The sequence below is a fragment of the Pelophylax lessonae genome (assembly GCF_965119305.1).
Source record: "Pelophylax lessonae genome assembly, chromosome: 3".
Taxonomy (NCBI): domain Eukaryota; kingdom Metazoa; phylum Chordata; class Amphibia; order Anura; family Ranidae; genus Pelophylax; species Pelophylax lessonae.
In genome coordinates, this window is record NC_138770.1 from 575,986,159 (window position 1) to 576,058,247 (window position 72,089).

A 72,089-nucleotide genomic window follows, 5' to 3' on the forward strand; every position below is an offset into this window, starting at 1 on the left:
AAACTACAGTAGGAACAAGAATCGGTTTCCCAAGCCTTGATAGTTCCTGTGGGATTATACTTGATGACTGGCCCATCGCTATCACACGGGAGAGGGGAAAAATATTCAGCCCTGTGTAAAGCTGGCCATACATCATGGCTTGAGTTTTAACTGAAGGTTTTGCTGAGGGTGGACCTGTAATCACCACCCAGCTTTCCAAAACTTGATTGAAAAATCAAAAGATTGTCAGCTAAACATTGACTTTATCCAATCAGATGCCGTCACTGTTTGGATATTCAGGCAGCCCCGTGGGCTGCATCTGTTTGACTACACCAGCTGGCAGTTCAGATTCCTCCATCCATGCTGGTAATTGTAAATTGAGAAATCTATTGATTTGTACTCATTCCCGGCTTTGAATGGAGTGGTGGGGAGCAAAATAAAGGCATACAGGTGCATTTCATAAAATTACAATATCATTAGAATAATCACTGACTGTGGAAATTTCTCAGGCAACTTGGATTCTATGCCTCTCCACTCTTCTTCCAGACTCTGGGACCTCAATTTCCAAATGAAATGCAACATTTTCCACAGTCAGTGATGGGGAGCCATATTATCTGCTGGTGTTGGTGGTCCACTGTGTTTTATCAAGTCCAAAGTCAGCGCAGCCCTCTACCAGGGAATTCTAGAGCACTTCATGCTTCCTTCTGCTGATCAGTTTTATGGAGATGCTGATTTCCTTTTTTTAGCAGGACTTGGCACCTACCCACACTGCCAAAGTACCCAATACCTGGGTTAATGATCATGTTATCACTGTGCTTGATTGGCCAGCAAACTCACCTGACCTTAACTCCATAGAGAATCTGTGGGGTATTGTCAAGAGGATGATGGGAGACACCAGACCCAACAATGCAGACGATCTGAAGGCCGCTATCACAGCAACCTGGGATTCCAGAACACCTCAGCAGTGCCACAGGCTGCCTGCCTTCATGCCACGCCACATTGATGTAGTAATTCATGCAAAAGGAGCCCCGACCAAGTAATAAGTGCATACTATACTGTACATGGACATACTTTTCAGTAAGCCAACATTTCTGTACTTAAAATCCTTTTATTTTTATTGGTCTTATGTACTCATCAAAATTAAAAGAAAGAACTGCTTGAAATACATCACTGTATAACACATCTATATATTATTATATGAGTTTCACTTTTTTAATTGAATTACAGAAATAAATTAACTTTTTGATGATATTCTAATTTTATGAGATGTACCTATATGTTGTAAGGCACAGATTTGTTTTAAATATCATTAGCATTGGTTTTTCTACAGGGTGTGGAAGAAAGAGGAGGGAGGGAGAAATAAAAGAAAAGTGAAGCTAAAACCATGTACTAAAACACTTATGCCCCATACACACGTGCAGATTATCTGCAGACTTTTGTCTGCAGACTTACCAAAACCATATAATATGAGGTCAAACCTAAACACTTTCAATTTGTATGCAATCCGGCAGGCCCTTGCACTACATAGAAAAGGTAAGTCTGCAGACAAAAGTCTGCAGATAATCTGCATGTGTGTATGGGGCATTAGGTAGAACAAACACCTAAGATAAATATTTTTGACATAGGTGGAGTCACTTGTTGTCTTCCTATATATCTCTTGCCACCTCCAGTGGTAGAGTTTGCCCATGTAGGTGTCCCTATTACTTCTCTGTTATCTTCAGAGTCTTACTGCCTTTGCTACAAACCATGTTCCCTCCTGGCATAAAAAAAATACTGGCAAGAGAATTCAAAATGTCCCCAATGGCAGTTTTCTGGTGGTAACGCCCTTTAGGAACTACCTACTCCTTATTCAGGCAAGCATGTGCGCCAGTGTCCGTAACATTACCGGCACATGCAGAAAATTCAGGTAGTTCTTATTACTGCCACCTTAAAAAGTAACTCTACTTTTGTTGAGAAAAAAACATTTTTCTCTTGGTGATCTCTGTACATTGCAAGGACTATAACAACCTTTGTTGCAGATAGGATCCTACCTTTTGTTATTCTGAAGAAATCCCTGTTTGTTCCTCTGTGCTTCTGTGATGAGTGTGTCTAATGGGAGTGGTTTCATAATTATCTATCAGCTGTGGCAGCTGCAGGACACTAATGAGAAAAGCTGCTGGGCCTACTTCCCTTTAGATGTGTTCCTATTGGGAGTATCTCACCAAGAATTACATTTTTGTTGAAGGGGATGCCTGAAATAGGACTTTTATTCTGGGCAGACTTCTGGGAAAATCAGTGAGCCCATCATACAAGCAGGAAATTATATTTCTGGGGTGTGGTCAGTACTCATTCTGTGTACAGAACACCTCCAGGTAGCCATATTGCATTGCATTGCATTTTCAGAAAATGACAGCGGCTGCAGATTGGAAAGGCAATTTTTAAAAACATTCAATTGCAATATGATTTGTGTCGCAACTGTATACGCTATATTGTTTTTTTTTTATTTGGTATAGTCATAAAAAATTACAGACAGTTCCCTACTTAGGAAACTGGCAATAATTAGGACCAACTCTGATCTGGCATGCAGCGGTACGCCAGTATTTATTGCCGTCCATACTTGTGCTAGGAAGCTGTCATGTATGTGACAGCTTCAAGGGCAGTGCTGTAACCCCTGACTCGTTTAGCTGTCAGCCGGAAGATTCCCCGTCCGAAAGCTAAATGTAAGCAAAAGGGCCGGGGATACAGTTGATGTCATTAGCCAAACGAATAATGGCAATATTTGGGAAATCACTTCTAACTAGGTGGGCAGAGCCAGATGGGGACCCTAGAAACTAGTTCTCCATCAGGTCCACTTCAATTTTGAGTAACAGTTCACAGCAGTGGGCAGATTTGAAAGCCGCTATTGGACTAAATAGCAGTTATGGATCTGCCCACTGCCATAGGCTATCAAACAAAAGTGGAAAAGTGGAGCAGATCTGATAAGGAACTAGTCTCTCAATTCCCCATCAGGCTCTGCCCACCCCTAGTATAAAACTTCTCGGTCAAGCACCTGTTAGTGTTACGGGAGCAGTAACCGGAGGAGATCGTAAATGAAGGTGCCACAACTTCCCTCGGGGTGGGCTTGGGGGCACAAAGCATGCCCAAACACATCCCAAAATGCAGACTAAAACATACAAAAAAGGACCATAATAATGAATGAAAATCAGGAAAAATCATCTTTTATTGCTGGTACCCTTATTATTATGGGGTTTTTTTTTTTTTAAGTTTTATCCTGCGTTTTGAGGCATTTGGGCATCCTTTGTGCCCCCCTAGGAGAAATGGTGGCACCTTCATTTGAGATCTCCCTCAGGACGTATACCCTTATTGGTAAGCGGAATCCTGACCTAATATGGTTGATACCTTGACTTTATTATTTGTTTTTCTGTTAGGTCATAAATATGCTGTTGTGTTTTATCATAGACAGTTTTTTTACTTTCTCCTCCTGAGGAAACGGTGTAGGCTGCAAAACATGTAGAGGCACGGCCGCACATTATACTCAACTGACTAGTGTGGTCAATGAATCATTTGGTGAACTACACTCACTGGTCACTTTATTAGGTACAGCTTGCTAGTACCAGGTTGGACCCCCCTTTGCCTTCAGAACTGCCTTAATTCCTTGTGACATACATTCAATAAGAGGTTGAAATCATTCCTCAGAGGTTTTGGTCCATATCGACATGATAGCATTACGCAGTTGCTGCACATTTGTTAGTTGCACATCCATGATGCAAATCTCCCGTTCCATTACATCCCATAGGTGCTCTATTGGATTGAGATCTGGTGACTGTGGAGGCCATTGGAGTACAGTGACCTCATTGTCATGTTCAAGAAACCTGTTTGAGATGATTTGAGCTTTGCGACATGGTGCATTATCCTACTGGAAGGAGCCATCAGAAGATGGGTACACTGTAGTCAAAAAGGGATAGACATGGTCAGCAACACTATTCATGTAGGCCGTGGCATTTAAACGATGCTCAATTGGTACTAAGGGGCCCAAAGTGTACCAAGAAAATACCCCCTACACCACCAGCCTGGACCGTTGATACAAGGCAGGATGGATCCATGCTGTCATGTTGTTTATGCCAAATTCTGACCCTACCATCTGAATGTCGCAGCTGAAATTGGGACTCGGCAACATTTTTCCATTCTTCTATTGTCCAATAGACAGGAGTGGTACCCGGTGTGGTCTTTTGCTTCTGTAGCCCAGCTGCTTCAAGGTTCTATGTGTTGTACATTCAGAAATGGTATTCTGCATACCTTGGTTGTAACGAGTGGTTATTTGAGTTACTGTTGCCTTTCTATCATCTCAAACCAGTCTGCTCATTCTCCTCCGACATCAACAAGGCATTTTCATCCACACAACTGCCACTCACTGGATATTTTCTCCTCTTCGGACCATTCTCTGCAAACCCTAGAGATGGTTGTGCGAGAAAATCCTTGTAGATCAGCAGTTTTTGAAATACTCCTACCAGCCCGCCTGGCACCAACAACCATACCACGTTCAAAGTCACTTAAAATCCCCTTTGTTCCCAATTCTGCTGCTTGGTTTGAACTTCAGCAAGTTGTCTTCACCTCTTCTAGATGCCTAAATGCATTAAGTTGCTGCCATATGATTGGCTGGTTAGCAATTGATCAGGTATAAAGTGGCCGGTGAGTGTATGTGTGACCCAATATGAGCTTCAATTTGGTAAACTGTCAATTGTTTTAATATTTTTTCTTAATGTTCAATTTTTTTAACCGATGCAACATTTAATGGTTTATATTTGAATTATTTTGATTTGTTGCTCTTTGGGTACCAATATAGCCCATAATATTTGGTGCCTCTGTGCTTCTGTGTTCTTCTATAACTATTTTCAGGATGATGGTACCTCCCATGTTACTTATTACCTTTTTAAAGCACATAAATCTCAGTTTATAACACAGAACATGTTACATTCATCAAACACTTTTTTTTTTTTTTTTTTGTGCATTCACTCAGTTGAGATGTATTTTCTCATATTATCTTAAAAGTATCTTTTTATTAAACAAAAAATAAGATGAAACTCAAAAAAGTATTACATTATTACTTATTTGATAAATATTTTTAATTTATAAATACAATTAAATTACAAAAATAAATCTACTTCTGCAAATGTTACATAAATTGCAAAGGCGAGAAGAACATGCTACTCAGTCTGTATGACAATGTGGGGCCAACCAACAAGCACTAGTATTGTCACAGGAGGGGATTCCATAGCCCTGAGTAAGCGATGACTTGGGTGGTATAACATAACACGGTACTATCCTGATACTCTATCTACCAGATTACATTTAGGTGTAGAAGAGTCACTAATACCTTATAACCACACAGCACATGGTTTTGGAATAATATGGTTTCATACCCATTAAGGTAAGGTAGATGGTACCCAGCGGTGAGGTAGATGTAGTTGTTCTTGCAATGTTCTGTTTCAAAAAAAAACATTTTATTTAAAAAAAAATATTAATAATAATTTGGTCATCATTCTTACATGAATCCGTGTTTATAAGGAGATACAGTGCCTTGCGAAAGTATTCGTCTCCCTTGAACTTTGCGACCTTTTGCCAGATTTCAGGCTTCAAACATAAAGATATAAAACTGTAATTTTTTGTGAAGAATCAACAACAAGTGGGACACAATCATGAAGTGGAACGAAATTTCATACTTTTTTTAACAAATAAAAAACTGAAAAATTGGGCGTGCAAAATTATTCAGCCCCCTTAAGTTAATACTTTGTAGTGCCACCTTTTGCTGCGATTACAGCTGTAAGTCACTTGGGGTATGTCTCTATCAGTTTTGCACATCGAGAGACTGAAATTTTTGCCCATTCCTCCTTGCAAAACAGCTCGAGCTCAGTGAGGTTGGATGGTAGAGCGTTTGTGAACAGCAGTTTTCAGTTCTTTCCACAGATTCTCGATTGGATTCAGGTCTGGACTTTAACTTGGCCATTCTAAACAACTGGATATGGTTATTTGTGAACCATTCCATTGTAGATTTTGCTTTATGTTTTGGATCATTGTCTTGTTGGAAGACAAATCTCCGTCCCAGTCTCAGGTCTTTTGCAGACTCCATCAGGTTTTCTTCCAGAATGGTCCTGTATTTGGCTCCATCCACCTTCCCATCAATTTTAACCATCTTCCCTGTCCCTGCTGAAGAAAAGCAGTCCCAAACCATGGTGCTGCCACCACCATGTTTGACAGTGGGGATGGTGTGTTCAGGGTGATGAGCTGTGTTGCTTTTACGCCAAACATAACGTTTTGCATTGTTGCCAAAAAGTTCGATTTTGGTTTTATCTGACCAGAGCACCTTCTTCCACATGTTTGGTGTGTCTCCCAGGTGGCTTGTGGCAAATTTTATACGACACTTTTTATGGATATCTTTAAGAAATGGATTCCTTCTTGCCACTTTTCCATAAAGGCCAGATTTGTGCAGTATACGACTGATTGCTGTCCTATGGACAGAGTCACCCACCTCAGCTGTAGATCTCTGCAGTTCATCCAGAGTGATCATGGGCCTATTGGCTGCATCTCTGATCAGTCTTCTCCTTGTAGGAGCTGAAAGTTTAGAGGGACGGCCAGGTCTTCGTAGATTTGCAGTGGTCTGATACTCCTTCCATTTCAATATTATCGCTTGCACAGTGCTCCTTGGGATGTTTAAAGCTTGGGAAATATTTTTGTATCCAAATCCAGCTTTAAACTTCTCCACAACAGTATCTCGGACCTGCCTGGTGTGTTCCTTGTTCTTTACGATACTCTCTGCGCTTTAAACGGACCTCTGAGACTAGCACAGTGCAGGTGCATTTATACGGAGACTTGATTACACACAGGTGGATTCTATTTATCATCATTAGTCATTTAGGTAAACATTGGATCATTCAGAGATCCTCACTGAACTTCTGGAGAGAGTTTGCTGCACTGAAAGTAAAGGGACTGAATAATTTTGCAAGCCCAATTTTTCAGTTTTTTATTTGTCAACAAAGTTTGAAATATCCAATAAATTTTGTTCCACTTCATGATTGTGTCCCACTTGTTGTTGATTCATCACAAAAAATTACAGTTTTATATCTTTATGTTTGAAGCCTGAAATGTGGCAAAAGGTTCGCAAAGTTCAAGGGGGGCCGAATACTTTCGCAAGGCACTGTATGCTCCATGTCTGCTCTCCCATACAAAGTACACATTCAACCAAAGATTTAGGGGTATTTCTTGCACCAAGATATGCAAAATTAGGGACTAGTCTCACCAACAATATGAAGTTGTTGCTTTGTTTACGTACTTCCGTTGCTGCGTTGTTCCTAAAAGTGACTTTGATGCTTCTAGAAATGCATGTGCACAACTTTTGTAAATTGCGTGCTTTCCAAGGCTTTTTGCTGCCAGATACACCTTGTTTTACTGTGGTACATCAGATCTTTCTAAGATCATTGGTACATTGTTTAAGCTCCACATCTGTGTTTAGGCAAGCAAGAGGATGGGACAGTATAATATAATTATTTAGATTTAACCTAATTGATTACATTTATATAGTGGATGAAGCTGTTAGATCCTTTCGGAAAAGAGTACTTATACTTTATGGGTTAGGGCTTTTTCACACTTGTGCGACCTAAAAGTCACATGACTTTGAAGTGACTTGAAGCAATCCTGAGGTCTATGGACCTAAGGTGTAATCCTGAGGTCTATGGACCTCAAGTCGCATCAAAGTCGGACCAAAGTAGTGCAGAGACTACTTTGAAGTCACACAGATATGAATATGAACGGTACTCATTGGAAATCAAGGGGTACGACTTGTCATGTGACTTTGCAGTCCCAAGTCGCAGAACAAGTCGCACAAGTGTAAAGGGGCCTTAAACAAAAAATTCCCAAACTCAAAGTTTGATTTAGCTTTTGAATATGACTCCAGTTATGGGTTTAAAATCCTGGTTAAGAGTCACTATCAGTGTGATCTTCATCAGTACTATATTCCTGTTTCTCTTCTTCAGATTCATTGGCAGAGCCATCATGATTATCACCATCTTCCTGCAAATCTTCTATTTCCAAAGTGCCTTGTGAATTTCTGCTGAAGAAGAAGAAATGGCTCAATAACAGTAGAACTAGCATTGCCTACTCTCAGTTTATGTACTATTATTTCACCACTGACTCAGTATTCTATCCTTACAACATACATAAATGTATTCTGCAGGCACAATGGTGCAGTGATCAAGAATACTACTATCCAGCACTAATGTCTGGGCTCAAGTTGTATATTTTCCCCACAACTGTGTAGGTTACCCTTGGGTGCTTCCCTGTTTATCCACTTGAGCTCTGGAATGTTTTGCCTGTGTACCAAAGCATCGCGGGTGTTGGCGGACATAGATACAGAAATGTACAGTAAGAGGTCCGCAAGTGGTTAACCAAAACATACTAAAAAGTGGCTATCTGACTCAAATGGCTCTAGAACACATATGTCAAACACGAGGCCTGCAAGACGAATCTGGCTCACCAGGCCGTTTCAGCTGCACCCCCCCCCCCCTGTCTCTGCCTCCACCTTGTCTCAGCAGTCACCAGCAGTGAGGAGAACAGAACTCCTCAGACAGATCCTGTGCTTCTCCGTGTAGCATCAGCACCCCTTGTCTCCACCTCCCCTGGTCTCAGCATTCAGCAGACTGCGGCAGCTCACCGCTCAACCCCCCAAGTTCTTCCTGGCAGCAGCACAGGGTAAGTGAGGTGCCCTGTGATGTAAGGGATGGCGGAAGACTCTCGACTTCTGAGTGTGGGTTCTTGACATCTAATGTAAGGGGGAGTGGTGTGCACTGGGTATCTAGTCTTACCGACACAGGCTCTTTGAGGGAAACCATAATGCTGATGCGGCACGCAAGCAAATTGAGTTTGACACCCCTGCTCTAGAATGTGTGTGGGCTTGTCTATCAGTCCTACAGAAGTTTGATTATACTGTCTATTACGAAATTAACTGTTGTGACTAAAACACAGAAAGCAAGTTGCTGGTAAAATCAGGCACATGTCTAGTGCAGATCTAGCTGTCCATGCAGTAACAGATCACTGTGATAGTGATATAATGCTTGTTGATTACAGTTAACAATAGATCCTACTGTCACTGATATATTACTGCAGAGGTGCATGAGGGCATGGATTAGATCTTCTCTTATCTGATCCAGACCCCCCTTTAAGTGACCCTGTTTCTCAAAATGTTCAAGTGAGCAATACCTTTGAGGAAGTCAGTGCTAATCTTTGCTACCTTTCCTGCTGCCCACATTTCCAAATTCCTCTCTGTTGCTGAGAAATCTTCCTCTTAAGTCCACATTGAAACCAATACGTGTCAATCTCTGTGGTTCTCTTCAGCGTTCTGTGGTTCCTCACTCTCATCTCCACCCATTACTAGATACAGTAGTGACCTGGAGAACAACAGTAGGAACTGGTGAGCGCAGGGGAGACTCAGGAGATTGACACTCCTGGAAATGCCAGTTTCAACGTGGACTTCTTCTTTCAATAAGTAATTTAAAAATATCAAGTGTGTGAAAATCATCAAGCTACTTTGGGTCCAAGCAAACCTGCCTTGATCTTATTTAAGGTTATGCCATGTATTTCTCAAAATTGAAATTCAAGTCTAGAAAAAAGCGAATCTTTGCATCCAAATATTTTACCATCTGAAATCCTTTGTACCAAAATAATGATGTATAATACTTTAGGCTAGACCACAAAGGATAAAAAGGGTAATGGAACCGAGACAGCTCTTAAAGTGTTAATGCAATATGATTTCAAATTGATATATAATATTACCCCTCTTCATCATCTGAATTCACTTCTTCCTCTTTTGTTGCACCAGGACCTTTGAATGATCCTGAAGCGTGGAGTGTTTGGCCTTTGGTTAACACATAATCATCAGGCAACCCTGCATCTTTCAGAACATCGGAGTAACGCTTTTCAGCACACAGGCGAGCGTTTTCCTACAAACAGATTACAGAAGACAAGAAAATGTTTTAAATGAGCCCACTGAAAGGCAACTAAACTCAAAGCAATCAACTATTCTAACACAGGGTTGATTACCAAAGACAAACAGACTGGCCAGTTTTCCAAGGTAGGTTGAACTTTGCAGGAGGAAATTGTTCCAGAGCTGAGGGAATGAGTCCTTCTGGCTTCCATTATCCAATTATGTGTAAGCAAAAATTATGTTTTTTTCTTTTTTCCTTGCACACAATTGGGTATTTTTTGCAAATAAATTTTATCACATTAACTAACCTCTGGGGAAAATCCTCATGCGAAGTGTGACCTCCCTTGCAAAGTAAACAGTCTATTCGTCTTTGGTAAATCAACTTCTATGTCTCATCACTCATCATAGGAAGATTTTGTATGAGTATACTGAGCCCTGGGCCTTCTGCTATTATCCTTTATATATATATATATATATATATATATCTTTTTTTTTTTCCAAGATAAAAAAGTTAGGAAAACACATCAATAATAATAACTCCAGTGTCACAAGAAGTTCCAAAAACCATCGGTAATCATTAGGAATCTACAGTATATCAGATATTTTATTATTTGTCAGGAGAAAACTTAACATAAACTACACATTTATTCAGACTTTAAGGGGCACCTTATAATGAAGGGTAAACGTGTTACAGGGTTGGGATCTTTTACTTCCAAAAGGTTTTTACTTTACATAACCCAGTTCTTACAGCATACCTTTCTGAATTTAGTGATAATTCAATAGGCAATAAAAGATCAAACTTTTATTTTAAATCTCACAATGTGTTTAAGAAATTTAAAATTATACTTTAAAATGTCACAGAAAATCAAACTTCACTTTTCTTTAGCTTTGGATGGCATGTGGAAGGATTAAAACCTTTGTCATTCTATTATCGTTGATGGGGCTTCACTAGGAATATTCCCTCACTTCCTGTATGTCAGTGGTGGTCAACTTTCTTGGTATGGGGGGGGGGCTCAAGAGCAGCCCTTGACATTAAAGGGCTGCATGTAATATTACATGTATGTAACGCTATTGAATGTGGTTGAACACTGTAGACATGCTACAGGAGATGAAGAAAAATCAATAATTCCACATTGTTCTCTCTAAAACCTTAACAATTACTCAACAAGATCCAATTTAAAAGCCCAGATGTGAAAAAACATACCATAGAGCATAGACAAAGTATGCTAGTGTGAAAAGAAATAAGCAGAACTGTTTAGACACCAAGTTTACCTTTGCAACATGTTACATGTTCTGTCCATATTTAGGGTGAAAAGTGTAACAAACACAGCCTTTCTCAACCTTTTCAACACAGAAGAACCCTTAAAATAATTTTCAGATCTCAGGGAACCCCTACTAAAAATGACTATATTTACAACTCATAATACGTTAGTGTGATAGTCAGTGGGATGAATGCTCCTTACACTAGTGGACATTGGGAAGAATTACCTTCTTCCAGATAGCTAAAAAGATCAATGGCGCCAGGGGAACTTATCTGAGGGGCAGAAATTGCTCATTGCTCAAGGAACCCCTAGAAACCTCTGGAGGAACCCTAGTTGAGAACTACTGATGTAACATGCTCCTGGCCCCCTAATCCCCTACCTGTGACAGTTGTCAGGGCTTCTTCACCCTGCACCTGCTATCATTTTTTAAAACAGCTTGGATATGTGGGGCTCTGCTCACACAGCCGCGACGTTTATTCATAGTTTCCTGTGAAAGAATAAACAAATAGCCTCTACCAGACATGTAATTTCAACGGGCTGCAGGGGTGCTGATGAGCGCTCTTGTAGTCCACTGACATGTCCTCCAACTTTCAAACACAAAGCTCATACAGAGGTGCAGGCTAAAAGCCAGAGGACACATCTGCAGGAGCCCACATTGCACCCATGATCTACTGATCATGGGTGCAATGACTTAGAGGCCCCTACAGGTAAAAAAAAAAAAAGAAATGCACATTTTCTTTTCTACAAAAATATCTGCATGTATTAATTGTTCAGTAAAGGTGAACTTATCCTTTAAAGTATTTCTCCAGGCAAAAATGAAACAGTATATTACATGGTTCCCATATGCCTAATCACAATATGCTTAAATTTCTTAGACTTGGTTACTTTGGTACTTGGCGATCCTGCGATTTCTCTGTGTAGTGCTCACCTCATGTGCGAGCCGCTCAGGCTAGGAAAGGATGCTAGTCCTGGTTCACTTCTGTGAGTGCTGGCTGGGGAGGGAGCCTGTACCTAAACCAAACCTCAATGTGTAGAAGTTTGAATATCCTTCAAGCCGCACATCAAAGCAAGCCCACTCATGATGGTATGTGGCAACCTTAGCCTGGGCTCCCTCAAGGCCCCGCTCCCAACACGTTTCACTCTGCCTCTCGGAGCTTAAAGTCATTGTAAACCCACTTTAATTACTTTTACCTATAGTAAAGCCTATATTAAAGCTAACCTATAGGTGCTGTAAATATCTCCTAAACTTGCACCGTTTAGGAGATATTTGCAGTGCATGTAGCCGATGACGTCATCGGCGCATGCGCTCTGAAGGATCGGCCGCCCGTGCCGTTTCTTTAGAGCCCAGTGCCGTGACTGGCGGCTCCCACGCGCATGTGCGGAAGTGACGTCACACGGCTCTGGCCGGTAATCCTGCCGGAGTCCGCAGACCCGGAAGAAGACATGGATGCGGCCAGCAGCGCGGACATCGTGGGCTTCGTTGGAGGTAAGTATCACTCGTTGCATACTAGCACATTATGCATTTACTTTGCAGGGAAGAAAAAAATATTTTCAGCAACATTGGTTGCCTCGGTCAGTAAAGGGAAATATCAGGAGTGCATAATTCTGGCTATGTTTTGCTCATTCATTTGACTTCATTAGAGATCTCCACAGCCAGATTTATGCACACCTGACATTTCTCTTTACTGTTGACCTGCAATATGTCACAAACTACCAAGTAGAGAGCAAATCAGCACTAACGATCAGTGATGGAGATCAAACATATACAATGTATCATTCATGGTAAATAAATAACTAAATAATGAAACAAAGTAAAGTCCATACAGTCCTGGTTAGTATTGAAATCAGGGACAAATTCTATAGAGGGATGAATCCTTGGGCTGGAGGGAATGTCTTGCACACCGTCACAGGCAGCTCCTCAATCAGGAAGTGGGGATTTCCTCAAACAAGACAAAAAGGCAGCAACAGAGGGCGCCAGGTGAATGCGAGTTTATAAAAACAAACAAGCTTTATTAAAACCACTTACATCAAGGTATTTAATGAACACCATACAGCTATAGTGTGTACGGCCATGGGACACAGAGCTGTCATGATCAGATGAAAGACCACTGGCCCACATGCTTGGACCTGCTGAAACAGGATGAATCACTGGTAGCGTCTGGAGCTTATGCACATCAGTATCAAAGCTGACACAAACTGTTTCTTGGATGAGCAAGGGAGGGGGCGGGCCGCAACGTGTTTCTGAGGCCCCACCTCATTTGTCAGGCTACTAGCCTCAGGGCCACAAACGCGTTGCGGACCGTTCTCTCCCTTGCCCGTGCAACAGTTTGTGTCAGCTTTGACAGTGCTGTGTGTGAGCTCCAGACGCCACCAGTGATTCATCTTGATTTAGCAGGTCCGAACGTGTTGGCCAGTGGTCTTCCATCTGATTGTGACAGCTGTGTGTCCCCATGGCCATCCGCACTATCCCTGTATGCTGCTCAAGAGATATCTTGATGTAAGTGTTTTTTTGAACACAGCTTGTTTTTTTTTTTTTTTTTTTAATTTACATTCACCATGCTTCCTCCATTGCTAACTTTTTGCCCTTTACTGCTTGAGGCAACCAATGATACAACCCCCCCCCCCCCCTCACTTGGGATCTTCATCCTCATGAGATTAAGCTCTGGGGGGGGCAGAGCGAAACATGTTGGGGGCGTGGCCTGGTGAGAGCACAATCTTGAGGTTGCCACATACCATCACAAGTGGGCTTGCTTTGATGTGCGGTTTAAGGAATATTTATACTTGTACGCTTTATTTTCTCTGCTGACTTTGCAATTCAGGCTTTACTGAAATGGCTCATCCCCCAAGCTTTGTCAGATCACCACTTCATTAGTACGTATATTCTCTGAACAAGTCAGATGCTTCCACCCACTGCAAAGGTGTCTGAGCTCTGACAACGCTCTCTGCTCAGGTACATACAGCTACTTTCCTCCTTCATCATTCCTAGGGGAAATCTACACACCGGGGTAACTAAGGAAAGGAGCAGCACTGATTATTACCGGTCATGTGACTGCATATAAAATGATTAAAAGAAAAGGTAATTTTATTTAAATTTTTATTTTTTTAAAGGCAGTTGGGTAGTAGATGTCTTTCAATCTACTTTAACTTCTAGAAGCAATCTAACACATAACGTTGAATGTAGGCTGCAGGTTGGACACCAAAGATGCGCGACTACTAGGGCAATGAGCATGGGAAGATCTCCCCAACAGGACACAGTAAAAAAACCTGATAAACTCATTCCCACACCCCAATAAAAAGGCTTTGGATATGGGACATGGAGAATATATGTTCACATATACTCACAAAGTCTAAACCTATCTCCAGTGCTGGTAGACCCATTACAAAAATTGGCCAGTACCAACCTTTCTAGCCCTTTCCAGTAAGAGGGGTGTCTGTGAGACTCGGTCTTTCATTGCATCCAACTCTTCAAAGTACTCTTCCATCCTCTGTTTTTCATTTCTCCTGTTGTAAAATTTCAAAATTAGGGAAGTAACACTTATTTATATAGAATTAAAAATGGCACAAAAAATATGTAAATTATTCAGTAATGTTTATTATAGAAATAACATCCATCATTTGGATTTGGAAATAATTATAGGCAATAGTTTCACATGAGAAGCAGAAAGCTAATTTTAAAGCTGGGCTGTTGGCACTGGCAGCCAACAATATATCACATAATAACTTATAATAGCCCCTTTTATATGAATTGGCTACAAGGCAGGGAATGCCTCGGCCATTTCTGATTGGTGGTCCGCAGTGAAAGCTTCATGGCGGAATGAAAGAAAAAGGGGCATTTTATATGCCCCCCTTTTTCTCATGGGATAAGTGGCAGGTCAGATTATTTCCAGTCAGGTTTAGGCGGGAAGATAGCAGGTAGAATTTACCTCAGGGAACCTGCCTGGAGATATTGTGGTTAAGGGTGGAGTTTAGGCAGTCTGTCAGGTGATAGGTCAGTTAGTCAAAAAAGTGGGAAGGTATCTCAGGAATTTCTAGAACATTCCAACAGGTTATATAAAGGAGCTTGCATTACCTGAGGGGCTCAGTCACTTCACAGCACTCAACATTGGAGTTTCCCAACCCCCCCTCCCCTTATGTCTCGGCTGTTTGTTATGTGGAAGGTCACTCTTGCAACTATGCAAGGGGGGACTAGTATGTTATTGAGTATGGGAGTTTGTCTTTTGAAAAATAATTGTTTTATTTATTGATGCAGCCTGAGCTGTAATGGCTGGGTTGTCTGGAGTTTTGAATAAAATTTATTGATTCGTTATTTATTGAAGTTTAACCAGTAATAAACGGCCGTGGCCAATTTTAAACCAAGTCTTCTGAGCCCCGGTTCACACTTATGCGATGCGGGAAGGCTGCGAATCCGCAGCCTGTTCCCGCATCGCAAACGCACCCCCGGCAGTTCACACTGTCATATGCGATACGCTGGGGGTGTCAATGTAATCTTAACGACACCCCCAGTTTGATCGCATATCGCAGTGCGATCTTACAGTTCGTACAGGATCGGATCGCACAAGTGTGAACCACTGTGCGATCCGAACCTGATGCGGCTGCCAAAAAGGGTCCTGTGCGTGTTTGCTGTGGGTGTGGTGCGAATTTAGCCATACAAAGTATGTCGATCGCATGTAATGAAGGAGCAGTGTGCTCCGACATTACATCCGAACGCCGCAGCCGCACGATTGTGAACCGGCTCTAAGTCCTTGTCTTTTTTATAAATAGAAGCATGCATATAAGTTTTTTTATTCTCATTTTAGAGGGTATATCAAGATCCTGACTACTGTCCCATAGCTCAGGCAGGTTTAAACTAGTATCAGGTGATCCCTAGTCACAGGATACACATTGGCTACAAGACAAGTGTAGGAACTTGCTCCAGACATTAGGGATAACGGTTCCTATGCTTGCCATTTTGTCTAGGACACCCAGGATGAGGTGCTTACATTGTTTATGGAAGTAATGCGCAACTAGCAGTACAGATTCTGCACTCCAGTAAAATGCAAATATGATGGAGACAGCACTGTCTAAACACAGTCATTACCTGAGTTCTTTTAATTTACTATGTGAGTTTTTGGCTTGCTGTGGATGGATAGATTTAACTTTTCTAGATATATGTTTCTTCAGTAATTTCTCTTTCTGCTTCTTTCTTGCTCGGATCCTTTCCTCGTCTTCTTCTTTTCTTAATTGTTCTTCAATAAACTTCCTGGCAGGGACATAAACTGACTCAAACTTGTTCTGATATCTAAGAGGATCTTGGGATTCTACGAGGAGTCTATAGGTCTCTATGGGGATATGCATCTTTTTCTCTAATCCACTAATTTCTAAAAAAGGGAGGATTTGGAGGTTTATATGTATAGGGGGAAGGCACAACATGCATAGGTTGGTTTTACTATTTTTACCAAATATGATGATGGTTAGGTGACTTTACAAACAACATCACAAATTCAAGCATTCCTTCCCAGGATTTATAAAAAATATTTGAAAACAATACAAATGATTGCTGTAAAATGTTTGAGAGTTGACAATTATGGGGAAAAAATAATTTTGAAGGATAAATCGTATGAACTTGCAGTAAAATACATGGATGATACAGATGTTTAGCAATCACGGTTCTCCAAGAACTTTACTTTTTCCAAGAAGATTGTTGAAGGATTTTGACCCTTGGCGTATTAGATTTCTTTGCATAGCTTAAAGCCTTTTTAGGTCTGAGATGCTATTAACCACTTTAATACAGGGCACTTTCCTCCCTTCCTGCCCAGGCCAATTTTCCCCTTTTAGCGCTGTTGCATTTTGAATGACAATTGCGCGGCCATGCAACACTGTACCTACACCAAATTTATGTCATTTCCCCCCACAAATAGAGCTTTCTTTTGGTGGTATTTGATCACCTCTGGGTTTTTCCTTTTTGCTAAACAAATAAAAAAAGACCGAAAAGTTTGAAAAAAAAAAACGTTTTTTTGTTTGTTATACAATTTTGTAAATAAGTTTTTTCCTGCACTGATGAGCACTGATGAGACTGCACTGACAGGCACTGATGAGGAGGCATTGATGGGGTGGCACTGATAGGCACTGATATGTGGCACCGATAGGTAGCACAGATATGCAGCATTGGTGGGCACTGATAGGCGGCACTGCTAGGCGGCATTGATGGGCACTGATAGGTGGCACTGAAGGGCACTAATGGGCACTGATAGGCGGCACTGGTGGGCACTGATGGGCACTGATCGGCACTGACGGGCGGCACTGATGGGCACTAATAGGCGGCACTGGTGGGCAATAATGGGCACTGGTGGGCGACACTGAAAGATGGCAATGATGGGCACTTGTGGGCAGCACTGATGGGGAGAGCAATGGGGGGCTCCCTGAGCCATGATTGCCATCCCTGGTGGCCATAGTGGGCATCCCTGGGGTCATAGTGGGCATCCCTGGGGTCATAGTGGGCATCCCTGGTGGTTCTAGTGGCATCCCCCCCCCCCCCCCGAGGGTCTGCACTGGTAATCAATGATCTGATTACCAGTGCCGACCCCCCCCCCCCCCCCATCAGGGGAGCGACCGATCGGCGTGCCTTTACTCGTGCCTGTCAGGCACGAACTGAGGAAAGCCGATCAATGGCTCTTCCTATTTACTATGTGACCAGCCGTGATTGGACACGGCTGATCACATGGTAAAGAGCTACGTCAGTAGTCTCTTTACCGAGATCGGAGATGCAGGGTGTCAGACTGACACCTCGCATCACCGATCGCCGCTCTGCGCGCCCCCGGGGGGCGCCCAGAGCTGTGTTATCCTGCCGCCGTCATATGACGTCCGGTCAGGATAACACAACCACATTCCCGCCGTCATTCTGTAATAGGGTGGACGGGAAGTAGTTAAAGCTAGAGAGAAGAAAATGAGCAGAAAACTAGAGTTTATTGCAAATAGCAATGACTTTTACGTTTAAAGCAGGATTAAACCCAAAACCAAAAAAGTAGTATATTACAGTTTACCAATCATTAGTTGTGGTGGCTGCAACAGTTATCTTTTCTTTGGCTTTTTTCCCCTCTGTATTCACCTGGTGATCTGGCCAGTACCACACCTCCTGTATTAGTGGGACACCACTCTGGATGAATGAGCATAGAAAGCACAGCAGACAGCAGCATTGCCAGACTGAGCGGGAGGATAGCACTAAATTAGCAGATTTAAATACATTAACTCCTTTACAACCGCCCGCCGCAGATGTACTGCGGCAGGCAGCCACTCCTGGGCGAGTCGCCATACATGTACGGCGCTCGCTCTCGGGAGTGTAGGGGGCGAGCGCACGCCACAGCCGGCACGCTGCTGCCCCCGCTTGTCAGCGGGGAAGCCGATGGGTGTGTCAGGTGGCTCTGATTGCCACCTGACATCCGTGATCGTTCCCGCTGAGAGAGAAGGACAGTCGGCTGTTGTAAACACAGCCGGCCGTCCTTCTCCCTGGGATGATCACAGAGCTCATGTGATCCTTCTATATAGGATCACATGTCTCTATGGTCATCTCACAGGCTACGCCCCCCCCCCCCCACAGTTAGAATCACTCCCCCAGGGTCACATTTAACCCCTTGATCACCTATACCATTAACCCCTTCCCTGCCAGTGTCATGATTACAGCAACAGTGCACATTTTTAGCACTGATTACAGTAGTATTGTCACTGGTACCCCCAAAAGTGTCAAAAATGTCAGTCAGGGGTCCGATCTGTCCGCCGCAATGCTTATGGGCTTCCCAAACAACCCCTGGATTACAGTCCGAGAGGTTATTCAGTTCAAAGTAAGTACGTAATTCCCGCTGGACCTCAGCCAGGACAATAGAGTTCTGGAGCAGGCTTTCATTAAGCTTCCAGCACATTGATTTAGAGGCTTGGGCCTCAGATAAAGCATAGGTCATCAGAACTGGTGCATGGTCTGACCAAGTAATAGAACCTATAGATGATATGCGGACAGCATGCAACTGGGCGTGAGGGACCAAAAAAAGGTCGATCCTAGAATAGGACCCATGAGTAGGGGAAAAAAAAACCATATAATCCCTCTTGCCCGAGTGCTGCAGCCGCCAAACGTCAGCTCGCAAAAAATTGCAGATCGCCGCCATTACTAGTTTAAAAAAAAAAAAAAAAAAACACAATAAAAATGACATAAATCTTTACCGTAGTTAGTAGACGTGATAACTGCAAACCAATCAAAATGCGCCTATTGCGATTTTTTTTTACAAAAAATATGTAGCAGAAAACAAATTGGCCTAAAATGTTAAGAAATTTTGATTTTTACATTTTTTTTGGGAATGTCATATAGCAGAATGTGAAAAATATGTTTTTTTTTTCTCAAAATTGTCGCTATTTTTTGTTTATAGCGCAAAAAATAAAAAATCGCACAGGTGATCAATGACCACCAAAAAAAAGCTCTATTTATGGGAAAAAAAGGACATACATTTAGTTTGGGTACAGCGTCACACGACCGTGAAATTGTCCGTTAAAGTAACACAGTGCCGAATCGCAAAATAGGGGGCCTGGTCCGGAAGGGGGTAAAATCTTCCGGGGCTGAAGTGGTAAACAAACTAAAGTCAAACTCCAACTCACATTGCATAATCAGTTACAGCAAAACTTTTTTTCTATTTCGGATAAAGGTTTTGCATGAATAAATAAAAGCTGATCACTCTTTTCGGTATGAAGTGGTTTTTCTCCTCCATGTAAACTGATAAATTCTGCTGGAAAACTTGTGCTCCTGAAAAACAGGCTGGCTGGATCACCAGATGAAAATAGAAGCAAAAAAGCAGAAAAGAATAGAAAACTAATAATGCCATTACATCTAAGAATTGGTAAGCTGCATTATAATAAATTTTTGCTTTTGGGTTTAACCACTTGCCGACTGCCTAACGCCGATCTACGTCGGCAGTCAGCCCCTCACAGGCAAAGTGACGTAGGGCTACGTCACTAGCTTGTGAGGGTCTAGGGAGCGAGCGCGCGCCCCCGGAGGCGTGGTCACGGACCCCCCCGCGCGTGTGACCAGCGGACCCGATGTCCGCCGGTCACTCGGCGATCGGCGGGGGAGAGGGAGAATGTCAGGCAGCTTGTGTAAACAAGCCCCCTGTCATTCTCCTCGCTGTAAAGACACTGATCACACGGATCTAGTATGTAGATCCGTTGATCAGTGTCCTTACAGCTCAAGCCACAGCCAATCACAGTAGAAAGCACGCCCCTAGGGATACACACAGCCCCTCCCTCCCAAATAAAGTTAACCCCTTCACTACCAGTGTATTTTTACAGTAACAGTGCATATGTATAGCACTGATTACTGTAGAAATGTCACTGGTAACCCCAAAAGTGTCACAAATGTCAGTCAAGGGTCCGATCTGTCCACCCCAATGTCGCAGTACCGAAAAAAAAAAAAAAAAAAAAAACGTAGATCGCCGCCATTACGCGTTAAAAAAAAAAACAACAAAAATGACAAAAATCTTTCCCTTTGTTAGTAAACGCGATAACTTTTGCGCAAACCAATCAAAATACGCTTTTTGCGATTTTTTTTACCAAACATAGGTAGCATAAAACAAATTGGCCGAAAATGTTAAAAAATTTTGATTTTTACATTTTTTTTGGGGGAATTTCATATAAAAAAATATTGTTATTTTTGCAAAATTGACGCTTTTTTTTGTTTATAGCGCGTGATCAAAAAAATCGCACAGGTGATCAAATACCACCAAAAGAAAGCTCTGTTTGTGGGAAAAAAAGGACGCCAAATTTGTTTAGGTACAGCGTCGCACGACCGCGCAATTGTCCGTTAAATTCACGCAGTGCCGAATCGCAAAATACTCCCTGGTCGGAATGGGGGTAAAATTTTCCGGGGCTTAAGTGGTTAATACGGCTTTAGGTTTATGAACAAATACATTTGGACTGGTTGGTATAGGCAATAACTTCATTTTTTTTTCTCAATTTCATTGCTCAGGTTTTCAAGAATCAAGGCCTAAGCGCTTAATAAACTACACTCACATGGGCTGACGGAGGTAGCAACAGATATCTCCTTTTTTCATATATAAGGCAACACCTTACTTATCATCAGGTCTATCTCAGCCAGGCTTCACGTAGCTCATTTATGTTATTAAGTAAAATCCACACTGCATGGGGAGGCTTCCTAATATTTAAACTATTCCTCACCCTTTAAACAACATTCCTTGGCCAGGATTCCTGTTCTTGTGGAACCTAAAAGGTCAAGTATTGTTACATTTGGGTTCTATTTTAGTTGACATAAGAATATTAAGAACATTTTTATAGTGATATGGTTGTTTTTCTTAATATTCCCAGGTGGCTTATAAAGCACCCTTTCCATTCAGCTATTCTGGAAGTCTAGCAGAGCTCTTGCAACTTGACATGAGCACTGTGTTACGCTAGCTTTTCCCTTGCTTGGAATAGGGGAAAAGTTCAAATGCTCTGAACACCAGAAACTAGCCATAAATTAGATAATAAAACCATACAGGCATATGTGATAATGCTTTTTATGCCACTTTTATGAAGCAATAGAAGGAATATAGGAGAGAATAAATCAGAGCTTGATGGATCAAAGCATTCATCAATTATAAAGATACAGTGGGGATCAAAAGTTTGGGCACCCCAGGTAAAAATTTGTATTAATGTGCATAAAGAAGCCAAGGAAAGCTGGGGAAATCTCCAAAAGGCATCAAATTACAGATTAGACATTCTTATAATATGTCAACAAAAGTTAGATTTTATTTCCATCATTGACACTTTCAAAATTACAGAAAACAAAAAAATGGCGTCTGCAAAAGTTTGGGCACCCTGCAGAATTTATAGCATGCACTGCCCCCTTTGCAAGGCTGAGACCTGCCAGTATCATGGATTGTTCTCAATCATCGTCTGGGAAGACCAGGTGATGTCAAATCTCAAAGGTTTTAAATGCCCAGACTCATCTGACCTTGCCCCAACCATCAGCAACATGGGATCTTCTAAGCAGTTGTCTAGAAAACTGAAACTGAAAATAGTTGACGCTCACAAAGCTGGAGAAGGCTATAAGAAGATAGCAAAGCGTTTTCAGATGTCAATATCCTCCGTTTAGGAATGTAATTAAGAAATGGCAGTCATCAGGAACAGTGGAAGTTAAAGCAAGATCTGGAAGACCAAGAAAAATATCAGACAGAACAGCTCGCAGGATTGTGAGAAAAACAATTCAAAACCCACGTTTGACTGCACGATCCCTCCAGAAAGATCTGGCAGACACTGGAGTTTTGGTACACTATTCCACAATAAAGAGATACTTGTACAAATATGGTCTTCATGGAAGAGTCAGCAGAAGAAAACCTCTTCTACGTCCTCACCACAAAAATCAGCGTTTGAACTTTGCAAATTAACATATAGACAAGCCTGATGCATTTTGGAAAAAAGTTCTGTGGACCGATGAGGTTAAAATTGAACTTTTTGGCAGGAATGAGCAAAGGTACGTTTGGAGAAGAAGGGACACAGAATTTAATGAAAAGAACCTCTGTCCAACTGTTAGGCATGGGGGTGGATCAATCATGCTTTGGGGTTGTATTGCAGCCAGTGGCACAGGGAACATCTCACGAGTAGAAGGAAAAATGGATTCAATAAAATTTCAGCAAATTTTGGATGGTAACTTGAAGCCATCTGTGAAAAAGCTGACGTTAAAGAGAGGATGGCTTCTACAAATGGATAATGATCCTAAACACAACTCGAAATCCACGGGGGATTTCATCAAGAGGCGTAAACTGAAGGTTTTGCCATGGCCTTCACAATCTCCTGACCTCAACATAATTGAAAATCTATGGATAGACCTTAAAAGAGCAGTGCATGACAGACAGCCCAGAAATCTCAACGAACTGGAAGACTTTTGTAAGGAAGAATGGGCAAAGATACCTCAAACAAGAATTGAAAGACTCTTGGCTGGCTACAAAAAGCGTTTACAAGCTGTGATACTTGCCAAAGGGGGCAGTACAAAATATTAACTCTGCAGGGTGCCCAAATTTTTGCAGACGTCATTTTTTTGTTTTCTGTTATTTTGAAAGTGTAAATGATGCAAATAAAATCAAACTTTTGTTGACATATTAGAAGAATGTCTAATCTGTAATTTGATGCCTTTTGGAGATTTTTCCATCTTTTCTTGGCTTCTTCATGCACATTAATACAAATTTTTACCTGGGGTGCCCAAACTTTCGATCCCCACTGTATATCTTGATCTACAATCATCTGCAGGTGTGTGAATATAACAAGCTTTAAAACAGTCAATGCACCCAGATAAACATATTAGTTTACCTAACAGCCTGTTCTCTTCTTTTAGAGGATTCTGTGGATCTTGGAGTTTCAACATGGGCCTCTTCACGTGGAGATACCATCAAGGAATTTTTTCGTGGCTGGCTCCTAGGAGACTTAAATGGCCAACGGGTCTCCTTTAAACGTTCTTCATCAGCTTCAATGTCCTTGAGAATTTTTTCCCTATGAGATGGAATATTATCAGTACGTAGGTGAAAAGGGTCACAGATGGTCACGTGTTTGACATTCTTATTTTTTACAAGATGTTTCTGGTTCTTTTGATGCACAATCTGAAAGTTGGGTAACTGGGTATTTATCTTAGGCCTGCTCTGTGGTTCTTCTACAGGTTGAGAACATTTTGCTTTGCACTTGTTTGTGCTACTTCTACAAGCCAGCGTAGTGGTAGGATAAGAGGAAGTACGTAAGAGTTCCTGGGATCTCATATGTATCCTAATTCCTCGATATAGCTCTTCTTCCTTAAGTCTCTCATCGACAGAGGTCCCATATATAGATTTTGGAACCGGTCTTGCTTTGAAATGCTTATAATGATTGACTGAATCGTCTAAATCAAAAAGTTGCATCTTCCTAAATTGCTTCTTGCGCTCTTCTCTTTCAATGAACTGGAATGGCTTCTGAGATGCCAAAAGTATCTCCTTGCTTCTTTCTTTTACAAATCTGCGTCTATCTTCATTTCTTTCCTTTATCTCGTGGTAGAGAGGAAGGTAGACAGAAGCTGGAACTGGGTTTGCTCTGAACTTCTTTTGACATTCAGCTTCTTCCTTGAGTCTTTTCTTTAGCAAAATGTTCTCCAACTCAATCTCGGATTTGGACTTAGCACTCACCTCCTTTTTCTTAGACTCCCTAACAGTCATATCAAAAGGTTCTGGAATGGTAACTCTGTGAGACCATTCTTTTGGCTTCCCTTTGTCAGTTTTACATTTTAACTTTTGTTTATCGAGTGTTGTGTCCTTAATGTAATCCTGTACATTAAATCCATTCCACATTTGAAGGATTTTCACTTTGGCAGAAGTGGAATCTTGTGTGTCACAGCTGTCTTCTCCATCAGACTGCTCCCCAAAAGATGCTTCTGATACACCAGAGGAGACATTCCAATTAAATTCAGGTTTAAATACGGAATTAAACCCAGTTCCAGGTGGCTGAGAAGGTCTCTGCTCCCACGCTGGCCTTAAAATGAAATCAAAACATATTAAAGGGTATCATCAGGCAATAAGTAAAATCAATCAGTAAACTATTTATGTTGTCTGTGCTTAAAGCGTTTGTTACCCTAACAGTTCCTATTCCTGATATGCTGCTGTACCATGCTCTATTATTTGAAAGTATCCTGTTCTCTTTGTATTGTTTCCTTTATGTGAAATCACTTGTGTTCCTGCCAGTCCCTCTGCCTTACTATTAAAAACTGACCGCTCCAACCAGGAGAGCACATCACGGTCAGTTCTCTAGCTATGCTGGGAAATCCGTGTGCTCTCCTCCAATGATCAGACTTGTCCTGGCACGCCCACGCTGCACAGCCATTCACTGGGAAGCTCAGTGTGCTGCTGCTTCTCCTCTCCCTAGCTCTTATGCCACTGAGAACAGAGGGAATGTGATCACTTTTAAAAAAGTGAAAAAAAGGTATTTATAATGTTTTTTATATATTTTTTTTTTTTACAATTATATATTAATCCAAAAATGTTTTGCCTTTCATTTCCATTTTAAACCGAATGGGTTGCTTTATAAGGTGAACTTTTACAATCACTTTTACCTATAAACTAAGATCTATGTGATCCACTGCAAACAGATTCTTACACATGCTTCTTTGCTGTGCAGCTTCCCTTTCCCTGTCTGTCTGAGATACTGTATGAAGTTCACACTGAATAGTGCTGTAAATACTTGCCAGATTTTTTGCACAAGTCAGCAACTGGTGTTCCAAGTAACCCGGATTACCGCAAATAGTAAGTATTTTTAAGTGACTTACGGAGGGAAAGATTCAAGCTAGCAATGCTGGTCTTCTGAAAATGCTAGTTGCCTGGCTATGTCATACTTAATAACTTTTAAATCACAGGGCCAGAACAAGCATGCATTAAATGAGTCAGACCTAATTATTTCTATATTTGTTCCAGGTCAGCGACAGACAGCATTGAAGCTCACGCATTAACTTGACAGCCAGTAAGCTAGCTTCCCAAAGGAAAGGTCAGAAATGGCAGATGACAGTGTACTTTAAACAGAGATTTAGAAACACTAAGGAAGTAGGCTGTGTTTCCTGTTTATATCAAGAGTTGGAGTACATTTTATTAGATACTATAACTTTTACTATCTAAAAAAATAAATGTTATTAGATATAGATCACAAAAAATATAGAATCAATGTGCAAGCAGTCAGAGGCAACATTTTTTTTGTAAACTGAACATTTTATGATTCCCAAGAATGTACCTTTAGTCCCGGTTCACACTGGTGCGATGCGGCAAACCCTAAGATTCAGTGCAAGGTCCGGCTTCGCACCTGAATCGCACACTGGTGCACACAGAGCTGTGAACAGCTGGGGGTGTCAATGTAAAGTTAATGACACCCCCAGATCAGTTCGCAGATTGTAGTGCGAACTGTCAAATGGTGCAAAAATCAGGTCGCATAGGTGTGAACACCTATGTGATCTGATCCCAGTTCGGACCAAAAAAAGGGTCCTGCACCATTTTGGTGCAAATGCAATTTCAACCATACAGTTTGCATAGCTGAAATCGCATCATGCAGACATCGCATGTGACCTGCACAGCAATGTGGTGCGAATCACATGCAATGTCTGTCATCTCACAAGCGTGATACCAGCCTTAAACTTATGTCAGCCATTGCACTGCTGAAGTCCCTGCATTACATACTGAAAAAAGGGACAGAATTGAGGTGAATGGCATAAGTCATATTCATCCTTTTGTCAGCAGATGTGGTAGTATCATGTTATATGCAGTGCTGGGTGGGACAGGTGTTTGGACAGCACACAAAAGAACAGGCTGTGCTCAGAGGCTAAAAGCTGAGATTCCCTAGAGAAATAATTACAGCCTCAGAAAATAGGAGCTTCAGTTTTTATGGTAAGGCTGTTATATTGCATGGGTAGGCCAATGCATCAAAGGAATGACCGTAGAGAAAAAAAAAGGGTAAATGGCCATTGCAATTTCATAATAAAGATTTCATTTTTTACTTTCATTGTTTTCAATACATTATATGGTAGCTCTCTGACAACAGCAATAAAAACATTCATATACCCACACATACGTACATATGCACTGATATACATATATAAATCATGTACAAATAAAATGTAAGCAATGGCCTGTGCAAATAATACAAATGTATTCAAAGTAATGCAAATATTATAAAAGTAAGAAAAAGATACCACTACAATATTTGCACATAAAAGATAAAATACCAAGGTGCATTGCATGAACATTCTTGGAGGTTGCATATGATAGAGTAGTGGATTGTGTAGCTCTGGGAAAGAAACAGAAACTTCACTCTGTTTGTGCACTATTAAAGATATATCTGGGGAAAATTAAGCAAACCTACAAATATTAAATGTTGCCTTTTTCAGGCTGTTTCCTAGTAGCCCTGCTGAACACTCTACATCTGGGTTGGTAACCCGTCAAAAGCGATGTTCTGGTCCACTGCAGGCATGTTATGGTAGATTGCAAGCTTGTCCCTGGCTCAGCGACCCTCAACTGGCAGAGCTGCACAGGAAAGCAGTGAGCTGCATAGGAAGCTGTCAAAGCCAGTGCTAATTGGCAAAAGCATTCCCCTCTCCACAGCACGCCCTTTGCTTATAATACGGCTGTGGGGATGGAAATGATTCTGCCACCTATGACAGCTTTCAGGTGAGATAGCTTGGGTGGGTTCAGGCTCTTGTCCTAATGCGCCTGAGCTCATCCCCGGAGTGTACTGTGCTGATCCCCACAGGCCCTCCTCTTCAGTCTATACAAGGCACTTGTGGACTGCTCTGTATCAGGAAACCACTTTAGTGCCCTCCTGACCCCCCAGTGGTGTGCCCTCCTGAAGGTCCAGTAATGTGCACCCCTGAGCCTCCTAGTGAGGTGCTTTCCTAACCCCCCGTCCACTCCTCTACCTTTTCCATGTACACTGCTCTTCGTACTACCAACCTCTGTACACTGCCTTACACACTACTGACCTCTGTACACTGTCCTACCTACTACTTTACTTTTACTGCCCTACCTACTACTTACTTTACCTCTGTACACAGCCCTACTTACCTTTACTGACATCAGTACAGTGTCCTACAGGCTACTGGCCTTTACTGACCCCTGAACACTGCCCTACATACTACTTACACTGACCAGAACTCAGAGCAGACAGCCAGGCTAACATTGAAGCCAGCCAGGACTGAAACAAGTCAAGCAAGTCAGCTTGCAGTACCAGATGTCCTTTCTCCATGGTGGACTGCATCAGACTTGTGGGGGGGGGGGGGGGGTAGCACATTTCTCCCCAGACATAAAAAAATGCTGTCCAGGTAGATCTTCGCCTCTCAAAGGATACCTACCCCTGTTCTAGAGCAATGGCAGGTAAGTTTCCTGTCTGATGGCTAGCAAAGAGTGATGCAAGTATCTTCAACCACATCCCTGGGATTCCACTAGACATGCACGCTCTAAGAGTGTAATTTTAAGAAATGATGATGGCATGAGCAAGCACTTTTATAAGAATGTTTGAGGCCATCTCCTTCCTCCAGCAAAGTTTGCCTCTATTCTTCGAAAAATGTTTCTGAATAACAACAGCTGCCATGTCATTGATTCTAGGTTAATTTTTGTCATGAAGATGTACTCCCACAAATCCAAAAACCACAAATGTGAGCAATTACACATAGATATGGGTATATCTAATAAAACAATTGTCAAACCTGCATACCGATAAGTGCTTTTGACAACAGAATCACCACTGTTGACTCCTTTCAGGTTCAGTTTATTTTTATACATTTTCTCCAGCTGTTCCATGTTTTCCACATGGGCATTCTTCAGTCTCTCCACCTTCAGGTAATACTCTTTGTCTGCGTGATCCATTCTTGAAACATCTAGAACCCAATCCTTAGAATCCTTCATCTTGCAAGGCTGGTCTCCATCATCAGAACATGAACTAAAAGTATCCTATTGAGCAAGATCATTTGTTAGCCGTGATGTAAATGACACCATTATGGATTAAATGGCATGTGAGCAATGTGACATAGAACATCAATTTGTTTTGTGTGGGATCCCCATTAACATCTATATCCCACCCTCATTTAGGATAAGAGCCTCGTATAGATGAAGGGAATCTCCAGCCACTTTGTGTACAAACAGAAGGAAGCACCCAGGAGCGGTCATCTACCGGCAATTTAAAAGCTTTTTCCTTTGTAAATGTCAGTTTTGCTGTAGTAGGTTGTATACACCGTACAGATGTACCAGTTCAGAAGTCAGTTCAGGGCAACCCCCAGGCATTATATTTAATGGATGTTTGCATTTTTCATGTTTCATTTGAAGCATTACATAAAATCACTGTTCCCATCCAAATGGAATTACATTTTTTTTTTTTTTTTGCATTGGAATATATATCCCGAGGGAAGCCCCTCTCCAATGCCATGCGTGTTGCCTATTAGCCTACAAAATGCCCATGACATTTTTTTTAACATTCAGCTCCTGCTGACTTGGGGTTCAGATTTAGCGCCTGAGCTCTAGTATTGTGAACTGAACCTGGCTCATCCCTACTACTACAAGCTGACCTTCACACCACAATTACACTTTTTACTATTGCACGTCGGTCATTTACCTTCTGTTTTAATTTACAGTCCACTCCACCCTCTGCCCACATTCTTATCAAGGTTGAAAATGACATGTGACAGGCTCACACGCATAGGTTTGGATCCTAGTCCTAATATGCTGGAGATCATCACTGGAGCCAACCATGCTTTAAAATCCATCAGGAATCAGCCAAAATTCACAGTGTACAGCCAGCTTTAAGATTTCTCTAAATACCCCAGTGGTGAGCTAAATAGAAGAAATCAATAGCCCCCCCCCCTCCACACTAAATGTGGATGGTAGACAGAGATGTATAGTAACTAAGTAGAACTACTTCACTACTGTACCGAAAGGCGGTATCTGTACTTTCCTAGAGTAGAATTTTTTTCTCCTACTTCCACTTTTACTTCACTACATTTTTTCAATGATTTCAATACTTCTACTCCGATATTTTTTTTTTGTGCTGCATAGTTACTCGTTACTATTATAAAAATTACCACTGCCAGAACAGTAGATGGCAGGTTTCATGAAGCTCAAAACATGTGTATTATCAGTGCATACGAAAATAAATGCTACTGTATGTATAAATAAAAGCTGCATTGGAAATAATAAAAAACAATATGATGTTCAAACTTTTGACTTCTTTCTTTAATAACTACATAACACAGTACTTGTACTTTTACTTTCAGTACTTGAATAGCATTTTTTTTTTTCAAAACTACTGGTACTTTTACTCTAGCAAAATTAAAAAAAAAACTACTTGCAATACTTAAGTACAAAAAATGTTGAATACTTTAGTACTTCTACTTTTACTCAAGAATTGGTTTCGAGTACTTTATACAACTCTGATGGTAGACCCTTTGTCTGCTGGTGGTGGTTATCAGAATATCTAAACAGGGATTGCAGTTGATTGGACACAGTTACTGTTAGGCCAACTTTTTTCCGCCTGGCTCCTTTGATTTGTCATTTGAAGTTGTCTAGCTGGGTGGTGTTGGAACACAACTTGGACCCATTCACAGGAAATCGCCAGAAAGTCCAGCCATGTATGAAGAGGTTTAGCATCCATTCACAGGGGCACATGTACATTTTCTAATTGAACGCAGGTTTTTACTGGCAGAAGATCCTGCATTAAATACGCACCTAGCATAAAGTACTTGCATTTAGGCCCTGTTCATATCTGAGCAACGCTCCCACGTCGCGGGATTTTGTTCTTTTTTTGCGTTTTTGGAGTGGCAACATTTAAATGGGCCTCCTGCCGAACCAAAAATACATCAAAGAATCTAATGTACCAAATTTTGGCACCGAGCCAAGCGCATTTTGCAGCACTTGTTTTGTTGCGCAACTTTTACCCACTTTTGGGGTGCCAGTAAGAAATAATAGGAGCGCAATCACAATGTGCGTTTTTCTCACATTTGCCAAAACATGGGCAGAAACATTTTTCCCCCACGCCCAGGTGTGAAAAAGTCCTTAGGATGTGTACAATCCTTTTATTCAAACGAATGGATACACAATACCGTGCAAACGCATTTAGGTGATCTGTGTGACCCTGCTTTTTCTGCACTGCTGAGCGCAGCACACATTTTTGAAGATAGGCGTAGTTGTGTGTACGGCTTCACTGATTACCCAACTGGGAAAATACGTCATCACTTTACTGTTTATTACCGGGGTTATGACTGCAGCTAGATGGCCGGTATTAACATTTTCTAAAGCTGCTGCTCTTTCCAATAAAAGTGATCTGAGCCGCTGATTAGCCGCTGGACCACTTTTAGAAGCAGTGGGAGGAATGGTTTTCAGGCTTACCTGGCTGATCGGGGTGCCCGAGAACCAACCCAACAGTTGCGGTGGCTGCCCATAGAAATAAGCAAAGGAAAGATAGCGTCTGGCTCATCTCTATGGCTTAGGAGGCCCAGAGCGACTTCTGGTTCACGGCCGATGTTAACCAGGCCATCCCTTTTTTTTTTTTTTTTAAAGGATCAGATCAATGTTTTTTTTTTTTTTTTGATCTGATGCTTTCCATTGTAGAGAAGAGATGTGGGTTTTGTTGACCCCAAATCTCTCCATAAAGAGGACTTGTCATGCTTATTTGTTGTCAGAAGAGATGTTTACATTTCTTGTGACAGCAATAAAAGTGATAAAAAAATATATAAAATTAAAAAGGGAAAAAAATAATAAAAAGTAATAAAAAAAAATTGTTTTAAAGCGCCCCCGTCCCCCAATGCTCGCGCGCAGAAGTGAATTCATATGTAGGTCGCGCCCACATATGTAAATGGTGTGAGGTATCGCTGCGAACATCAGAGCAAGAGGAATATTTCTAGCACTAGACCTCTTCTGTAACTCTAAAAAGGTAACCTGTAATTTTTTTTTAAAACGCTGCCTATGGAGATTTTTAAGTACTGTAGTTTGGCGCCATCCCACGTGCGTGTGCAATTTTAAAACATAACATGTTAGGTATCTATTTACTCAGTGTAACATCATCTTTCTTTTTTCCAAAAAAAAAAATTGGGTTTTGTAAAATTGGTATTGTGTTTTGTTTCTTAAATTCAATAAAGTGCACTTTTTCCAAAACAATTGCGTTTGAAAACTGCTGCGCAAATACCATGTGACATGAAAAAAATTGCAACGACCACCATTTTATTCTCTAGGGCCTCTGCTAAAAAAAAATATATATTATATTTTGTTTGGACATTCTAAGTAATTATCTAGCAAAAAAACAAAAACAAAAACATATTTTTACTTGTTTCAAAATAGGCCTGGTCCTTAAAGTTATTGTAAAGTCTCATTATTTTTTTGGTTAAAAATAACAAACATGTTATACTTACCTGTTCTGTGCAGTCGGTTTTGCATAGAGTGACCCTCCTCTTCTTGGGTCCCTCTTCAGCTCTCCTGGCCCCTCCCTCCTGTTGCGTGCACCCACAGCAAGCAGCTTGCTACGGGGCACCCAAGCCAAGCCGCAGCTCTGTGTGTTCATTCAGACAAGGAGCCGTGACCATGCCCCCTTTCTCTCCTCCTCGGCTCACTGAATTTGTTTAACAGCAGCGGGGGCCAATGGCGCCACGCTGCTGTCTTAGCCAATGAGAAGGGAGAGTCTCGGGCCGAGACACTCCTGCAACATCGCTAGATAGAGATGGACCTCAGGTAAGTATTAGGGCAGGCTGCTGCACACAGAAGGCTTTTTATCTTAATGCATAGAATGCATTAAGATAGAAAGCCTTCTGACCAAACAACCTCTTTAAAGCGTTTGTTACCCCAAAACGTCATATTCCTGATATGTGGCTGCTGTACCATGTACTTGTATGAGAAAGTATCCTGTTCTCTTTGTATTGCTCCCTTTATGTTAAATCCCTGGTGTTCCTGCTTGTCTCTCTACTTTCCTAAAAACTGACCACACTAAGCACACCGTGGTCAGTTCTCTAGCAATGTTGGGAACTCAGCCTGCTCTCCTCCAATTATCAGACTTGTCCTGACACGCCCCCACAGCACAGCCATTCACTGAGCACTCAGTGTCCTGTTGCTTCTCCTCCCCCCAAGTCTTATGCAGCTGAGAAACGAGGGAATGTGATCACTTATAAAAAAAAAAAAAAGGGAAAAAAGGTATTTATAATTTTTATTATCTATTCAGAAACGTTTTGCTTTTTATGTCTATTTTAAACGAAATGGGATGTTTTACATGCATACAGCTCAGAAAATTAACTGGATGCATGCTCAAGGCCAGGACACTAGTACGGCGCCAGGACTCGAGTACAGCTCCAGGACGCTAGTACAGCCCTGGGACGCGAGTACAGATCCGGGAGGACGCGAGTACAGATCCGGGAGGACGCGAGTACAGATCCGGGAGGACGCGAGTACAGATCCGGGAGGACGCGAGTACAGATCCGGGACGCTAGTACAGATCCGGGACGCTAGCACAGATCCGGCACGCTAGCACAGATCCGGCACACTAGCACAGATCCGGGACGCAAGCACAGCCCCGAAATGCTAGTACAGATCCGGGACGCGAGTACAGATCCGGGACGCGAGTACAGATCCGGGACGCGAGTACAGATCCGGGACGCGAGTACAGATCCGGGACGTTAGTACAGATCCGGGATGCTAGTACAGCTCCGGGACGCTAGTAAAGCTCCGGGACACGAGTACAGATCCGGGACGCTATTACAGCTCCGGGACACGAGTACAGATCCGGGACGCGAGTACAGATCCGGGACGTTAGTACAGATCCGGGACGTTAATACAGATCCGGGACGTTAATACAGATCCGGGACGCTAGTACAGCTCCGGGACGCTAGTACAGCTCCGGGACGCGAGTACAGATCCGGGACGCGAGTACAGATCCGGGACGTTAGTACAGATCCGGGACGTTAGTACAGATCCGGGACGCGAGTACAGATCCGGGACGCGAATACAGATCCGGGACGCGAATACAGATCCGGGACGTTAGTACAGATCCGGGACGCTAGTACAGCTCCAGGACAGGTATGACAGCCGAGGAATACTCCAATGACTGGGAGTCCATGGTCCTCCTGGCTATATGATGGTCTATATGGGAAGCTCTCACCCACCCCCGCCCATGGTATGCTCTCTATTAGAAGTTCTCACCCCCGATCGGTCCTCCGTGTAGCCGGCCAGGCGCAGTCTGTCCTCCTCCAGCCTCTCGTACAGGGTGAGCGGGGTCCGGCTGTGCGGGTGGACGGGGGTCTGTACACAGGCAGCAGCCAGCACGGCTTCCCGGTGACTCTTCGCCATGATATCCGCCTAAGTAAAGTCCGCCGCTGCCCGGCAACCAGGGACGCTACGGGGAGAGGGAGGGGACAAGAAGAGGGAAGCGCGGATTGGTGAGCGGCAGCAGAGCTTCTGATCCCCACTAATCCCATCTCACCATCTGCTCCGACTACAGCGGACAGGAGCCATGGGGATTACAGAGGAACAACCGCACCATCATCTGTGTCCCAGTATAGTAGAGGGGGGGGTTATATTGTTATATAATCAATGACATGACGGCTCACAAATCACATTATAAAAGGATGACAGCTTACAATGTCCTTGTGGAAACATTTATATCCAGGAGATACTTTATAAAAAGTATTAACAAAAAAAAAAAAAGAAAGAAATTTAGGATTGTGGTTCTCAACTACAGGGCCACGCCCACCTGCAGATCCCCTAACCTTCCATGGTGCTCCTCCATACCCCCAGGCACCTTAAAGAGGAGCTCCAGGCACCTATCAAAAAAAATTAAAGCAGCTACAAAAAGTTTAGCTGCTGGCTGTTAAAAAACAGCCACTCACCTGTTCCACCATCCAGCGGTGAGCTCACCCCAGCCGTCTTCACCCTTCGTCTTCACTCGGCCACGCCAACATCTTCAATATGGGCACCCGGCTGTGACAGCTTGGGTGAGTTGCGCTGCACTGAGCATCCTGACTGGTGGATGCAGTCCTGTGGGACCTGTCAGTGTCCCAAAAGACTGCAGGCCAGGGGCGGACTGGCCTAGGGGGCAGGGTGACGATTGCCCCCCCGGGACGATCTGATGCCCCCAAAAATAGCCGCTGCAGCAGCAGCTCGGCTTTACTCACAGTATGTCAGTTATAATATCCTGGCTGGCCTCTACTGCCCACACTGGTTGCTAGGATCGCCTGGCATCTAGCAACCAGGGAATCACACTGCGATTTTGCGGCTTGAGGTCAAACGTTCCTCTCCTGAACGCAATTCGCCCATGTTCAGGAGAGGGGGGGTTGAACCTCCCCTAACCGCAGCAGCTTTTAAACTCTTGTAAAAGCCTACACTATGTGTACGTGGAGATGTAGGCTTTGAATTTAGGAGCGTGGCAAAAAAATGGCAAAAGCTCCTAAACTCAAGTTTAGAAGCTATAGTGTACATGAGACCTCAAATCACACAATATTTTTTTTTACTACAAATACTACAGGCTTTCCCAGAGTTACAAACATTCGAATTACATACGACTTCTACTTACAAACGGAGGGAGACAACAGGAAGTGAGAGGAAATCTCCCCCTAGGAAGGGAAATTCACTCCTGTAAGAGTTATCTTCGGAAAAAGGTGTCTCCACTGAAGCTTTATCGCTAATCCTTGTTTCCGCAACAACCCAAAATGTTCAAAATCCAATTGTCATAGGGAAAGAAAGGGAGGTGAAATCTTCTGAACAGGGGTACAGACAGAAAAACATAAGCTATAGGGGTGTTAACTAGTGGTGCATCGAAATGAAAATTCTGGTCCAAAACCAAAAATTCAGGATGCACTTGGCCGAAAACAGAAACAGACAGTTTAAAAAAAAAAAAAAAACATGTATATATATATATATATATATATATTTTTTTTTTAAATAATTGTATTACAGTATGTTTGACTTTTTAATTAATATCAGGAATTTGAATGAATATGAATTTATATTCAGCCATTATCGGCACCTTTTTGGCCGCTAGGCTGCTTTCACACTGAGCAGTTTTTCAATCGCTTTTGCATTAAAAATGCACAAGAAAAATGCATCCCTTGAAAATCTATGGATGTCTTTACACTGATCTATTGTGCTACCATTGCGGTGATCCTGCTTGCCACATTTTTGGTCAGTTAAAATAACGGCACCTCAAAAATGCACCCGTGTTATGTTTTTTGATGTGGTTTTTGAGTCGCATGACCTATGGAAAATACACCTTAAATGCTGTAAAGTCACAGAAAAAACGCACACCTTTTTCAGGGGCCATTATTGCCACCTTTTTTTCTACCGGCAAAACACCAATAACCCTATTTTCCGCCAATAATTTTCAGCGGGCCAGTATATTGGTGCACCTCTAGTGTTAACCCTTCCCTATACTATCCAGAAAATGTAAAAATAATTTGTTGGAGTTACACTTGTACCTGTTCTAACATACAAATTCAACTTAACAAACGTACAGAACCTCTGGTCTGTAACCCGGGGACTGCCTGTATACTAATTACATATAAACTTTTGTTCTGTTAGCGTACGAGAAAAATGTTCATGTTTGCAATAATTACATTTCGTGATCGGCTCTTGAAAGCTTTGTACTAACAATCGGATTTGTGTATGATCGCTCCAAATGCGGTATTGTTTGTCTGATTTTTTCATTATGTGTACTAGGCATTAGTTGCCCCCAAATTCTTCCATAATCCTCTACAGCAGCCACTCACAACCATGCTTCCCTTGAGCTATGGCTCATTGACCTTCCATTTGATGGTGCCTAAATAGTTCCAAGACTAACACCACTTGGCAAAGCCAGCTGCATGATACACCTTTAGCTGTCTGTAATGCTATTTATTTTGACCACCACTGTAAAAAGGGGGCATTTTTTCCACTAGCTACCAATGTAAGGGACAATTTCCCACTGACCCCAAATAATTAGTTTAATCAGGGGTTCCCCAATACATGAAAATTACTTCAAGGGTTACTCCAGGGTAAAAAGGTTGGGAAATGCTTCTCTTCAGATTCACCAAGTCTGCTGCAGAGACCCCAAACCTCCACCCCCCCCCCCCCACAAACTTAGCCCATATGACCGATATAATGATCTGATCCTGTTTGTACACGGTTCACGCCTATACAAGGACGGAGTCCCAAGAACAGAATACGGTGCAGTGACAACAATGTAGGAAGTGGTTGAGACCCAATTACTCTCTTCAACACTCGGTGCAGGTTGCCGAATTGGTAGCACTCACCATGGCTTGTAAAGCACCAAAGGATCAATCACAAAAGTGAGTACACCCCTCACATTTTTGTAAATATTTTATTATATCTTTATTAATTTATTATATCCGACAACACTGAAGAAATTACACTTTGCTACAATGTAAAGTAGTGAGTGTACAGCTTGTATGACAGTGTACATTTGCTGTGCCCTCAAAATAACTCATCACACAGCCATTAAGGTCTAAACTGCTGGCAAAAAAATTGAAAAATTGAGTACACCCCTAAGGAAAATTACATAATTGTGCCCAATTAGCCATTTTCCCTCCCCGGTGTCATGTGACTCGTTAATGTTACACAATCTCAGGTGTGAATGGGGAGCAGGTGTGTTAAATTTGGTGTTATCGCTCTCACTCTCCCATACTGGTCACTGGAAGTTCAACATTGCACCTCACGGCAAAGAACTCTCTGAGGATCTGAAAAAAAGGAATTGTTGCTTTACATAAAGATGGCATAAGCTATAAGAAGATTGCCAAGACCTTGAAACTGAGCTGCAGCATGGTGGCCAAGACCATACAGCTGTTTAACAGGAAAGGTTCCACTCAGATTAGGCCTCACCATGGTTGACCAAAGAAGTTGAGTGCACATGCTCAGCGTCATATCCAGAAGTTGTCTTTGGAAAACCTTATTGAAACTTTTAAACTTACCGGTAACGGTATTTCTAAGAGTCTTTCAGGACAGCACCTGGAGAGAGTGCAGCTCCACCCAATTTCCCAGGAAACCCTGCAGTCACACTTGTAAGCCCAGCCCCTTCCACCATGGCCTCAGTTGTTATCGAGTACCTCCAGCCATGCTGAAAAATATAAACAATAACAGCAACAAAACCACAGTAAATACAATCACGGGAGGGTAAAAGGTGCTGTCCTGAAAGACTCCTAGAAATACCGTTAATAGTAAGTCTAACTAGGGCCGGACTGGCCATATTCTCACTCAGTCCGACTCCTCACAGTAAAATGCAGAAGTCAGACATTCATTTCCCTGGTTCCCTCACTGCGGCGGCCGCAGCCGGTGTACTTGCCAGCTACACCGGCTCCGCGGCCAATCAGCCTTCTGCTCAGGGGGGGTGTGAGTCGGAGCCGGAAGTCAAGAGAAGTATGTTCCTGAAGTATGTCAGTGTGTGTTCCTTCCCGCCGCGCCGGTGTCCTGCCCGGCGCGGCCCTGTGGACAATCCTGGTAACAGAGCGATCTTTTCATTAGATGCGGCTAAGACCTTCGATAGCGTCGAATGGCCTTATCTGTGGGCGGTGTTGAGACGGTTTGGAGTAGGGGACACCTTTATTAATTGGGTCAAACTGTTGTATGCTAATCCTAGAGCCAGGCTTAGGGTCAATGGGGACCTGTCAGAACCCTTCTGTTTGTTCCGGGGCACTCGGCAGGGGTGTCCACTTTCGCCCCTGTTGTTTTCTTTGGCCTTGGAGCCGCTTGCGGCTCGTCTCCGGACTCATCCAGAGATTGTTGGCTTCCGACGGGGCCCTCATGTAGACGTAGTATCTCTATACGCCGACGATACCCTGCTTTATTTGGGGGACACGGGGCGGTCGCTGAGTGAGGTCATGAATTTGATTGACTTCTTCGGCTCCTTCTCTGGGTTCTCCATAAACTGGGATAAATCGGTACTTATGCCTCTGGACCCCATCGCGGCTCCCCTGCCCGGCGCGGCCAGCAGCACAGCCCGCACTCGCAGCATCGGGCCATCCAAGCAAGCAGCTGCAGATGGCAGCTCCTTCACTCTGACTCTGGGCTGCTCGCGGGGGGCGGCGGCAGGCTGGGGAGAGAAGGTAAATTTGACTCCTCACGCCAGTGCCTGCAGTGCTGTGCAGCCCCGGTGTCACCGGCCGTGTGTACTGCTACTGAATAGGAGGGGGATGGGGCGGCTTCATATAGAGGATTTGATGTTTCCCTCTGTCGGATCCTGCTGCCGCTGGATGGATGCCTGATTCTTCTCCATTCTGCGGCTGCAGGAGAAATATGGAAATATCAATTTCTCTATATGCAGCTGAGCTGTCCCATCCCCCTCCTATTCAACTTCTTTTACTGCCCCCCCAGTGTTCTTAACCCCCCCCAGTGCTCTTCACCCCCCCAGTGCTCTTAACCCCCCTGTGCTCTTTAGCCCCCCCGTGCTCTTTAGTCCCCACAGTGCTTTTCATCTCCCCCTATGCTCTCTGGCTCCCCCAGTGCTCTCCACCCCCCTGTGCTCCCTGGCTAAGTGATTTCCAGTTCCCCCCCCCCCAGTGCTCTCCAGTCCCCCCCCCTGTGCTCTCCATCCCCCTGGTTTTCCCTGCCCGCCCCCCCCAGTGCTATCCACACCCTGCGCCTTCCAACCCCCCTGCAATGCTTTCCAAACCCCCCGTTAATTCTCTCCAGTCCCCCCCCCTTGCCCTTCAGCTCCTCCAGTGCTATCTGCTTTCCCTGTGCTCTCCAGCCCCCCTAGTGTCCTATCTTCTATCATGTCTGCAGTCTCTGACCTTCTCTTGTATCACATTTGCAGTCTCTGACCATCTCCTGTATCATGTCTGCAGTCTCTGACCATCTCCTGTATCATGTCCGCGGTCTCTGACCATCTCCTGTATCATGTCCGCAGTCTCTGACCATCTCCTGTATCATGTCCTCAGTCTCTGACCATCTCCTGTATCATGTCCTCAGTCTCTGACCATCTCCTGTATCATGTCCTCAGTCTCTGACCATCTCCTGTATCATGTCCTCAGTCTCTGACCATCTCCTGTATCATGTCCTCAGTCTCTGACCATCTCCTGTATCAGGTCCTCAGTCTCTGACCATCTCCTGTATCATGTCCTCAGTCTCTGACCATCTCCTGTATCATGTCCTCAGTCTCTGACCATCTCTTGTATAAGGTCCATAGTCTCTGACCATCTCTTGTATCGTGTTTGCAGTCTCTGACCATCTCCTGTACTATGTCCAGCGGGAACACTCTGCAGCCACACTGCACAGCACACTCAAGGTAAGTGGAGGACTGGAGAGAGGAGTGACTTCTACTTAGGGATTTATTTTGCAGATAGGCTGGGCTGGCACTGGCAGCAACAATTTTATTCAAAGAAATCAGGATTTCTTCTGCAAATAGGCTGGCACTGGCAGCAACAATTTAATTCAAATCAGGATTTCTTCTGCAAATAGGCTGGCCTGGCACTGGCAGCCAGGCATAGTACTAGTCTAGTACTATGCCTGCCAGTGCCAGGTCAGCCTATTTGCAGAAGAAATCCTGATTTGAATAAAATTGTTGCTGCCAGTGCCAGCCTACCAGGGGCTGATCTGAGGTGTGAAAGTGCAGGAATTGGGGTGATCTGGGTTGTGAAGGTGCAGGAATTGGGGTGATCTGAGGTGTGAAGGTGCAGGAATTGGGCTGATCTGAGGTGTGAAGGTGCAGGAATTGGGGCTGATCTAAGGTATGAAGGTGCAGGAATTGGGCTGATCTGAGGTGTGAAGGTGCAGGAATTGGGGCTGATCTAAGGTATGATAGTGCAGGAATTGGGGTGATCTGATGTGTGAAGGTGCAGGAATTGGGGTGATCTGAGGTGTGATAGTGCAGGAATTGGGACTGATCTGCTTCATAATATTTTTAGGACTCAACCATCAAAATAGGATTTAAAGTAAGACAAAAAAAAAACAGCATCATATGGCAGCTCTGATCTAAATTGAAGATTAAACTAAAAAGGTACCGTAATCAAATCCACACATCCTGGAACATTAAATCCTGTCATCATGACGAATGCCTAGCCCCGCCACGCTCCCCCCCCCCCCCCTCGTGGGCTGCTCAGTCCAAAATGCCCGGGCCTATTTTTTGTCCCAGTCCGGGCCTGAGTCTAACTAAGGTTTTCCCAAATCGTCTTTCAGGACAGCACCTGGAGATGATAAGCGAGTACTTACTCTAGGGTGGGACCACCGCCTGCATGACCTTCCAGCCAAAGGATTGCTCCGTTGCTGACAGCAAATCCATCCTGTAATGACGGGTGAACGTAGAAAAACTTCTCCAAGTAGCTGCTTTTCAGATTTGCTCTGGAGAAGCACATGCCTGTTCCGCCCAGGAAGTTGCTATCACCCTGGTTAAATGGACCACAACACCTATTGGAGGATCCACTAGGTGGACCCCAATAGGGGTCCATCTAGTGGACCCCAATAGTGGGCCCTGGCTCAGCAGATCCTCTTGAAGGGGCAGCAACCAAGTTCTCTTGGGCCAGAAGGGGATCACCCGAATCAGCTTTGTGGTCTTTTCCTGTATACAAGATTCTCTAATGGCCAACCGAAGCCACCTGGCTATAGTATTTTTGGAAGCCCCTAAACCTTTACGTGACCCTGAAAATAGTACAAAGAGTTTGATTTTTCTAAACTCTTTTGTGACCTCCAAATAATGTAACAACCCTCTTCTTACGTCTAAACTGTGAAAAGCTCTTTCCTTAGAACCCGATGGAGACGGACAGAATGTGGGCAAAATTATCTCCTGGGATCTATGAAAAAATGAAGAGACCTTTGGCAAGAAACCTGGGTCTGTTCTCAGAACTATCCAGTCTGGGAATACCGACAAAAAAAGCTCAATGATAGACAAAGCCTGCAGCTCACTGACCCTCCTAGACGAAGTTACTGCCACCAACAGACTTACTTTTAATGTCCAAACTCTAATCATATCCTCTTCCGGAGGTTCGAAAGGTTTCTTAGTCAGCAGACAAATCCCACTTGGGAAAAAATTTAAATGATATGGGCCTGGCCCTGGCCAAAGCCCTGAAAAATCGAACAATTAAAGGTTCCTGAAATAAATGTCTCTCCAGAAACACAGGCAAAGCCGCTACCTGGACTTTAAAGGTACTGGCAGCTAACCCCTTACCATTCCTTCATGGAGAAATTCAAGGATGGAAACACCTTCCCCGGAATCAACATTTTTTGAGATGAACCAGGAGTTGAAGCACTTCCATACCTTGAAATAAGTCTCTCTAGTGACTTTCTTCCTGCTTTGTAGCAGAGTAGAAACTAAACCGACCGATAAATCCTTCCTTTTCAAGATCTGTTCCTCAATAGCTAGGCTGCTAGTCTGAGCTGACCTATATTGGGATGAAATGGGGGCCCTGGCTCAGCAGATCCTCTTAAAGGTGCAGCAACCAAAGTGGTTCTGCCGCTAAATTCGGCAGGTTCGAGAACCAAATTTACTTGAGCCAGAAGAGGGCCACCAGAATAAGCTTTGTAGTCTCTTCCGGTAATTTTCTTAGTACCAGGGGAATCATCTGGAATGGCAGAAATGCATAACACATGCGAAAGCTACAGAGCTGGGCTAAAGCATCCATACCTTCCGCTTGGTCCTGCCTGTTTAGACAGAAAAAGACTTGTACCTTTGCGTTCGCCTGAGAAGCAAATTGGTCCACCTGCGGCTTTCCCCATCTGTCCACTAACATCTGGAAGATCTCCGCATTCAGACACCACTCAGCTCCCTCCAATTGGAGGATCTCCTGGCTTCCCTGCTCGTCCATGACCCCTGCGCAAACTGGCCTTCGAAATGAGCCCCCCAACCCCAGAAGCTTGCATCTGTTGTTAATCTCTTTAGTGACGAATTAACTGCTGGAGACACCTTGAATGGAAGCGGGCCCATTGGACCACAGGGATTGAGGTCGTGAGAAGGCTTAAGGTTGACATTGCCACCCGAATTGAAACTGAGAGTTTGTCTGGACCCTATTCACAGCATTCTGGATCTTTACTATCTTCTCCTCTGGGAGAAAATTTATTTCCAGGACCGAGTCAATGGTTTAACCTATAAATCTGATCACCTGGGAAGGGACCAGGTTTGACTTCTCTCTGTTTAGGAGCCAGCCCAGAATTTCCAAGTGGCTCTCTGTCCTCTTTGGATCCCTCCACAAAAGCTCTTTTGTGCTGGCAAATAACAACACAACGTCCAGATACGGCATGATTGACATTCCCTCCAACCTGAGAAGTGCCAAAGCTTCTGCCATAATCTTTGTGAAGATCCTTCGGGAGAGAGATAGCCCGAACGGCAGGGCTCTGAATTGGAGGTGTGAAGCCCCTCCCCTACCCTGATTGCCAACCTAGCAGAATTTATGATTTCTTTGCCATTTTTCAGAGAATATGAATGATAACACAAAAACTTTTCTTTCACTCATGGCTAATGTTTGGTGGAAGCCATTTATTATCAGTCAACCGTGTTTACTCTTTTTAAATCATAATGACAACAGAAACTACCCAAATGACCCTGATCAAAAGTTTACATACCCCAGTTCTTAATACCGTGTATTGCCCCCTTCAACATCAATGACAGCTTGAAGTCTTTTGTGGTATTTGTGGATGAGGCTCTTTATCATCTCAGATGGTAAAGCTGCCCATTCTTCCTGGCAAAAAGCCTCCAGTTCCTGTAAATTCTTGTGCTGTCTTGCATGAACTGCATGTTTGAGATCTCCCCAGAGTGGCTCAATGATATTGAGGTCAGGAGACTGAGATGGCCACTCCAGAACCTTCACTTTATTCTGCTGTAGCCAATGACAGGTCAACTTGGCCTTGTATTTAGGATCATTGTCATGTTGTAATGTTCAAGTACGTCCCATGCGCAGCTTCCAGGCTGATGAATGCAAATTTTCCTCCAGTATTTTTTGATAACATACTGCATTCATCTTGCCATCAATTCTGAACAAATTTCCTGTGCCTTTGAAGCTCACACATCCCCAAAACATCAGCGATCCACCTCCTTGTTTCACAGTAGGAATGGTGTACGTTTCATCATAGGCTTTGTTGACTCATCTCCGAAAGTAACGTTTATGGTTTTGGCCAATAAGCTCAATTTTGGTCTCAAGTCAAGTCAAATCAAAGTCAAATCTACTTTATTGTCAATTCTTCCACATGTACAATACATACATATAGAGAATCGAAATTGCGTTACTCTTAGACCCCCGGTGCATACAGATAACACTAACAATATAGCCTAAAAATCTAAAAACGCAAAAAAATAAATAAAAATAAGGTTAAAATAAAAACAGCACAAAGCTCATTACTCCAAATGACATTGCGCCAGAAGGTTTGAGGCTTGTCTCTGTTCTGTTTGGCGTATTGTAAGCGGGATACTTTGTGGCATTTACGTAGTAATGGCTTTCTTCTAGCGACTCGACCATGCAGCCCATCTTTCTTCAAGTGCCTCCTTATTGTGCTTCTTGAAACAGTCCCACTACATGTTTTCAGAGAGTCCTGTATTTCACCTGAAGTTATTTGTGGGTTTTTCTTTGCATCCCAAACAATTTTCCTGGCAGTTGTGGCTGAAATTTTAGTTGGTCTACCTGACCGTGGTTTGGTTTCAACAAAACCCCTCATTTTCCAATTCTTGATTAGTGTTTGAAGACTGCTGATTGGCATTCTCAATTCCTTTGATATCTTTTTATATCCCTTTCCTGTTTTATACAGTTCAACTACTTTTCCCGCAGATCCTTTGACTATTCTTTTCCTTTCCCCATGACTCAGAATACAGAAACATCAGTGCAGCACTGGATGAAAGATGCAAGGGTCTGTCAGGAGAAACTCGTTGACCTTTTTATACACACACACTAACTACAAGCAAACAGATCACAGGTGAGGATGGTTACCTTTAATAGCCATTCAAACCCCTTTGTGTCAACTTGTGTGCATGTTATCAGGCCAAAATAACTAGGGTATATAAACTTTTAATCAAGGTCATTTGGGTAGTTTCTGTTTTCATTATGATTTAAAAAGAGTAAACACAGTTGATTGCTAATAAATGGTTTCAGGCAAACACTAGCCATGAGTGAAAGAAAAGTTTTTGTGTTATCATTCATATTCTCTAAAAAATGGCAAAGAAATCGTAAATTCTGCCAGGGTATGTAAACTTATGAGCACAACTGTAGGTAAGCATCTTTCTATAGATGCTAGGAAGCACTCTGCGGACAGAAATGTCCTCACTAAAAAAATTGTATCAATTTGGAACTTCTTGTACCAATTGGATTTGTTCAATATCTTCTAATTCAAACCTCCTGCTGCCGAATCTCTTGTAGGAGGGCAGTCATTGCCAGAGATTTCTAGTTTACTAGGGCCAAAGACCTTGTGATCAATCTTACAGATTCTGCAGATGCATCTGCCATGTATCCCACCGCTTTATGTAAGCTTTACGAGAAATTCCTGCCTCGATATACCCCTTCAGTTGCTCCAGCTAATGATCCAGATTCCTGGCTACAACTGTTGAAGCCATTGCCGGCTTAAGGTTAGTTGTAGTAGAGTCCCAGGCCTTTTTTAACAGGGAGTCAGGACTCCCATGTCCTCGAACGCCAAATCAGTATTACGAGAAACCTGGGAGAAGGCCGCATCAAGCTTGGGCCTTTTGTTCCAAACATGAGCACTATCCTCATCAAAAGAGAACCTCCTTTATAAAGAACAAGGGAAGGGGAAGGAAAGAGAAGGAACAACAAAGACCCAGTGTACTCAGTCAGGACTCTGCCTTGCATACCTGGGTCTGGCTGGTGTTCGTGGCTCCTGGTCCTGCCACCACTGCAGGTTCCCCTGAATCCATTGCTGCAGAGGGCTCAGCGGACGTCCAGCAGATTCTTTTTCAAAATTCCTGGTCCTTTTGCCACTGAAAGGACTGAAAATACACTAGCAGGGGCCTCCTCCTCCCCCTGCGTTTCAGTAGCCGGAACCAGAAGCCAACGCACACCGCTGGAAATCCCGCCCCACCATAAATGATGTTGCCCACCATCCGGAACGAGTGAGGAGCCCGGCAAACAAAACTGCCCCTACTGCAGTCCGCGCCTCCAGCCCCATACTCTCCGGTCCATTGGAGCGGCACCTTCCGGCGGCCTCTGCCCCCGCCAGGCTCGAAGAGGAGGAGACTGGGAAGGCCCTAAGTAAAGAAAAAAACACTAACGACACAGGTATGCCCTTCACATTTCCCCACCTGGAGAGAGCTTAGCACACCCTTGGTTCCCTGCAGCGCTCCCAACATGGCGAAGGACACTACAACTGAGGCCATGGTGGAAGGGTCGGGCTTTAATGTGTGACTGCACTGTTTCCTGGGAAATTGGGTGGAGCTGCGCTCCCTCCAGGTGCTGTCCTGAAAGATGATTTGGGAAAATAGACGTATGAGTGCTGCCAGCGTTCCTGCAGAGGTTGAAGGGGTGTGGGGGGGGGTCAGCCTCAGACCATACAGTATGTCAGTGCTCAGACCATACAGTATGCCGCACACTGCATCAATATAGTCTGCATGGCTACCATCCCAGAAGGAAGCCTCTTCTAAAGATGATGCACAAGAAAGCCCGCAAACAGTTTTCTGAAGACAAGCAGACTAAGGACATGGATTACAGCAACCATGTCCTGTGGTCTGATGAGATCAAGATAAACTTATTTGGTTCAGATGGTGTCAAGCATGTGTGGCAGCAACCAGGTGAGGAGTACAAGACAAGTGTGTCTTGCCTACAGTCAAGCATGGAGGTGGGAGTGTTAGTTTGGGGCTGCATGAGTGCTGCCATCACTGGGGAGCAACAGTTCATTGAGAGAACCATGAATGCCAACAGCAGAGCATGATCCCCTTTCTTCGGAGACTGGGCCGCAGGGCAGTATTCTAACATGATAACGACCCCAAATACACCTCCAAGACTACCACTTCCTTGCTGAAGAAGCTGAGGGTAAATGGTGATGGACTGGCCAAGCAGGTCTCCAGATCTAAACCCTAATGAGCATTTGTGGGGTATCCTCAAACAGAAGGTGGATGAGTGGAAGAGGGCTCCAGTGACAACCTGTGAAGCTCTGGTGAGCTCATGCAAAGAGGGTTAAGGCAGTGCTGGAAAATAAAGGTGACCACATCCAGGGGATGGGACAGCATATAATAATAAAATATTTACAAAAATGTGAGGGGTGTACTCACTTTTGTGAGATACTGTATATCGATAGCAGATATGCTCTAGGTGTAGTTCCCGACGATGGACCCATATGGAAGAACAGAGGATTCAAAACTGCTGCAGGAGAACCAATTCAAAACTGGAAATACGTTCAAGAGCTTTTTGAAGCAGTCCCCCTCCCAAAGGAAGTCACTATCCTGAAGGTCAAGGCATAATGGAGAACAAACCATGGAATTAAAAGGAAACCAGTTGGCTGATTATACTGCCAGGAAGACCGCTGAAACTCAAATGGAGACAATTATGACCCTAGTCACTGATTTTCAAAAAGAAGAAGCAGCTCATAAAAGATTGGAGGAAAGTAGAGAACGAGTACAGAAGGCCAAAGAACTGATCAAGAAACTGCAAGAATCTGCACCTGATAACTGGTATGAAATTATGGAAAGGGATGGAGCAAGGAAAGACCAAGATGGACTCTTGTGCAAGGAAAATTGAATATTTGTCCCACCCCAAACAGAGAAAATGATCATACAATTAGCCTATGGACCAGGTCATGTAGGCCCCAAAGCAATGGAGAGAAACATTAAGGCGGCTGGATGGTTTATTCAATACTTCAGGAATGCATGTCAAGACTTTGTTGAGGGATGCATAATTTGTGCTAGAAATAACCCAGGAAAGCCAACTAGAGTGACACAAAGACATTTGGTCAAGCCACTATTCCCTTTTCAAATATAAAAAACCTAAAAGATGGCGCCACCCTATGGTAGTGTGAAATATATATTTTAAGTGGAAAATGAAAACAAAGATGCGGCTGCCATCAATTTTTGGCAACCAAAAAAAATTATTTAGTGTCGATGTGAGGCGCCGGATCTATACTAGTAGCTAATAAATAATAAAAATAGAATAAATATGAAAGTGTAATAAATAAATATACATAAATATCAATATTCCAAATCGTGCAATATATGTGGAAAAAAACTCTTTATATGAAAATACTTTTAGATCTAAAAATAAATACAAACACATCCAGTCATTAAATTCATAAAGTGCAATAGCAATTATCTTTGTGCCAAAAAATCCACCACAAAAAGTGTCATAAGGTGCTGAGTAAATCCTTTCAGAAAAGTGCTTGTGCTTGAGATGATCCTTCACCCAATAGTGCGGGGGTGACTCACCAGAAATCCCAGGGCATCCATGGCCCAGTTAGCTCTGGATATAGAGTCAGATTCCTTGGATATACAATGGGCGCTTTCCCTTGATTCACACTGGATTACCTTCAATTATCCTCTCAATATGCTCCCATTCAGGATGTTATTACCGTTTCCCAAGAAAAAAATGAAGGCATAGGATAGTGCAATGCCATTTGCAAAAGGTTTATTTAATATAATAGGCGGGAGATACACTCACATATAATTGTGCCAGCCGGCACATCCAAAGAGCAAAGAGCAGTAAAAATGTGTGTGAACGCCACTCGGTACAGCGTGCGTTCCACAATGCATTCCAACAGCAGGCAGAAGTGACGAACTGGAAGTGATCATCGGACCAACCTCAATGCATTTTGCGAAGCCGCGTCATCAGGAAGTTGGTCATCGGCCATCTTTCTTATTCTTAAGTACCCTCAGGTTAACTTTGATTGGTGAATAGGAGCCTGATATTATAATGATATATCCGATCCACCTAATATATGCCTGATCTTGCTAATGCTTTTGAGTATCAATTTATAAGGTACTGCCTTTTCGTTTTTCCAAAACCATTGCACATTTAACAATACAATTCCATATTAAGATCATATAATTAATAAAAAATAATCAAATAAATGTGTATGAATTAATAGTTGACAGACCAACCAGAGCCATCTAATGGAAGGAAATGGCATTACATAGAAACGTTTAGTAGTAATAATAAAACCCTACCAGTATGAACTAATTTAGTTGTATTGCACCTACCAATAATAGCGGTATAAGACCCAGTTAAATAAATACCTAAACCTTCAATTAAACATAAATACAAACGCTAAGATACCAAATCGCACCCAATCATATATACATATATATGCATATATAAATATACACATATACATAAATAAATGTATTTAAATAAAATAAATGAATTGATATGGAATTAATATGGAACATAGAAAGGCCATCTAGTGGAGGGAACTGATATTACATGAATGAGTATAGTGAAATAAGTAAACCCTACCTGTGTATACTAATTTGGGGTTGTTGCACCTACCGGTTAAAAATTATTATCTGAACCTTCAATTAAGGATACAAGCACTGGGATACCACATCACACCTAAACTTAATTGTAACTAACAATAATAGAAATGATAAATTAATGTGGGAGATACAAGCTATGGATACAAGGACTAGGGTATCAAATCACAACTTAAAAATAAATAAATTGTGACCATTATTATTTATGATGATAAATTATTATAGGGGAATAAAATTGCGGTCAAAAAAAAAAAAAAAGTTTTTTGGGGTTTTGTGTAATAAGTTAGTTTAAAACATACAAGGTTTTGTATGAATTGTGTATATGCAGGGCTTTTTTTCAGCGGGAACGTGGGGGAACGCAGTTCCGACACCTCCAATGGGTGCTGGAGGGTCTACTGTTGCTAGCTGCTGGGAGATCTATTATTGCTGGAGGGGATATATTTTTGCATGGCAATCTTTTGTTTCTGGTGGAGGATCTTTTGATACTGAGGGTTAATTGTTGCTAGAACGGATCTACTGTTTAGGGAGGGGTCCACTGTTCCTGGCTGCTAGAGAGTGTATTGATGCTGGCTGCTGGGAGATCTTTTGCTGCTGCTGGGGGGGGGTCTATTGCTGCTGGCTGTGGGGGATCTATTTTATTGCTTTTCTTGTTATCATAACCTAATTCTTTACATTCCAATACAAAATTATACTTGGCCCTATATTCTCTAAAAGGGGCTGTACTGGAAGCTGGGTAGGGGGTGGAACCAAGGGTCAGTGCTTGGAGGTTGGAAGGGGTGGAACCAAGGGTCAGTGCTCGGAGGTTGGAAGGGGTTGAACTAAGGGTTAGTGCTCAGAGGATGGAAGGGGTGGAACCAAGGGTTAGTGCTCGGAGGTTGGAAGGTGTGGAACTAAGGGTCAGTGCTCGGAGGTTGGAAGGGGTGGAACCAAGGGTCAGTGCTCGGAGGTTGGAAGGGGTGGAACCAAGGGTCAGTGCTCGGAGGTTGGAAGGGGTGGAACCAAGGGTCAGTGCTCGGAGGTTGGAAGGGGTGGAACCAAGGGTTAGTGCTCAGAGGTGGGTAGGGGGCGGAGACACAAAGTAACTTAGAAGGGGGAGTTCCTGCACCTATTCTCTGAGAAAAAAAGCCCTGTGTATATGTACATGTGTATAGCATCATAACTGATGCCACACATATACATAATGTGAACCTGATCCCAACAATATAACAATGAATGGAAAAAGTAAGTAATGGTTTTAATGACCAGTGTTGGTTACAAGGCTTTAGATGATGTATGATGGGGTGGCTTAGATCATCTATCTAAAATGTGTCTGAGGGTATACTAATTCAAGAAAACAATGTCATTAAAAATCACGAATAAAACAATTTATTTAAACCATATGGACTGAGGGTATTTAAACCAGGGCTCAAAATTTAAAGTCATGAGCTACTAGCCAGGCCTTAAGAGTTACTTGACGCTTGTTGCCCCACCCAAACCCTACCCTGCTCCGCCCCTAAACACGCCCTCGCTAGAGTGCCCACAGCGTGCCCCCTTTCAATGCAGAGTGCCCACAGCGTGCCCCCTTAAATGCAGAGTGCCCACAGCGTGCCCCCTTTCAATGCAGAGTGCCCACAACGTGCCCCCTTTCAATGCAGCGTGCCCACAGCGTGCCCCCTTTCAATGCAGCGTGCCCACAGCGTGCCCCCTTTCAATGCAGAGTGCCCACAGCGTGCCCCCTTAAATGCAGAGTGCCCACAGCGTGCCCCCTTTCAATGCAGAGTGCCCACAGCGTGCCCCATTTCAATGCAGAGTTCCCACAGCGTGCCCCCTTTCAATGCAGAGTGCCCACAGCGTGCCCCCTTTCAATGCAGAGTGCCCACAGCGTGCCCCCTTAAATGTAGAGTGCCCACAGCGTGCCCCCTTAAATGTAGAGTGCCCACAGCGTGCTCCCTTAAATGCAGAGTTAGCACAACATGCAGAGAGACCAGCGTTCACTTACCTGATGCAGCGGCGGCTTCTCCTAATCCTCCTCGGCCAATGGCAATTATTCGCCTTTCGGCCAATCAGGAAACGGGTCTCGGACCTGCTTCCTAATTGGCCAGGAGGAGGATCAGGAGGAGGATCCGTGTGACAATAGCAAATCGTTCGCTATTGTCACACAATGGGTGGGCTCAGGGCGCACTGCTCTGCACCCCGGGTCCACGCTTTTCAGAAGAACAGTGAACTCGCTACAATGCAGGCTGCGCTGTGAACAGCGGCGGCAGGCACTACATTCCCCATACAGCACAGCCCTTACTCGCCATCCTCATCATTCCACTCGCAAAATGCGAGCAGGCAAGTGGAATTTTTTGAGGGCTGATTTAAACGATATATCCACTGCTTTTCATTTATTTATATTTCTTTGCGCATGTCACTCCCTCGCCAATGTGGTTGTACTCGATCAATTCCATAAAAACGTAGTTTTGTGGGGTCCCTATTGTGTACTCCCCTAAAATGTCTTCATACGCTATGATTTTTATAGCCGCGTTGAGTATTGTATGCATGTTCATTTATACGCTTGAATAGGCATCTGGTTGTTCTACCAACGTAGCTTAACCACTTCAGCCCTGGAAGGTTTTACCCCCTTCCTGACCAGGCCCTCTTTTGCGATTCGGCACTGCGTTACTTTAATGGACAATTGCGCGGTCGTGCAATGCTGTACCCAAATAAAATTGATGTCCTTTTTTTCCCCAAAAATAGAGCTTTCTTTTGGTGGTACAGTATTTGATCACCTGTGCGATTTTTATTTTTTGCGCTATAGACAAAAAAAGAGACAATTTTGAAAAAAAAAAAACAATATTTTTCACATTCTGCTATATGACATTCTCAAAAAAAACTAATTTAAAAATCAAAATTTTTTAACATTTTAGACCAATTTGTTTTCTGCTACATATTTTTGGTAAAAAAAATCACAATAAGCGTATTATTACTACGGGATTTATGTCATTTTTATTGTTTTTTTTTTACTAGTAATGGCAGCAATCTGTGATTTTTTGCGGGACTGCGACATTGTAGCGGGCAGATCAGACCCCTAACTGACATTTTTGACACTTTTGGGAGGACCAGAGACATTACTACAGTAATCAGTACTAAAAAATATGCACTGTTACTGTAATAATGACATTGGCAGGGAAGGGGTTAACATTATGGGTGATCAAGGGGTTAAATGTGAGCCTAGGGAATTCTAACTGCGAGGGGGCGTGGCTTCTGAAATGACCATAGAGACATGTGATCCTATATAGAAGGATCACAGGTGCTCTATGATCATTTCAGGGAGAAGAACGGTCAGGCTGTGTTTACAACAGCTGCCGTCCTCTCTCAGCGGGGAACGATCGCGGATGACAGGCAGCAATCGGAGCTGCCTGCCCGCTACATCAGCTTCCCCGTTAATGAGCAGCGCGCGCTCGCCCCCTAGCCTCCCGAGAGCGAGCGCCGTACAGTTATGGCGATTTGCCTGGGAGCGGCTGCCTGCCGCAGTACATCTGCCGCGGGCGGTCGTAAACTGGTTAAAAAACATGGACATTTCAACATATAGGTAACATGCCGTGTACTACAAGCAGGGATTTTTTTCAGCGGGAACGCGGGGGAACGCAGTTCCGGCACCTCCAGCACTGAATGTATGTAATAGAAAGGGGTGCTGGGTTTGCTACAGTGTCTGTTGATGCTGGAGGATCTATTGTTGCTGGAGGAGATATATTTTTGCGGGGGTTATTGTTGCTGGGGGGCCTACTGTTGTTGCTGGGGGATCTATTATTTCTGGAAGGGATCTATTTTTATTGCGGGGAGGTCTATTGTTGCTTGTGGCAGATCTATTGTTGCTGGGTTTGGTCTTATGTTGCTGGGGGGGTCAATTGTTGCTGGGAGGGATTTTCTGTTGAGGGAACAGTTTATTGTGTCAGGATTCTGGAGGGTCTATTGATGCGGTCTACAGGGAGATTTGTTGTTGCTGCTGGGGGTCTATTGTTCCTGAGGGTATTTTGCTGTGGTTGGTCTATTGTTGCTAGTGGGGTCTACTGTTGCTGAGGGGGTCTATTGTTTTTGGCTGCAGGGGATCTATTATACTGTTATTCTTGGTATTATTAACACATTCTATAGAAATTACCTAGTATCACAAAATAATACTTGGTTCTGTATCCTCTAAAAGGGTCGGTACTGGGAGGTGGGGAAGGGGTGGAATCAAGGAAAGGAGGAAGGTAGGGGGCGGAGACAAGTGTAATTTGGAAAGGGGGAGTTCCTGCACCTATTCTCTGAGAAAAAAAGCCCTGACTACAAGTAATGAACTTTTTAAATTCTTTACCATCAGTGGCCATAAAAGTTTAACCTTTTCTTTTTTTATCTACTGTCATCTTACAACCCTTACATCTACCATATTTGAATAACCCAAAGAATGTAAGAATGGGGGGGTTCACAACTTTTTTTGCTAAAAAGTTTCTCAACCCTTTTGCTTTTTTATAAATAAACCTGAGTTTATTTGGTAATATTTTTCTGAACTTATGGTCTCTCAATAGTATTGGCCAGAATTTTTTAAATGATCTTTTCCACGTGTTTATATTGGGTGTTGAAACCAGTTAAAAAAGCCAATTCCTGTTTGTCAGTTTCTTTGATTTTATCTTTAAGTAAATCTTCCCTATGTATTTTATCCCTAGTTTGGAGCAGTTGTATAATTTTTCCACAAACTTGTCAATTACCTTTTTGTTTGCTGTATGTAATCTGATTCCTCATTTCAGTTCCTTTTTATGCGGGTAAATTGTCCCTTAGGGATGGCTCTCGTCCAAGCTGGGTGATAACAACAGAGCGTGGAAATATATCCATTTCTGTCCACTGGTTTAGGGCTGCAACTAACGATTAATTTGTCTGTCGACTAATCTATCGATTATTTTTACGATAAGTCGACTAATCGAACGATTATTTTTATTTTATTTTTTTGCTTAATTGAGTGTTTTTTTGATTAGCTAATTAATCCTGTAATTAATACAGACCCCTCAATAAGCCCCCTCCCAGTACAGACCCCACAGTAAGCCCTCCCACCTAGTACAGATCCCTTAGTAAGCCCCCCCCCTTCCAGTGCAGACCCCTCAGTAAGCCCTCCCACCCAGTACAGACCACTTAGTAAGCCCCCCCTCCCAGTGCAGACCCCTCAGTAAGCCCTCCCACCTAGTACAGACCACTTAGTAAGCCCCCCCTCCCAGTGCAGACCCCTCAGTAAGCCCTCCCACCTAGTACAGACCAATTAGTAAGCCCCCCTTCCAGTACAGACCCCCCAGTAAGCCCTCCCACCTAGTACAGACCATTACAAGCCGCCACAGTACAGTACAAGCCGGTGTAGCGCCACACGTGACATCTCTAAGTAGCTAAGTGATCGGGGAGGATGGCGAATGTGTTGCGGCAGAAGCTGTGGCGGAGTACGGGGGTGCTGGAGATGGTCAGCGCTCACCTCTTGTTTCCGACATCAGTGTGGACGGAGCTCGGGGGGGATTTCACCCGGCCGGCAATGCTTCAAGGGGGGGTTTGACGTCACGCGTTGATGCGTCAACGCCTTTCACGCACGTCGACGATTTTTTGTAGTCGACGCGTCGTGGCAGCCCTACACTGGTTTAAAAAAAGTTTTTGTTTTCAAATTTTGGTTATCCTTAAAAACTTCCAAGTCTAAAAACTGTATTTGTTGTTGGGGCCAATTAGCTGCTAATTTAATATTATAAATATTGTGATTAAGATCACTTTCTTGTCCCTCCCACATCATCGATGAACCTTCTGTAGTACTGTACTTAAGTTGTGATCTATTCCTATTAAATATTTCTTCTTCTTCCCATTTTTGTAGGAAAATGTTGGCTATGCTTGGGGCATATCTTGCCCCCGTTCCTACTCTAATTTGGTTAAAAAATGATTTAGTGTACCAAAAATAATTATTCCCCATGGCCATCACTAATCCTTCTAGTATAAATTTGATGTGGATTTGCTTTAAGTCAGTCTGCCCTTCTAACGCCCATCTGACGGCACTTAACACATCGGATTGTTTAATGTTAGTTTAAAGTGATTCTACATCTACATAGCTGTTTTCCTGTGTATGATGGGGTCTGTAGGGTTCCTTCCAACTCCTCCATTGCTCCTGTGATTGGGGGTGGTAATTCCACCCTTCCTGTGTCTGATTAGGTTAATAGGTTCTGGGTGTAAAATGACCTCTATAGTTACCCCTTCCACTACCTGTGGGTATTATAGGGTGTAGGTGGATAGCCCCTGTAGGTAGGTGGTGGTCTATTTTGGTAATTTTGATGGCCTCTATAGGAGCCTCTAAAATTGCGGTTGTTTCCTCTTGAATAACCCTTTGGGCATCTTTCCCTAAGGGGGGGGGGGATTGGTTATGTGTGGGTATGTCATAATGTGCCCGGTTATCTCTTTCCGGTTGTCTTTCCCTATGGTTACCACCTGAATTATGATGGGTTCTATTCCTGGGTCCTCTAGTTTCCCATTCTAGTTACCATGTCATCTCTTCCACCCTGTTGGTTAATATTAAAACTCCTTGTTAGTTGTTCTCGAATTTCAAAAGGTATGTCATCCCTCTCCATGGAAGATTCTTTGGATGATAGAGTTGTCTGCTCCTACTGCCATCTATAAACCCTACCTTCCTGGTAATCTGTGTTGTCTCTTTGGTATTTCTTAACCTTTTTCTTTTTAATATCATTATCATACTTGATAATGTGTTCCTCTAAGCGTTTCAATCAAGGGAATGCATGAATCAAGGGAAAGTGCCCATTTTATATCCAAGGAATCTGACACTATATCCAGAGCTAACTGGGCCATGGAGGCCCTGGGATTTCTGGTGAGTCACCCCCGCACTATTGGCTGAAGGATCATCTCAAGCACAAGCACTTTTCTGAAAGGATTTACTCAGTACCTTATGAAACTTTTTGTGGTGGATTTTTTGATACGAAGATAATTGCTATTGCACTTTATGAATTTAAGGACTGGATGTGTTTGTATTTATTTTTAGATCTAAAAGTATTTTCATATACAGAGTTTTTTCACATACATTACACAATTTGGAATATTGATATTTATGTATATTTATTACAGTTTCATATTTATCCTATTTATAATATTTATTAGCACCTAGTATAGATCCAGCGCCTCACATTGACACTAAACTATTCCCTTTTTAAGGACTTCCGATTGATTACATCCAATTACCTGAATCCGGCTAATACCAATATGTTTTGGTGTATGTGGACATGTTTTCAGGATGGGTGGAAGCCTGGCCAGTAACTAAAGCAAATGCCAAGGGGACAGCAAAGAAGCTCCTTTCTGAATATGCCGTTTTTGAGTCCCTGAAACCATAAAGAGTGACTGTGGAACACATTTCACTAGACAGATCAGGCAAATTATATGCAAAGACTTGGGAATTGAGCAGGCCTTTCATACCCTTTATCACCCTAAGAGTTCAGAAAAGGTAGAAAAATACAATGGGATCATTAAGAACAGGCTCTCTAAACTAATGCAGGAAAGAGAGCAAGGGTCAGTCAGTAACAAAACAGTGGCCAGAAGAACTGTTGCCACTGGTTCTTTACAGCATTAGGACTACCCCTACCTAAGACAAAGGATTTGATTCCTTATGAGATTTTGTTTGGGGGCCTACCTAAGGCAGGATTGTATTTTCCACAGCAGACTGCTGTAATGTATAATGATCTTGCTCCCTATGTAATTTCCTTGCACAAGCAACTACGACAAAAAAGCTTGTTTTTTTATTCTATTCCAGATCAAGTAACTGGAACACGTGACTTACAGCCAGGTGATTGGGTCCTAGTCAAAGAACAACGGAAAGTACCCTTGGGACCAGTTTGAAGGATCCTACCAAGTGCTCCTGACAAGTTGCACAGCTGTAAAGGTGGAAGGAAAACAGACATGGATACATGACAGCCATTGCAAGAAAGTACAGCCACTCTTATAAGAGAAGTAAATTGCTGTTATGCTTTTGCTTGATCCTAGTAGTCAAGGCTATAAAGAGAAAACTACCTGTACAAATTGCACATGTTTGCGGGGTAACCTGAGTAATTGCTGGACCTGCTCACATAAACCAGACAGTTCAAAAGGTATACACCCGATACCCATTTCCCATTAATTTAACCACCTGGAAAACTGTATCTTTATGGGCCAGGCCAAAAATTGGCCTTGATAAGGCCCCAGATGTTAAATCAATTTACCTTCCCTCTGATTTTAAACAATACGAGGCTGCCCAAATACCAGTGTGTCTAGAAATGCCACAAATATTTGACTATTTTGAACATATACCTTATGCTAAATATAACAAGATATTTGGAAACATTCCCTACATTAAGTCAGCAGAATGGTTTCTAGCCCCCAATAACTGCACGGGAATACATATACCCAGAAACTATGGGGGCCAAGATTATCCGTTTATATATAAAATCCGATTGAGCCTTCACTGAGCTATACTCAAGCTAAAGTTGATAATTTCCCACTGTTTGATCAGAATCTGTATTCTCTAATTCATGCTGGAATGTGGAAGTATCCCAGGATGGGAAATATTTCTGCAGCCAGATGTTACAATCACCAGACCAGGGAGTATATACGTTGCCCTGGTCACAGACCTTTTACACTATATGTACTAATAGATCCTTAATACCTTATCTGTGGTCAAAAGGCTTATAAGTGGATACATCCTCATAGTTATGATTCCTGCTATATTGGGACATTAGCGCCACCCCTCTGTGTGATTGAGGAAAATGGCATCAGGGCATACAAAAGGTATCAATGAGTCATCTAGGAGGACCACCATCAACCCATGCCTGTACGAAAGCATTGAGCTGTATTTAAATACTGGAGATAAGGTGTGGGCATGGTTTCCAGCAATATTAGGGTAGGCAAAAATATAGTAGATAAAATGGAAAAAGCGCTTTATAGTTATAGTGCATTGGTTGATCAGATGTTTAATGGAACTAAGTGCAATCAAGGAAATAGCTGCAGACCTAAGATTACTACATAAGCATACCATGCAAATTAAATTGGCCTTAGACTACCTTTAAGGCCAAAGAGGGAGGCCTATGTGTGCTTGCAAATGATACTGCCTGTTGCACTTGGTTTGAAAGCCACAAGACATGATAGAAGCCCATCTCCAGAAGATGGTAAAACTGAGGAAACAGGCCATTGATCCACCTGAAAGGGATAGTATTTGGAATCCCTTTGCTGGTTGGAACATCGGTGGGTGGATGGGCTCATGGATTCAACAAATTCTTTTTGTCCTTGTAGGAATTATTGTCATAGGATTGCTTGCTTTTTTGTTTTTTCAGGTGTGCTAAATGTGGAATACAAAAGATTACTACAATGACAGTTATGACTAAGGAAGATGACCCCCAAGGAAGAGATAGATTGACTATCTGGTAACACTCATTTTATGATGCCAAGATGGGTGATGTGAGTAAAGATATGTATCCACATACACCTAAAAAGAACTTTACTCCACTTAGTAGTGAAATAGCACTGTGGACCCTTGGTGTTGTATTAGGTAGGAAAAATAAGGTAGTTACCCCACCATAGGGGTCAAGAGGAGGGAATTGATTTATATATGGGGGTCTGCTAAATGTGTTTTCTATATATGCATATATACTGTTACGTCTGCTTTTTCACTGTCATTTCTGTTAGGAGCTAATGTACACTTTTCTGTTTGCTTAGGATACAACGTTTGAGCCTGTGATGACGCTCACCGCCTGATGAAAACCAACCACCTACCTTCCTGTTTAATCAAAGAATAGTTAGCCTGATGCTTGTTAGCCAGACGATACTTCTGCTTTTGCCCAGTTCACACAAACTGAGCTTCTGTGAAACTGCATTCTCTCCCCTGCAGTGAATAAACGCACCTTTTCTTTCATCAATTTGGACTCACTATCTCATCTTGAAGGTCTTGTTTGGAGACTCCCTAAAGGGAAGTAACAATTCCTATGGCAACTGTGCTCTGCCGCTCATAACTGGCTTGTTTTATTCAACACTATTTACTTGTGCTGATCTTGTAATGTTTGCCTGTGTCAGTGTTATAAAGTGCGCTGTATGCTGCGGCTGATCTTCACTGCAGTATGCAGCCGATGCCCAGGTTTACATTCCATGTGAGGCCAAGGAACCGCAGGCAGGCGCAATGGGGCAATTGCTCCCCCTGAGAATATTTTGGTGACTCTCACTCCGGGATGGCGAGTCGGTAAACCCAGATTGCAGGTTCCCGACCCACAATCCCCAAGCATCGCATCACCGTAAATAACGGAGCCGGCACTAGAGGAAACAGAGCAGATTTTTCCTGTATAGCGCCGACTCCTGTCACAGGCGAGTGATACCAAATGCACTTCGCCTCCACCTGTGACAGGAGCCAGCCGGCGCTATACAGGAAGCATTGACTCGGCTTCCTCCAGTGTGGCTCCTATGATGCTGATCCTCACGAATGGTGGGTCGGGAACCCACCAACAGTACCCGCCAGCAATACCCACCAATAGTAACAGCACCAGCAGTTTGCAAAATAAGTAGAAAAGGTATGTGCATTAGCATGTGTAAAATTTTGCAATATGTTTTTTAATAACTAGTTGTGTTTTGTCATACTATGTCATATCCTTGTTCATACATGTAGAGATGCAACTAGCCCCCAGCACATAACTAAATATACCAGCATGTGCAGTGTTTCTGACTCCTACCGCCATGACCACTTCAAATCACTGAAGTGGTCATGGTGGTTAAGAGTGTTCCTTTAATATCTCTCAGAAGTAGTAAACCTCTGTATACTGATTCCATTTCATTTGATCATCCTCTAGTTGTGCTAAATTAGTGTGGGGGGACAGCCGCGTTTTATTACTTATATACCTTAACTATAGTATATATTTTATATGCGGCCCGAGAAAATTTCTCTACACTCAGTGTGGCCCAGAGAAGCCAAAAGGACACCCATGGGTTAGAACCACTTTAAGGTGGAGGATGGGAGTTTCCTTACCTCTACACATTTTAAAGTCATAGACCGGAATGCATTTATTTCAACGGAAAGCTGCCGCTATCAATTGTGGCTAAATGGAGTTCTAAAAGGTTAATTCCTGAGAATTAGGAGGAGCTGCACCAATTTAGAGGATTATAATAAACAAAACAGAGGTATTGACCCAAAGGTTTCTGGAAATAGGTTACGACCCTATTCCTCTTAATACTGCACGTAGAGAGGTCAGAAGTTTGATAGAAGCTTATTGCTGAGGGATAAACCTGAGGAATTCATCAATAAAGAACACTAGCACTTTTGGCCTCCCTCTGGTTACTACGTATTCGACCCAACATAATGTGATCAAACATATAATGCAGAAACATTGGCACATCCTACAAAACAATAAGGTCTTTGGCCATCTGCTTCCCTCTAAACCTCAAGTGATCTGCAGCGTTGTCCCCTCCCTTAAGAATAAAGTAGTACAGAATGTCCTTGATCCCTCTTGTTAGACCCTCCTTTTATTCATAATCTTATTGGTTACCACAAGTGTGGAAAATGTCAGATATGCAGTCTTAAGTGCAAAACGGGGAAAAAAAATAAAAAATCTGAATTCTCCTCTACTGTCACCTCGAAAGTATACACAGTGAGACATTTTATCACATGTGGTGTACTTACTCCAGTGCTCATGTGGGTTGCAACATGTGGGCGGTAGCACCTGCTCGCTTAATATTAGACTTAAAGTGGAGTTCCAGCCTCAAATACCTTTAACTAAAAATACCGCTATAATACTAATCCATCGTCCTTTACAGAACCGCTATTCTTATACTTATACTTAGTATTGGATTTTAGTCAAAAATCTTACTTTTAAAAACGCTGTCAGGGCAAGGCCATCTTAGACGTGGGCACCTGAAGGCGCAGTGTAATCTGCTGTGTCCTTCTTCCTGATTCCAGGGAGTGTTCTGGGAGTTCTTCCCAATTCCAGCCTCCTGGGAGTGATGACAAACAGCTCCCAGGATGCAATTCAAAGGCGGAAGTGATGTCGATGGCCGTGGCCACAGAGGGGGGAGAAGGAGGAAGTACAATCAAATGCCCTGAAAATAAGGTAAGGGACCCCCAAAAAAAAAATTGAAAATGCCCAATTGTTGATCAGCATAGCGAGCACTCCAGGAATCACTAAAGTTGCAAAATAGGCCGGAACTCCGCTTTAACTAGCATCTTGCTAACATCCGAAAGGAGTACAAGAATCAGTGTGTCACAACACTTATCTTGTACACAATAGAGAACCAGCTGGGACCCTCTATTTGAATAGACCATTATGTTCCCCACTGGAGAGGGAGTCTTAAGGCCCGTACACACGTACCGATTGTTGGCCGTAAAGATTCGGCCGACGACCGATCGGCCGATTGTAGGCTTGTTAGTATGATGCTTCCGACAGCCGACAGCGCACTTTCGGCCCAACAGAATCTGTCGTGCAAGCATTAAAATTTTTGTTGGCCAACACCAGAACGGCCGATTGTTCGCCAGTCAGTACAGAATTCGGCCGACAGACAGCAGATTTGCAAGACTGGGCATGCTCAGAAAAGAAAAAAGACAAGGAAAGTTAACCATCACATGACATCACTTCTGCAGTTGGCTGTTGTTGGCCGACAAAATTCGTGTGCAGTCTTTTGCAGTTTTCAACAGACACGACAGCCCTCGGACAAAAGACGGCCGATCGTTCATACGTGTGTACGGGGCTTAAGGGTAAGGTAACTATACATTAGAGACAAAGTGGATTTTCCTACTTAAAAGCTACATCCGTTATGGGTTAAATGTTGACTGGGATGTTAACTGTTTTATAGACAATTCATAAAGCCTGCTTCAAATATTTTAAATACATTTTCTAAGGCAGCCTTTTTCAACCAGTGTGCCCAGGCACCCTGGGGTGCCTTGAGGTTTCTTCAGGGGTGCCTTGGAAAAATTCCTGCAAATGCATCAAAAATTGTATACAAGCCAGCAGGTGGATCAGGCCTGCCTTTCAGTTACACAAAGCCTTTCTAGACACTGACATCCTAACAACCAATGACAACAGTGAATAAAGGAGGATGTCCGTTGCCTCTACAGCATCCTTGATTGTCCCTCCTGTGCCCCTCTCCCTCAGCACTGGGTGACATTAGCTGACAGATGGAGAGAAATTGAGGGAGAAGAGAAACATTGGAATACTAGTCAGTTCCAGTGTGCAAAAGTGTATTTGCTTTGGAAGAATGAATCACCTCTAATGTTGGGTGTCCTACATGTGGATGTTGCTGCATTATGTAAAACTATTAGAATGGTTTCATTTTTTACATTTTAGAATGGGGTGCCTCAAGACTGTCCATTATGTTAAAGGGTGCCTTGACTGAAAAAAGGTTGAGAAACCCTGTTCTAAGGAATAGTGTTTATTTTTATATTATATATATATATATATATATATATATATATATTTTTAGAATTCTGGTGTGAATCGCCTTGCTGAGCCGCACGACCTGTGAGGTGAAAGCGAGGCTTGGTTATCTGAAATGGATATATAAGGATGTGATGCTCATGCCCCGGAAGAAGTCCTGTTGTGACGAAACTGGTCGGACAGTTACATATCTTTGTCATCGCAACTACACAGTAATGATAGCGGTCGCCATATCTAGTGGATTTATTTTATGCCTGTTTGAAACATGAACCATGTAAGTTCAATATTTACCTTTAATAAAGAATACTCATAAGGGGTTTTACACTATAAGCGCTTCTCTCTTTATTGGTTTCACATCAATGGCTAGGACACTCTGAGGCATTTGGAGTATTGTCAAGTTGTAGGAAATCTTAGATGGTCCCTTTCGTTTTTATGTTGGAACATCAATGAAAACACACTAGCCTAGCTGATTTCCCGTGATAGGAGGTCCATACTCTCTAGTAAGGGGACATCCATATATGTGGTGGTGGTGGTGAATTCACCAGGTGGAGGGATTTCACTTTGGAAAGGAGGACCCTCTCCTTACATCACTATTTTTACATCACTTTGTGTGTCCTATGGTTTTGCATAGAGTAGCCCAGATCCTCCTCTTCCCGGGTCCCTCTTTGGTGCTCCTGGCCCCTCCCTCCTTTTAAGTGCACCCACAACAAGCAGCTTGTTACAGGGGGACCCGAGCTGAGCTACAGCTCAGTGTATCCAGACACTGCATAATGAATGCATTAAGATAAAAAAACCTTCTGCCTTTACAACCACTTTAATTTAGACATACTTTGTCAGTATAAATTGCAGAAATGTCAGGCACTACAGAGAGGTTACCATTGGGGTCACATGATCTGCAAATACGGCTCTATTCCCAGTCATTCATTATCTGTTTAAACTTGTTGAGGTCGCAATTGTTCACCAAGTACAAAAAGTTGTTACAACAGCATAAAAACGAGGAGAAAAAATTCTCATGGTCAATGACAAGAAAAACAAAAAAAAAAAAAAAAAAAAAAACGCAAACACAAAAGTTCCACGTTCATATAACAATTTTATTAAATTAAGTGCCGACACAGGTTTATAGCCAGCGTTGACGTCCATAGTAAGCCATAGCATCCAGACTTCATGATTGCAAGCAAGAAATCTATCGAGTGTTGACCTAGATAAAGGAAAAGTGACTAATCAATGTGTGTACAAGTCATATGCAAAACTCCAGCAACTCTAGGAAAAAAGTACATGTTTTAATATAAAAAGAGAACATTTTCTAGAAGAATGTGTGGTCTGAACTGCACAGCCTGTGAGTAGATCCTGTCAGACTGAGCATATTTTTAGGATTAGAATACTCATACTCAAGAGAAAGCGACCGGATCTGTAAGCTCAGATGGGGGAATCTTCCAGCCACAGACCAGAGATCTTTCTGCCCCTGACAGCATCAACAGCGCTGGAGGATTAAGATTCGGTTCACACCTGTGCAGTTTGCAGAAACGCACTACAGTCCATTCACATGGTTTCTTATGGTACACGTTCACATCTATGCGTTTTTAAGCTGGTAAATTTTTGGAAAGGGCCAGGGACTTTTTTCTTGCAGCAGATTACGTTGTGTGTGTAATAAACTTCAATAGACCCGCACCAAAAATGTTGCGTTCTGCTGTGTTTTTTTTTTTCGTTTAAGACACTACAGGGGTTTTTGACAAGTCCTTTATTAAAATATAAAATCTCGAAGCTCCCTTGTTAAACCCATGAAAAAAACATGAGCACAAAAATACAAAATGCACTGTAGAACGGATCAATCGCAAACTGTATAGGTGTGAACAGAGCATAAAACATCACAGGTAACCACACAAGTCAGGTGATTTATAAAGGTACTCTTGAAAAAGCATTCACAGCATATCTTAAGTACACATCTGAAGGTAAAAATGTCCCAGCTCCCCAAACAAAGGTCCGAAGATTAAAGAAAAAAAAAAAAAAACTGGATTTTTTCCTTAGCGGAAAATCCATTTCTCTGATGTTCATTCACGGACACAGCTCCATATCTTCTTTGACCCTTGGATTATGCTGCTCTCCTTAGGACTAGGACACTAGGCGGAAAGAATTGACTACGCCTACAGGGCAGTCCCAGGGGGTATTCCCCCCCCCACTTCCTGCTAAAGGACTTTAGTTTTGTAACAAACAGTGTCAGAAGAATACATAACCCAACTCAGAGGGGTGGGTGCTGTGTCCATCAATGAACATCAGAGAAAAGGATTTTACGGTAAGACAAAAATCCAGTTTTCTGTTTCGTTCATTGACGGTCACAGCGCTATATCTTCTTTGAACTTGGAACGTCCCAAAGAAGTATCAACATAAGGGGTGGGAAAAACACAGCAATAAACATATTTCACAAAAGGGCTAAACTTACCCAACCAGGAACAACTGGAGCTCACCTAGCAGGAAAAATACACCCTCAAGAGGCAGGAGCCTCCGCAACAGCAGTCTGCAAAACTTTGCAGCCGAACGCAGCATCCACAGATGCTAGTACAGCCACCTTTTAAAATTTTGTGAATGTGTGTACAGACAAAACAGGTGGCCACCTTGCAAACCTGTACCACTGACGCCAGATGGAAGACCCGGAAGGCACTAAGAGCCCTTGTAGAATGCACCTCAACAAGGAAAAGAAGGAACCTGACCCTTGATAGAATAGGCCTGCACCATGGTCTGCCTGATCCATCTGGAAATGGTTGCAGCAGATGCAGCCTGCCCCTTCCGAGAACCATCTGTAAGGACAAACAAGGAATCTGATTTGCAAATCAACTCAGTCGCTGCCAAGTACACCCTGATGGGCCGAACCACATCTAGGGAATGCAAGGCAATTTCTTTTGGATGTTTCAGCTTCGGACATAATGAAGGCAACACAAGGTCATTATTTAAGTGGAACCCTGAGACAACCTTAGGAAGGAATGACTGACAGGGATGTAGTACCACTTTGTCCCTGTGATCCATCAGGTAAGGTGACGCAGCCAGTTCTGAGACCCTGCCTGCAGAAGTAATAGCTACCAAGAAAGCCACCTTCTGGGACACAGTAAGCAGAGGTAGTTCACGAGTTTGAAAAAAATTGCCAAAGCTGAAATCTGACCCTTGATGGTGCCCAGGGCCAAACGCTTATCTACACCTCTTTGTAGAGACTCCAGCAGACGTGACACCGAAAAGGAATGAGGTCAAACTCCCTGGGCCGATTCCTTGCCCAAGACACCTCCCCACCTGGACAGGCTGGAGTTCGTGGAAACAACCCCAGTACAGAGGAAGAAAGGACTTTCCCTGCCGGAGTGCCAGGGAACAGAACCACCATAGCAAGGATCCCCTCGTACTCCTGCCCAACAGGACCAGATTGTCCAGGGACCAAGGATTCTTGTCCCATTTGGCCACAATCTCCTTTCGCAGAGGTCTGGTATGAAACGGAGCAAACGGAACCGCCTCAAAAAGGTGGAGACCATCAAACCCAGCACTTGCATGCAAGTCCTGAGAGATGACTGGCGGTTGGATAACAGGAGCCAAATCGCATGCTGCAACTTCAGCAGTTTTGTTTCTGGAGGAAACACCCGAGCCAGGGCTGAATCCAGAGTCAATCATAGGTAGTTCAATCTGTTGGATGGAGTCAGAGCTGATTTTTGAAAATTCAGGGTCCAGCCGAACTCTTGCAGAGTTCACACAGTGATGTCCAAATCGTTCTGTAGGACAGACCCCAGTACCGCAATCCCCCTCTGCCTAAGCAAGGCTAACACCGGGGCAAAAACTTTTGTGAACACCCGAGGAGCTGAGGCGAGACTAAAGGGCAACCCCACGAATTGATAGTTTTCCTCACCTACGGCAAAGCAAGGAAAATTGATTGTGCCTGACATGTATTGGGATAATAAGGTAAGCGTCCTTGATGAAGGGATGCTACTACCGTGCGAATGGACTCCATTCTGAATTTCTTAACCTGCACAAAGTGGTTCAGGACCTTGAGGTCCAAGATTGGAACAGTAAATAGGTTTAAACTGGGAACAGTAAATAGGTTTGAATAAAATCCCTGAAAACGTTCTGACTCTGGAACTTGTACAATGACTCCTAGTGAAAGCAAATCCTGAACCACTCGAGAAGGCCTTGTAGCCGATCAGGAGACAGGCGCAGGTTGGAAGGAAAGAACCTTGCAGGAGGCAAGGACCGAAATGCGATCTTGCAATCCGACTGGATCAACTCATGGACCCATTGGTCTTGAATGAAGGAGGTCCACGGGTCCGGAAAGAAGCGAAGATGTCCCCCCACCCTATGTACGGGTGAGGGCGCCCCTTCAGGCAGAGGAGGACTTGTCTGCGGGGCCAGCGGAACCTGCTTTTGATCAACCCAGGATCTCTTGGAACCTCCTAAGAATGTACAGGAGGTTTTAGAATCCTTGTCCTACAACCCCGTGGGGTGAAAGTGCCGCTTGTGGGCCGAGAAGACAGGCCCACATTTGCGGTGAGGCTCTCTGCTTTTAGTAACCTACAGAAGCAGGGTGCTCTTACCTCCCATTGGAACTCCGAACAAGCGGTCCCCCACAAAAGGGGAGATCAGTCAGCACCTTTTTGGAGACCTTGTCCGCAGACCAGCATTTCAGCCAAATCATGCGACGAAGAGTCACCGATGTCATGGACGCCTTGCAGGCCAAAGGGGCCGCATCCAGAGAGGCATCACAGATATACTGGAACCCCTGTATCAACTGATCCATCAGCTCAGGGGATGCTGACCCCCTTCCAAATACTGGCGAAGAAGCTTTGCCCATTCCGTCAAGATCTGGGAGACCAAGGTTATGGCAAACCCCAGCCTCAAAATTAAACCTGCCATTGTAAAAAAAAAAAAGGTAGAGAACCAGAGATTCCACCTTCCTGTCTACAGGGTCTTTAAAAAAGACAGAGCATCCTCCACCGGTAGCAATGTGACTTTATTTAACCTGGAAACCTGAGAATTGACCAGCGTTGGAACTGTCAATTTCTTTAGGAGGGACTCATCAAAAGGATACCTCCTAGCGAAAACGCTTGGGTATCCCAACCATGTGTTTTGGGGAACTGACTAGCCACTGACTAGCGACAATCTTGTCAAAATAGGCAGGAAAGGGGAACACCTTCGTCACCTTGGATGGTCTGCGGGTACCAAATTGCACCGGCACAGCCGATTCAGCATTAGCTGGGTCTTCCATTTTTAAGGTTTCCCGCACTGATACAATCAATGCCTCCACCAGTGCCTTTTCTTGCGCAGACGTAGTGGAAGAGGAATCATGTCAGAGCACTTGAGGTGCGTGAACGCAGACCCCGAGGGGCGACTCGCATCCACAGCAGCCAAATCAGCCTGAGAATCTGGGGATGCAGGTAAAGGCGGCTGGGCGCTTTTTGCTAGATCTTTTTTGAAAAGCCATATCCACTTTGGACACCACAAGGACTACAGAAACGCCGTCATGGCCGACAGGGCAGACTGAGACCCAGAGGGTCCCCCAGCTTCTGAGAGTGGGTCAGGTGGTGATACGTGCTCTAGGGACTCCACAGTAACCTGGAGACCACCAGCAATAGCTGTACAAAAACAAGTTGTAAAAAATGCTGTAAGATCTCTCACTTCTGCACTGATGGCACCAGAGGTCTCAGCACACCAAGCAGCGCTTCTATAGCAGAAGAGGGAGTATGCACAGCCCCAGAACTCACCACCACTGCCTTAGGAGGAACAGAGTGCCAAGCAGCCTGCCGATCAGAAAGGAAGGAGAAATGGATGTACCACCACTAGAGGCTCACCGCCAAGCACTGCTCCATTTGGCTACAAGAAAATGGCCACTGCATTGATTTAAATGGTAAACCACTAAAACATGGTCCCTGGACTACACAAACATGGCCCCCGAGCTCCCATGCAGTTCAGCCACGGGAAAATGGTGGCACCACGAGGCAGGTGCGCAACTCCTGGGACCCTTCAGGTACTTAAACCCAGAAAGGGAGGCCTAAAACTTCCAGAGGGGAGGGGGGACACTACCCACCACACCTTGGGACCAGCGGGTACCACTCCGGGCAGATCACCTCCCCATCTTAGTGTGAGGTGCTGCGACTCAGGCAGCTAACAGGTCGTGTGCGTCCTCGCGAGGTGTTTCACTTGCAGGCCAGCCCCTGTCCAGTGGGGCTATGTCGCAGCCAACCTAGCACGAAGCTGAGGTCTGCACGCGCTCGCTGGGCAAACTGGGGAGACCGTAAGGATCTAAAATATCCAGTGCATCACCAGTCCGGCAGTTGATTGTAATTCTCACTGGAATGGACTTGATTGTAGAAAGAAAACAAAAAGGAAAAATAGTTTAATTTAAAAAGGAAAAATTGCCAGCAGGGAGCTAGGTCCTTACGCCTGACTAGGCAAAAAAAAAAAAAACTGAAGTCCTATAGCATGAAGTGGGAGTATACCCCCTGGGACTGCCCTAAAGGCATTGTCAATTTTTTCCGCCTAGTGTCCTAACCCAAGGGTCAAAGAAGATATGGAGCGGTGTCTGTCAATGAACGAAAGAAAAAAAAAAAGGTTTTGCCTTTAGTTACACTTTAATTGAACAAGCTGAAGCTAGAAGCAGATTGGCTACCATGCACAGCTGCACCAGATTCTTTGTGTACCAATATTAGTAAATACCTTCCCAAGGGAGAGTGGAGGATCCGTTAATTTAAAAACGGTCCTAGAATAATTGTGCAATTAATCCTTGCAGTGCAGGTACTTCCCCACTGCAAAGGATAGTTTCCAAGTTTTTAAGAGTTTGGCTTTAGGATCAGTAAGAAAAGCCCTTAAATATGTGGAAATCCTTTGTAAAGTTAAAAGTAATGTAAAAGTAATGGGGTTGGGCCGCAGTGTGAGTATATTCATGATTTTTCCCATGTTTTTAGCTGCAGTTCCCCAGACTATTAGATTGTGCGTTTTACTGCATTTTCTGAAAGTGCACGTATATGGCCAGCATGAGAATCAGGGTTTCTCTGCAAAGGGTATGCACAGGGGCGTACAATCAATCATGGCCAACAGACAGTACAAATCAGTGACAGGCTCCGCAATGCTGTCTGCATGTAACCACACATCCAAGAGGTTACTACATGTGATGAGGGACAAGCAAGCAGCCCTAGATGCAGGATAGGTGCTGTTTCCAGGATAGCTTACCTGTCCATAATCAATGCAGCCACTTGCATGTTTGGTTACTAGGGATGCACCGAAATGAAATTCTTGGCCGAAGCCGAATAATAATGAAATGTTTGGCCGAAGGCCGAATACCGAACGCGGTGTTTCGCATTTTTTCCATTTATTTTGCCTATTTTTTGTCCTCTCTCTTGTCCTCTCGTGTCTCTCTCTCTCTCTCTCTTGTCCTCTCATGTCTCTCTCGCTCTCTCTTGTCCTCTCATGTCTCTCTCTCTCTCTTGTCCTCTCATGTCTCTCTCTCTCCCTAAATGTTACTGTAAGGAATGGGATTCAGTGCACACTGCAGCCTTGTACCATAGGGTTAATGTTAGTGACACTGTAGGGATCGGGAAGGATGCTGGGAATGGAAATCAGGAAGCATGCAGGCAGCCTTGTAAATTTTAATTGCAGATACAGGGCACTGGGCAGGTCAGGGTTAATGTGGTAACATCAATTACTCAGTGACAGTCAGTCAGTGTGGACTCGATCAGATTATACAGTGACAGACAGTCTCTCATAGTGGTGGTAGTAGGAGCCTGGAAAGGAGCACAGCCGCATACATACATTACTCACTCGTGCACTGCAGCCCGCCCCACACATTCAGTGAGTCTTACTCTCCTCCCTAGTTTTTTCAATAGCACATTCAGGAAGCCAATCACGCCGTGAGTAGCGGCACAGCGGAACCAACCAATCAGGTGTGCAGGCACGCGTGATTGGTTCGCTGTGCAGCTAATCACGGCGTGATTGGCTCCCTGAATGTGCCATTGAAAAAACTAGGGAGGAGAGTAAGACTCACTGAATGTGTGGGGCGGGCTGCAGTGCACGAGTGAGTAATGTATGTATGCTCACCGCTGAAGTGTCCCGGCTTCCCCTGCCTAACACGGAAGTCTGCGAGTCCTCCTGTCCTCCTCCGAGTCCCTTCCCCCTGCCTATGTAAATATCGTGACCTCGGCGATATGAATATCGCCTACGGCCACAGAACGATAGTCGATATCATATCGACTATCGTTCAGCCCGATTGTTCGGCACAATTATTCGGCCTTTTGACTTATTCGGCCGAACACCGAAAGTGCTATTTTTTCTATTTTCGGCCGAATAATGTTCGGCCGCCGAACATTCCGTGCATCCCTATTGGTTACATGCAAAAAGCTATGGCGTCTGTCACCGATTTGTACAGCACGCTAGCCCAGTTGAAGAGAAACGCCGATTCTCAGTAGCACAAGCCCAATTTGGATGTGCAAAAAAACTGAGCCTAGGTTCACACTGGTGCATGCAGAAAACTGAGATTCTCATTGGAACATTTTGCATTGCTCAAACTGCATTGCATTCGCACCAAAACTGTGCAGAACTCTTTTTTTCCCCCGCACCAGAAACCCATCGCATGGGTGACTCTGGCAATCGCACCGTTTTGCGATCCGTTTCGGAGGGGCCAATCTAACATGGACTCTTGCAGCAGATCGCATAGACGCTGTACGATTGCTATGGAGTGTGACGTGATGTGGGGGAAACAGAAAATCTTGTGCATTATCCGCATCGCATCAGTGTGAACCAGGGCTAAAAACACCAGCATAACATTAGAAACTACAAGGTCCCTGCTATTACCCCCCCACACTTAGGAAAATCCCCTCCGACTCTACTCTAAGATCATTTACACTTTGCTATGGAGACTTCATTTGCCCAATCACAGTACTTTGCTAGCCAATAGGGGGAACTCTCACTGGACAGGGAGCTGGTGGGCTGGCATGTCAAGGCTTCCATAGCAAAGTCAAAGTAATCTCATATAGGGCAGCAAAGGTCAAAAACAGATACCTTGTGGTACCTGCTATTAGGACAGTGAGTCTTACAGAAAGGGATAGGTCCACTTTAAATAGAAAACACAAGGCTGTATGCATTTAAATACAGAAAAAGACAATTTGAATACTGACCACATCATCAATCTTCAGGATACTACGAACAGTTTCTGTAGCCAGGGTCAATGAACTGATGGACACCAACAGTGGTTGAACAACCAACTCTTCCAAAATGTTTGATATTCCTCCCTGTAACCAGAACAGCCATTTAACAAGATACTCCTACTTGCAAGGTGATATAGTAGCAACCAAACAAATAGAATTACCTTCCGCACATTGATGCCAGCCGTCTTCTCTCCCTGCGCATGTCTGTTCCTCAGCTCGGTCACAGTTGATATTGGGTTAAGACCTGCATTTTCTGCAAGTGTGAATGGAATAACCTCCAAAGCATCTGCAAAGGCTCGGATACAGTAAGACTCCATGCCACTGAGTGTTCGAGCATATTCATTTAGATGCAGGGATAATTCAATTTCGGGAGCACCTCCTCCTGCAATCAGAGCTCTATAAAGAAGAAGATAACCTTATGATACTCTTCTACATTCTCTCCAATATAAACAAGCACCAATGTCTATTCTTACAGCAACCCAAATTTGAAGTATTCATCTTTTAA

At 43.5% G+C, this 72,089-nt stretch overlaps 2 protein-coding genes across 3 annotated transcripts in view; both read right to left on the minus strand.

Annotated features, from left to right (window-relative positions):
- Nucleotides 1–7,847: 7,847 nt before the first annotated feature.
- On the minus strand, nucleotides 7,848–34,026 carry FAM161A (FAM161 centrosomal protein A). Of its 2 annotated transcripts, XM_082250021.1 has the most exons (7): nucleotides 33,861–34,026; nucleotides 28,405–28,640; nucleotides 23,509–24,690; nucleotides 16,271–16,432; nucleotides 14,595–14,694; nucleotides 9,781–9,947; nucleotides 7,848–8,059 (listed from the first exon to the last, which is right to left on the minus strand). In XM_082250021.1, exons 1-7 carry the CDS (start codon nucleotides 34,005–34,007, stop codon nucleotides 7,927–7,929), a joined length of 2,127 nt encoding a protein of 708 aa, XP_082106147.1. In that variant the 5' UTR covers nucleotides 34,008–34,026; the 3' UTR covers nucleotides 7,848–7,926. The 2 variants fall into 2 exon arrangements, with proteins under 2 accessions (XP_082106147.1, XP_082106146.1); XM_082250020.1 differs by lacking the exon at nucleotides 16,271–16,432.
- A 29,467-nt stretch (nucleotides 34,027–63,493) lies between these two features.
- The window catches only part of CCT4 (chaperonin containing TCP1 subunit 4), a 30,744-nt gene continuing 22,148 nt past the window's right edge, over nucleotides 63,494–72,089 (minus strand). The window contains exons 12-14 of the mRNA XM_082251801.1: nucleotides 71,746–71,980; nucleotides 71,555–71,668; nucleotides 63,494–63,621 (exon numbers count right to left, since the gene is read on the minus strand). Of these exons, the coding sequence (XP_082107927.1) occupies nucleotides 63,607–63,621; nucleotides 71,555–71,668; nucleotides 71,746–71,980 (364 nt within the window). The 3' untranslated portion in view covers nucleotides 63,494–63,606. The remainder of the gene's footprint in view (nucleotides 63,622–71,554; nucleotides 71,669–71,745; nucleotides 71,981–72,089) is intronic.

Excerpts from the sequence above, each read along its gene's own strand:
- FAM161A (XM_082250021.1), bottom strand. The coding sequence starts at position 34,007 with ATGGCGAAGAGTCACCGGGAAGCCGTGCTGGCTGCTGCCTGTGTACAG. Across the intron at positions 24,691-28,404 it reads GTTGTCAAAAGCACTTATCG|GCCAGCGTGGGAGCAGAGAC; the intron begins GTATGCAGGTTT and ends TTTCATTTTAAG. Across the intron at positions 8,060-9,780 it reads AATTCAGATGATGAAGAGGG|AAATTCACAAGGCACTTTGG; the intron begins GTAATATTATAT and ends CTTCTTCAGCAG.